At 38.4% G+C, this 65,601-nt stretch overlaps 1 protein-coding gene, 1 non-coding gene and 1 pseudogene across 2 annotated transcripts; all 3 read left to right on the forward strand.

Annotated features, from left to right (window-relative positions):
• The first annotated feature begins 5,584 nt into the window (after window positions 1–5,584).
• SPAG6 (sperm associated antigen 6) lies at window positions 5,585–60,409 on the forward strand. The gene is given in 13 exon segments (XM_036438492.1): window positions 5,585–5,619; window positions 5,995–6,067; window positions 6,069–6,123; window positions 6,126–6,218; window positions 26,211–26,231; window positions 26,234–26,428; window positions 27,312–27,442; window positions 27,444–27,476; window positions 28,623–28,689; window positions 28,692–28,762; window positions 33,117–33,308; window positions 54,927–54,997; window positions 60,025–60,409. Coding segments are annotated over 13 exon segments (1,422 nt in total).
• On the forward strand, window positions 15,191–15,380 carry LOC118709596. Its single transcript, XR_004985062.1, has one exon. It is a non-coding gene; the product is annotated as a U2 spliceosomal RNA (small nuclear RNA).
• LOC118731349 lies at window positions 49,673–51,806 on the forward strand (annotated as a pseudogene).
• Window positions 60,410–65,601: the final 5,192 nt, after the last annotated feature.

Raw genomic sequence — 65,601 nt, forward strand, 5'->3', positions numbered from 1 at the left:
GTTGAGGGACCCTCCCCCGGGCACAAATTTTGTGCTCTGGGCCACTAGTATCCTATATAATAAAGAGGTAATATGCAAATTGACCATCACACCCTAGCACAAGATGGCTGCCATAAACTGGCCGGCAGGAGAGGGCAGTTGTGGGTGATCAAGCCAGCAGGGGAGAGTAGTTGAGGGTGACTAGGCCTACAGGGGAGGGAGGGCAGTTAGGGGTGGCTGGATTGTCAGGGGAGGGCAGCTGGGGGTGATCAGGCCTGCAGGGGAGGGAGGGCATTTGGGAGGAACCAGGCCTGCAGGGGAGGGCAGTTAGGGGTGACTAGGCAGGCAGGCAGGTGAAGGGTTGGGAGCCAGAATTCGTGGATTGTGAGAGAGATGTCCAACTGCTGGTTTAGGGCCGATCCCACAGGGCCTACACTGGCAGTTGGACAACCACTAAGGAGTCCCAGATTGGAGAGGGTGCAGGCTGGGTTGAGGGACTCCCCCCGAATGCACGAATACTATGCACTGGGCCTCTAGTAGTATAATATTACAAAAGTGGTAGGAAATATTTAAAAATTGAAAATAGCAGGATTATTTCTATTATATTCTAAACTACTTTTTCCTTCTGGTTATATTTTTGTTCATCAGTTTATGTTGTACATAATATTCCATAATGAGTGAGATCATGTAGTACTTATCTTTCTCCAATTGGCTTATTTTGCTTAGCATAATCCTCTTCAGTTCCATCCATGCTATTACAAATGGCAAGAAAAGTCCTTCTTTTTTATAGAAGTGTATTATTTCATTATGTAGATGTACCACTGTTGTTTATTTTATTTTATTTTATTTTTTAAATTAAATTATTATCTGTGTACATATTTTACCATTGCCTCCCCTCCCATACATACCCACCTGTTTGGTTTTGTGTGTGTGTGTGTGTGTTTTAATATCTTATTGATTTTTTTACAGAGAGGAAGAGAGAGGGATAGAAAGTTAGAAACATCGATGAGAGAGAAACATCGATTAGCTGCCTCCTGCACTCCCCCCATTGGGGGTTTGCCCACATCCAAGGTACATGCCCTTGACAGGAATCAAACCCAGAACCCTTCAGTCTGCAGGCCGACACTTTATCTACTGAGCCATTCCTGTCTTGGCTGTACAGCTGTTTTTTAATCCACTCATCTGCTGATGGGCACTTAGGTTGTTTCCAAATCTTAGCTATTATAAATCGTGCTGTTATGGACATAGAGGTACATATATCCTTTCTGATTGGTATTTCTGATTTCTTGGGATATATTCCTAGAAGTGGGGTTACTGGTTCAAATGGGAATTCAAATTTTAATTTAAAAAAATTATTTTATTGTTTAAAGTATTACAAATAGTAGTACATATGTCTCCTCTTATCCTCATTGACCTCTCCCTGGCCTCCCCCTGGCTGGGCTGAGGGACACTCCCTCTCCCCCACCTGCATGAATTTCATGCACTGGTCATCTAGTGTTCTATAAATATCAATTAAATCCATCTGATCCAATATGACCTTTAGAGTCTCTGTTTCCTTGTTAAGTTTTTGTCTAGAAGATGAGAGAGAAACATCTATTGAGAGAGAAACTTCTACCTAGTGAAGTCAGAGGAGGTCTTAGAGTCCCCTACTATGACTGTATTGTTGTTGATCTCTCTGTTGAAGTCATTTAGAAGTTTTAAAAAATATATATTTAGGTGGCATATAGTGGGAGCATATATGTTTATTGGGGTTATATTCTCTTGTTTGATAGATCCTTTCAATATTATGTAGTGACCTTTGTTGTTTCTTGTGATGGTCTTCATTTTAAAGTCTATTTTGTCGAATATTAGTATTGCTACTACAGCTTTTTTTTCTTTTCCATTTGCATAGAAAAATTTTTTTTCTATTCCTTCACTTTCATCCTGTGTATGTCTTTTGTTTTGAGGTAGGTTTCTGTGGACAGCATATAATTGGGTTATGTTTTCATATACATTCAACTACCTATGCCTTTTTATTGGAATATTTAATCCATTTACATTTAGGGTTATTATTGATAGGTACTTATTTATTGCCATTTTAATTCTGTATGGCTAGGTTTCTCTCTCTGTTTCTTCTCATTATTAAAGCAGTCTCTTTAGCATTTCTTGCAATGTTGGCTTAGTGGTTTGTTTAGCCTTTTTTGTCTGGGAAGCTCTTTATTTTACTATCATGAATGATAGCTTTGCTGAATATAGTAATCTTGGTCTCAGATCTTTGCTTCTATTAACTTGAGTACTTCATGCCATTCCCTTTTGGCCTGTAGAATTTCTGATGAGAAATCAGGTGTCAGCCTTATGGGAACTCCTTTGTAGGCAACAGTTTTCTTTTCTCTTGCTGCCTTTAAAGTTCTCTCTTTGTCTTTAATATTTGGCATTTTAATTATGATGTGTCTGGGTATAGGCCTGTTTGAGTTCTTCTTGCTTGGGGTTCTCTGTGCCTCCTGAATTTGGGTACTTTTTCCTTTACCAGGTTAGGGAAGTTTTCTGCCATTATTTCTTCAAACATGTTCTTTATTCCTTCCTCTCTTCCTGCCTCTTCTGGCACACCTGCTATTCTAATATTGTTATGTTTCATGTCCCACAGCTTCCTTAAGCTTGCTCCCTGTTTTTTAATTTTTTTTGTTTTTTTGTTCTCTGATTGAATTTTCAACTCTGTCTTCTGATTCACTGATTTGATCCTCAGCTTCCCCTAATCTGCTGTATATTGCTTCCAATGTGTTCTTTATTTGTGTTATGTTATTCTTTATCTCAGACTATTCTTATTTTATAGTTACTATATATTTTTTCATGTTGTTGAGCATCTTTACCATCATTACTCTGAGCTCTGTTTCAGATAAATTTCTTATCTGCACTTCATTTATCTTTTCTCTGAAGAATTCTCAAGTTATTTAATTTGGGGATTGTTTCTTTGTCTCCTCATTTTTGGCTCTCTGTTTGGGTTTGTGACGGTGTATTTGTGAGATACTCTACACTTCTCAATCTCTAGTGCAGGACAGTGTTAAAGGCTGTTTCTGACTAATTAGATCAGGCAAAGACTCAAAGCTTCCAGAAACTGCCTCTGCCTATAAACTGACAGGATTCCAACTTCAATTGCCTCTTTCCCCACCCCCTCTCCCCCGCAATGGTAGGGCAGTTGCTTCTGCCTTGAGCTAATTGTTATTTTTAATCTCTTAAGTGACCTCAGGGCAAGGTATTTCCCAATAAAGTGTGTCAACTGTCTTTCCTCCCCAGGCAAAGCGTGGGAAAGATGTCCTCCACTGCATGAGGAAATAACTCAGCCCAGGAAACTTAGGGTATCTGCCTTCTGAACTCTATTCACCGAGTACCCAGTCCTAGCTTTTCCTCTCACAGCTTCCGTCCACTTTACCCTTCCTTTGCACAAGGTGGTGGTTCCACAGGGAATTTTGTATGTTGGGCCTTTAAAAGGGACCCTGAATTTTCAGACAGCACCCCACTGCTTTTCACAGCTAGATGTTATGTGTGTATCCTCCTCAGTTTGGTGCTCTCTGCTGCGAGGCCCAGCTTAGGGATTAAATCCCAGAGTTCTCAGTGGCACATCTCTCCCCCACAGCTGAGAGATATCCCTGGGACTTCAGTTGCTGTCTATGGGTGCCCAGCCAGCCCTTTCATTCCTCCGCCCCTCCTACCAGGCTCTATGTGCTCTCCATTTTTAGTCCTCATGTATCAGGGTTCTCTCCTGCAATTTTCCCATTGATTATTCAGGAAGCTTTTCTGTATTTTAGTTGTAGTTCCAGTTTGTTCCTGGGAGCATGCACATGTAACATTCACTTACTTTGATGCCATTTTTAATCCTCTCTAGAAGGTTCTTACTAGAAGTTTTCTAAGTGTGAATGATGTCCATTAGTTTAAAAGAGGCAAAACTATTGATATATTAGGGCAGAAAAGTGATGACAATGTGAAGCATTATTCACAAGTTTCTGTCTTCTTCACCTACCAGTCCTTTAATTCATTTCTCACAGGAGATTTAAACTCTATCAGGTACAAAGTCCTCTGGTTTTGCTTTTGCTTTTTTATTTTTTCCTTTAAGAAAATTTCTTCAGTGAGAAACGGGAAAGAAGAGAGGAATGAGGAATTTAGGGAAGCAGAAATTAGGAGAAAGGGGGAATGAGAACAGAAAGTATGATTATAGGCTCTGTAGTCAGTAATGACTATTAATACCAAAGAAATTTTCTGTGAGTTTAAGAATTCTATAAAATACAATATAAAAAGTCAAATTAGCTTAAGGTAATGTTAAGAAATGTATCACCATTATTTTCCCACAATTATGAGAAAATAATCTGTGGAGCACTAGCCAGTATGGCTCATTGGTTGAGCATCATCCCATCTACTGAAAGGTCTCAGGTTTGATTCCCAGTCAGGGCACATACCCAGGTTGTGGGTTTGATCTCTGGTTAGGGCCCATGTGGGAGGCAACCAATGTTTCTCTCTCTAAAATCAATAACATTTTTTAAAAAAAGAATAATCTGTGGGAAGCTACTTTAAAACTATTCTAATTTTTACAATAAATTAGTAGGTATTTGGTTACTGACATAAAATTAGACTTTACAACAAATATTTTGATATCTCTATATGTTACATTTAAGAAACTAAAGAAATATATAAAATCAAAGCATTATTACTAAATAGCATTTTTTTAATATCATTAATATACTAGAGGCCCGGTGCACAGAATCTGGGCACTTGGCAGGTGCCTCAGTCCAGCCTGTGCCCTCTTGTAGTCTGGGAGCCCTCGGAGGATGTCTGACCACCGAGGAGGCAGGAGAGGCTCCCGCCACTGAAGCTGCACTCACCATCTGTGAGCCTGGCTTCTGGCTGAGTGGTGGGAGTACACTGACTATCAGGGGGCAACTCCTGCATTGAGCATCTGCCCCCTGGTGGACAGTGCGCATCATAGTGACTGTTCAGTCAATTTGCATATTAGCCTTTTATTATATAGGATTATATAGGATACCAGGTTTTGAGATCAATGTTAAAAATATGCTTGGCGTATTTTCTCATAATTTTTTGTATTTTAATATTTTAGCCTAAATTAATAGAATGCATTAAAAACAGGTGCTATGGCACTCATTCATTTTTTAGTAGTCTCTGTAAAGAAATAGACACAATCTAAAGTAGAGGATTAACTGGGTTCTGTATTAAAAGGAAGAGTTAAGAGACCATTACTGTGTCATTATGTGAACCATAAAATCACAGTGAGTGTTATAACTAAATATTTCCTAAAAATTTAATTTTCTTAGCTATACTAAGGAAATCATGTTTTAGTTTTATTTCATTTCTTAATCTGATAAAACTTATATGTATAGAAAATATTTTAAATATGAAACATTTACATAATGTTAAGTCATTTATATTTACCTTTAAAAAACATTCCTAAAAATGAATATATTACATGTCCCATTGTTTGGCTAGTTTATTTACCAGGAAAAGTTTTAAAATGTATCATGAATATTTTGCCTTTATATTTATTCAATGATTGATAAGTATATCTTAAAACCTTGTTGTTATTTCAGGATAACTTAGGACACCAGAAAGATTAGTTAAGGTCATGAAAGGCCTACCAGGCTTAGAGACTGAGGGCAGGTAAAGGAAATGAATTTGTCAGCTGACAGTTTAGTTGCACAGGCTAACAACCTAAGAGTTCATATGGGTCAAACAAATACCTTCAGTGTAATGCAGATACATCAAAATCTCATTAAGTAATTAAATGATGAATTTGTGGGATATACAATTTGCAGGAAATATTTTATTTTATAAATGCATGTTTTAGAAGATAACATTTGAAATGTAATATGACTTGCCTTGTTTTTGTTTAGTTACTGAACGAAAGCAATGGAGAACATAAAAAAATAAATGATGTTGCAGGATGTTTTTCTTTAGTATTTAAAAGCTGTTGAGCTTCATTATATTTTTATTTTTACATTGGTTTTAGTCTATTTTAACTTTTCATTATATAAGTGTTCAATTCACTTTGTGTTTTATCTATTTTATCCTGTTGCGTTTCTACAAAGAAGCTGCTGCTTTTGTGTTATGAGTAAATTGCTAGACATTCTCCTCAACTAGCTCAGGCAACAGTTGATTGTGGAGCACTGATACAGCGGAGAGATGCTTGGAAGATTTTGAGCCTGGAGTCAAAGAAGATTCAACCTTGGCATTTAGTTGTACTGCAAGACATAATGCAGGTAATGGAGCATATTTTAAAATGGGGTTATTAAAGTATATGTTTATTAGGTAAATCTGATTTTGCTTAGTAAAGCATAGGTGAAGTTTTCATGATGTTTCTATACATTATGGGAGATAAACTTTGAATGATGTTCAAGCTTTTTTATTGCAAATTCATTAAAAATGCACATTTCAATCTTTATCTTAATTAGCAGAAGAGAAATCTGTAGATAGAAATGGGAGGGAAATGCGGTAAATGAGATATTAATTCTCAAAGACTTTGATAAATTGGTTAAGAAATTATTTTAGTTTGTCACTCCTCAGGATACATTGAGTCTTCAATCTAACTCCCAACATAGAGTATTCCAAATCAGCCAGGGGCTGTATCATACAGCGAGTACTGTAATGTTAAAAAGATATGGACATAACTTTCTAGAACGTGTTTGTATTCAGCCCATATTGGGCAGGAAGGAGGAGGAAGAGAAGGATCACCTTCTCTTATAAACTGACAGCTCAGTGCCTGGACCTCTCTTGTGAAGGTTGTGCTGATTAGTAAAAAATATATAGGGACCAAAATTGCCCCCACAACTTTATAGAAGTTGCTAAGCAATATAAATACATAATACAACAAGAATATGCAGTTTAACAAACATGTAAAAATAATTAACTTTGTTATAACCAAGGACTGCACATGAAAACATTAGTGCAAATATCTTTTCTCCCTGAGAGAAAAAAAGAGTAAAGCAGAAATGCAGCCAATTGGTTAAGAGCACAGTGGCATTAAACAGGACCTGAGTTTGAGTCCAAGTTCTCCCACTTAGTTGCTATGTGACATTGGATATAGCTTTTTAACTTTGTGAACTTTTACTTCCTCATCTGCAAAAAGAGGGTAACTACTTGAGAATTATACAGAGATTTATTGTGAGGATGAAAATACAGGTAAAGCACTCAGATGAATGCTTGGCACATGGTCAATACTCTATAAATGAAAGGTATTAGTATTAATACTGAAGGTTAGAGAGGACTTGATAATATTTATGTACATTGGTAAAAACACTATAAATTGTGTCAACTTGTGGAAAGTTGTTTGGTAAAACTAAGTCACAAAAGAGTCTTTGGTTTCTCTAATGATCCACTTGGCTAGTATTTCATCCTAAGGAAAGAATTCCACAGAATGAAAAACTATATTCATGCAAGTGTTATTGGAGCATTGTTTGTAATATCAAAAAACCTCAAATATTTGGCAGGAGTTTAGAGGTTAAATTATGGCAGTTTACTTAATGGACTAACATTCAACAAATTAAAAAGGCAATTGTGAATCCTACATGGTAACATGGAAAAGTGATTATAATGTAAGAAAGGACAAAATTGTGTATTACATTTGTAATAATATAAAAAAAGTTTTTATGTAGACATAAATTACAAAGAGATACATGTTTGTATTACGAGGGTGATAGAATTAAGGATATTTGTTTTTATTTTCCAGATTTTCAGGGGGTATACATGTGTAATAACTACCACTTACTGAGTAATTATCTTGTACTGGCTCTGCACAGTGTGCTTCAGATACATTAAGTGTGTTACCCTTAGAGTAGCTATTACTCTCCTTGTTTAATGGAGGAAGAATGTGGAACTTAGGTTGCCCATGCAGCCTGAAGTTATGTTAAAGGTGGAACTGGAATTTGAGTCTAAACCACAGTGCCATACAGCTTCACTTAAGTACTTCTTGACAGAGTATTGAAGAAGAAATTCACAACAGAAACAGTGAGAAGTTCTCCCACGATTATGTTTAATTTGGTTCTTAAAGTGATGACACTGTTAGAGACAAAAAGAAGTAAAATGACATAAAAGTAAATTGAAGCTGATGGGGTCGTGGATGGATTGAACAAAGAAGACAAAAAAGGGAAACAGCTCATGGATACCAACAACAGTGTGGTGATTGCAGGGAGAGAGGATGGTGGAGATGAAAAAGGATAAAGGAAGGATAAATGGTAATGGCAAAATAAAAATAAAAAGTGAGGAAAAAAGCAAATTGAGAAAGAAACTATTGTCATGCTTAGAATGGTTCAGAATTAATATATAAAAATTATTTCCTTCATATCTGGATTTTGGTTTTCCAGATAGGTCACCTTAGGACTATTGCTTAATCTATGTTGATTGAGAAAACTAAGGCAGTGTTTTAAATCAGAGGCTGGTTATCATGGGGAATCTACAATATATTTAATAATTTTTTTTTTTTTAATGCCAGAGGACTTAATGGCAAACAGATTGTAACATGAGTATTTCAAAGGTTGCTGCCAAAGAGTTTGGAGGGGCTGAAACCGGTTTGGCTCAGTGGATAGAGCATCGGCCTGCGGACTGAAGGGTCCCAGGTTCGATTCCGGTCAAGGGCATGTACCTTGGTTGCGAGCACATCCTCAGGGGGGGTGTGCAGGAGGCAGCTGATCGATGTTTCTAACTCTGTCCCTCTCCCTTCCTCTCTGTAAAAAAAAAAATCAATAAAATATATTAAAACAAAACACACACACAAAAAACAAAGAGCTTGGAGGGACAGCTGTGCAGATACATTCTGGGGCAGGTGCCCATAGGTAACCTCCCAGACCTCCCTTTTGTTGAGTTTGAGGCTAAGTGATAATAGTTTATAAACAGGGTCTGTTCTAGGGAATCCATTCCAATTTTTTTTTTTTTTCCTTTTCTGTAATCTGGCTCCCACATGGAATTCCCCTGTAATTTCAATATTTCATGGTACTTAAAGGCCTGGGACTTAGAAGCTCCCAGAGGAGATTACTGCATAGATTTCTCTGAAGGAAAGGGAATTGTTATCTAGAAAGCAATAAGAGGAGTTACCATTCACAACCTGAATATCAGTGAAAATAGAGGACTCACCTCCAAATAACCTGGCTTCTTTCTCACCAAATTTCTAAAAGTGGAATATATTGAGGTTATTGGGAGGACATTCATTCAGTATTTTCTACTTAGTATTAGTGGTGAAAGGTAGATCAGACAGTTTAAAAAATATAAACCTCAAATAGAGATTCAAAAAAAATAAGGTATATCTTTAAGGGTATAGAAGGAAAAGATGTCGTAGGAAATAAAAATAAAATAACATACAATTAATAAGGAGAGAAACCAATGGACATTATTTGACTTTTCCTTTAAAAAAATACAATTTTTAAAGGTTACTTCTGTGTATAGATTTTAAACTATTTTACTGATAACCAAAGGGAATTGGGGCTAACAACTAGAAATGGCAAGTGTTTTTTAAAAATTCTGTTCAAATTGTGTCATTAATTTCTATGATTGAACTACCAGTTATTGAATACACTGATAAAAAAAAAAGTACCTCTTACTTTGAAGATGTTATTTCTTTTTTTTAAAAAAATATATATTTTAGCCGGGACCAGTTTGGCTCAATGGATAGAGCGTCGGCTTGGGGACTGAAGGGTCCTGGGTTCGATTCTGGTCGAGGGCATGTGCCTTGGTTGCAGGCATATCCCCAGTGGGGGATGTGCAAGAGGCGGCTGATCGATGACTCTCTCTCATCGATGTTTCTAACTCTCTATCTCTCTCCCTTCCTCTCTGTACAAAATCAATAAAAAATATATTTGAAAAATATATATTTTATTGTTGTTTTTGGAGAGGGATAGAAAGTTAGAAACATCGATGAGAGAGAAACATCAATCAGCTGCCTCCTGCACACCTCCCACTGGGGATGTGCCCGCAACCAAGGTACATGCCCCTGACCGGAATCGAACCTGGAATCTTTCAGTCCGCAGGCCGATGCTCTATCTACTGAGCCAAACCGGTTAGGGCTAAAGATGTTATTTCTTTATATTTTTCCTGCTTATTGATAAAGGCTGAAATAGAATTCTTCTCATAATGTTGTCTCTTCTTCTACTCACTCTTTCCTACACTGCAGAATTATTTTAATCAATGTCAAAACTCTCATTGTTTCTAAAGATTAGTCTTGCTTTGGAACTACAGGCAGTGAGGCGAGGACCCTGGTGGTTGGAAGTGTGAGGGGTGAGGCAGAAGGAACCATGGGGCTGTGGAGCCACAGTGCTTCCCAGAAAAGTGCTTCCCTCTGCTCCTGGCCCTCCTTCCTGTCTGGCGTGTTACTGCTGGCAGCACAGCGGTGCGGTGAGGAGCGCTCCAGGGAACTGTGTTGGAGAGTGTCAGCACTGAGAGTACTTGGTGAGGTGAGGACAATAGCCTCTCTATTGGCTGGAAGTGTGAGGAAGGAAGAGTCAAAAAAGTACTTTATGGACGAATGATCTTCCACATTTGGGCTAAACAAAAAAAAGTAAGTTCTACTTTTTTATTTTGGGAGTTTTAGCTAAAAATGCTGTCTTTTGTAAACTTGGTCTCTTGTAAATTTTGGCTCTTCTCTAGCTGACAAACAGGAATACATTTGATTAGGTGTTCTGAAACATTTCAGTTATTGATAGAATTGTCATGTTATAGATGAGGAAACTGAAGTAGAGAGGTTACAGGATTTATTCTGGTCAGACGGCAATTTATGGTGGAACTGCTTGAAAGTTACTCAAAACCTTTCAGAGATTTTTCATTTTTATGGTGTGAGAAAGAAAAGTGTATGAGAGCTTGTAATTCTTCGTTTTAACCTCCTTCTTCTATTTGAAAGTCTTACCAAATACCTCTGTTTTAATCCTTGATGGCTGGTTCCCACATGTGTGACTATTCTTTCTCTCACAGACCTGATTTATGTCCTTAAGACCTAAATCAAGTGAGGAGTTTTATTCCAGCTCAGTAGCAGCTAGGAGAGGAGATTGGGGCAGCTGCAGAGAAGTGGTGCTTCCAGGAAATGGCTGGTGTGGACACTACGGAAACATTCACCAGTAGAGTGTCTTCTATTCACTAAGTAAATAATGTAAGCAAAGATTCCGAGCTGGCCAGTCTGATTCTTTTCTCCTTTATAGAGAATGATGAAATGATCAGAGGAAAATACAATTTTAAAATTCAGAATTTTCGCAAATATTCTTCTTATGCCACTCATACCACCTATATATAATTACTAACATTGTAAGCTGTGTGAAACAGGCTTAGGAAGCAGTAATTAACTTCTTAAAAATCTACATGTTATTAATAAATATGTGAGTTAATAGGGACTTAGTAGTGTATGACTTAGAGTAGGTAAGGAAGGACGGGGAAAGGGCTGGTAATTAAAAATTATTTTAAAAGCCTTACAGACAACTATCTTCACAGATGCCTGTAGATATGTTGATTTCTGTTCCATCTTATTCTTTTTATAACATTATTTTTTATTCTAGAAGGATTGAAAAACACCCATAAAGGCAAATTATGTTTATGAGATTATATTATACCTATTTTTATTCTAATATTTATTTCCACAAATATTCTCCTATTTACTTACCATAAGAGTAAATGCAAAAAGATAAAGTATGGACTTGGAAAGCATTATGCTAAGCAAAATAAGTCAGTCAGAGAAAGATAAATATCACATGAACTCACTCATCTGTGGAATATAATGAATATAAACTGATGAACAAAAACAGATCCAGAGACAGAGAAGCATCGATCAGACCATCAAACCTCAGAGGGAAGGTAGGGGAGGGTGGGGGTAAAGGGAAGAGATCAACCAAAGGACTTGTATGCATGCATATAACCATAACCAATGGACATAGACACTAGAGGGGTAAGGGCATAAGGTGGGGGACAGGGGACAATGAGGAGATAAAGACACATATGTAATGCCTTAATCAATAAAGAAAAAAAAATAAGTAAAAAAGAAAAGAAAAATGTCTCTTTTATGTTCTTTGAGCAAAGAAGAGAAACCAAATGTGTTAAACAAAATAACATTTTAATTATAACATTACTCAGTAGTTACCTAATTTGTTAGTCATTTTTGGGGGATAGTTTGTATGCTAGTAAAAACATATTGTAAATTCTCTTTTATTTTTATTTATTGTGAATTTTAAAGTTATAAACTCTTGGTTAATAAAATCTGAGTGTTTTTTTACAATTCAGAATATGGAATAATAAAATATAATTCTGTAATCTCAGATCACTAACTCACTGAGAACTTTATAAATGAGGCTAACAAACAATTTATCACCATCATCATTATAATCACCAAATAGTATTTGAGACTCTTAGCCCACACAATATTTCCTCTATCTGATGGCACATGACATTCTTTTTTTTTCTTTTTTTAAGTATTTGTATTAATTTCAGAGAAGAATCGAGAGGAAGAGAGAGAGAGAAACATCAATGATGAGAGAGAATCATTGCTCAGCTGCCTCCTGCGCACCCCCTACTGGTGATTGAGCCCCCACGAAACCTGGCTGGGAATTGAACAGGCAATCTGGTTCCTGGACTGATGCTCAACTGCTGGACTGCCACCTAACATTCCTTTAGTCTGAGGCTTGTTTCCTGTGCAAGAAATGTCACTAAATGTGTGTGCTTGAGTGAGAGAAGGGTGTTTGTATCCTAATGGTTTCGTCAATCAGGTTTGAACAGAGCATCATAATGTATTTTTTAAGTTTGAACAAAATTGTTTCTCAAACTTGGTTTATTTTCCAGTCATTGTATAAATCCTCCTAACATCTTTTAGATATTGAGGGAAAACACAATTTTATTTATATTTTACATTTATTTACATTTGAATTTCTAGAAGTACATTAGGCGTAGTGTACTTACTGAAATTTGAAAGTACTTTAATTAGCATTTCACAAACATCTATAAGGCACTTTAGCTTATTAAAAGCTTTAAACTTTGTTAGCACAAGAATTATATTTTGACATAAGTCATGTTCATCATCTTATTAAAAAATTTAAACTCATGGTCTACAGGAAATAGTTGCTGTGTAATCACTATGTTGTCTGACGAATTTGCACAGTTAATTTTGGGGGCTTTACTTTTATCTGTGGTTTTAGATGAATAAACCAGCTTGCTATAAAAATGTAGTATAAGTTATCTGCATCAAAGCACTTTTGCTCAGGATAGAACTCTGGCCTTGAATTAATTATATATACTTAACCATTTGTGTCATAGAAAAATTTCTCTATATCTCCTTTAATTTATATCACAGTTTTACCACTATGGTAGCTACTAGTTTCATGTTATTTGAATTGTGACTAGTGTACCTGAGGAACTATAATTCTTAATTTTATTTACTTTTAATTAATATAAATTTAAAAATTGATTATCAATTATTGGAATGCATTCAGGCATGATCAGAACAACTTTGGTATGTGAACTAACTTTTCAACTGTAAACTTTTTGAAATCTAAACAGAGACTAGAGTATTCCAATGAAAATGTAGCAAATTAATTGAGTTGTGCCATAAGTATACAATATGCATTGGATTTCCAAGACTTGGTATGAAAAAAGACTGAAATATTTCATTAAAATTTAAGGTATTAATTAAATATTGAAATTATAATATTTTGTGTATATTATGTTAAATAATGTATAGTATTAAAATTAATTTTAAATAAGCCAGTCAGAGAAAGACAAGAACATGATTTCACTCATGTGGAATCTAATGAACAAAATAAACAAACAAAATAGAAACAAACTCATAGATAGAGAACAGACTGACGGCTGTCAGAGGAATAGTGGTTGAAGCACAAAGAAGTTCCCTATGTTGTACTTTATAGTGGCATATTTCCTGAGTGTAATATTATGAAGTTATTAAAAATGTTGGGCTGCCTTCATCCTCAAGAATAAAAGTGGATAGTGGAAGCTCGTGGGTAGCTTTAAGGAATTATTCAGAAGGAGTCACACTAAAAACTGCTGACCACTTTTATAAAAATACTAGAGGCCTGGTGCATAAAATTCGTGCATGGGGAGGGGGTTCCCTTCAGCCCAGCCTGCACCCTCTCCAATCTGAGACCCCTCAGAGGATGTCTGACTGTCCAACTAGCAATTGGACATTCCTCTCACAATCCAGGACTTCTGACTCCTAACTGCTCACCTGCCAGCCTGCCTGGTTGCCTCTAACTGCCCCCCCTCCCTCCCCACCATTCTTATCACCCCTAATTGCCTCTGTCTGCTGGCCTGATCACCCCCAACTTCCCCTACTGCTGGCCTGGTCACTCCCAACTACCTCCTTCTACCAGCATGGTTGCCCCTAACTACCCCCCCCCCCCCAGCCTATCTTTAAATTGATCAATAAGGCCACCTAAATGCGGATAAATGACAATTCTTGACATTCTTTACTTTTTAATGAAACAAAATAGAACTTTTTGTAGGGCTTAGGAACAGTGAGTTAGAAGTAGTGTTTGGAAAAAAAATAAATTAAAAAGCAATAGTTAAAAGAAATTAGAATTCCTGAGGTATTTGAAATGCGTGATTATTTTTAAATTACTTTGCTAAATACATAGATATCTCTCTATATTTCCTTCCTTTATTCCTTTTGGAGGATCTCTTCCTTTTGAGTTCTTTTTATGAATTCTCATGATAGATCAGTTGATTTTGCTTTCTCTCCAAAATCTGCTTTGTGAACCAAAAGATTAGTTAAGATTAATATGTTTAGATCAACCCACCCTTTTTTGGCCAATTTTTAGGTTTTCATCTTTTTTTAAAAATATTTTTTTATTGATTTTTTACAGAGAGGAAGGGAGAGAGCTAGAGAGCTAGAAACGTCGATGAGAGAGAAACATCGACCATCTGCCTCTTACACACCCCCTACCGGGGATGTGCCCGCAACCAACGTACATGCCCCTGACTGGAATCGAACCTGGGACCTTTCAGTCCGCAGACCGATGCTCTACCTCTGAGCCAAACCGGTTTCGGCTTGAGTGGTTCTTTTGTATGACTCCAAAACACTACTGCAAGAATTATAGGTAGAAAGAACATCACCTTTCCACACCCAGAAAGCCCATCGCACCCAAGGCATTTTAGAAGGTATGAGATGTAAGCCTTAATCATACATGGCAATTGCAGGCTGTAGTTGGTCCACAAATGGATGTTGTCTCCCACAACATTCTTTAAAAAAGAAAAAAATTTAATTGCTTCTAGCCTTTTGGCTAAGATCAAGTGCAGTATCTGTTCTTATCAGTTTAATATCTGATACATCCTCTATCCGAGGACAATATATTAAATGGATTTTTAAATCTGGGAGTTGGAATAGGAGCTTGCTCCATCCATTCCACGCATCTACCTGGTATTGCAGTACCTCCAGAAAAGGAACAAAAAAAAAAAAAAAAGAAAGAAAGAAAGAAAGAAAGAAAGAAAGAAAGAAAGAAAGAAAGAAAGAAAGAAGAAAGGAAAAATTAAAAAAGTTACTAACACTCACACACACACACACAAAACCCCCAGGAAATTTCACTTTAAAAGATCAGATTTCTGGCTTCTCTTGAAAAACCCAAAGATCTGACAATAGTATATTCCTACCTGGCCACCCTATGCTGAAGCTGAGTAAATGCTGCTCTGTCTAGCTGCTGCCATTACTTTTGCTGCTACTAAACTGGGTATTTTTCTTACATCCTCTGGCTTCACTATTCTAGATACTTGCCTAGGCCTGTGGACATTTCAGTTACCACTCTTAATCTACCCAAAGAACTAGCCATAAATAACAGTTAAGAGGAGGGATTGAGGTCATTGAGATAACAAAAGCAAAATAACTCTTCATGTTCGTCTCACAAAATTACTCTTGCCTGATTCAGCTGGTTTTATCCATTTTGGTCATGCCTACTATACTAGTACTAGAGGCCCAGAGCAAGAAATTTGTGCACGGGGGCAGAGAGGGGGGTTGTCCCTCAGCCCAGCCTGCACCCTCTCCAATCTGGAACGCCTTGAGGGATGTCCAATTGCCCGCGTAGGCCTGATCCTACTGGGATCCAGAACAGCTGGCTCCCAACTGCTTGACTGCCTGCCTTCCTGATTGCCCCTAACTGCTACTGCCTGCCAACCTGATCACCCCCTAACCACTCCCATGCCAGCCTGATTGATGTCTAACTGCTCCCCTGCAAGCCTGTTTGCCCCCAACTTCCCTCCTCTGCTGCCTGGTCACCCCTAACTGCCCTCCCTTGCAGGGTTGATTGCCCCCAACAGCCCTCTCTTGCAGGCCTGGTGCCTCCCAACTGCCCTCCCTTGCTTGCCTGATCACCTACAACTGCTCTCCCTTGCAGGCCTGGTCTCTTCCAACTGCCCTCCCCTGCTGGCTATCTTGTGTCCACATGGGGGCAGGATCTTTGACCACATGGGGGCAGCCATATTGTGTGTTGGAGTGATGGTCTATCTGCATATACTCTTTTATTAGATAGGATAGAGGCCTGGTACATGGGTGGAGGCCAAGCTAGTTTGCTCTGAAGGGTGTCCCGAATCAGGGTGGGGGTTCTCTTGGGGCATGGGGCAACCTGAGCGAGGGACCTGTGGTGGTTTGCAGGCTTGCCATGCCCTCCAGCGACCCAAGTGAAGGCCCTGGTATCTGCGGTTTATTTACCTTCTACAATTGAAACTTTGTAGCCTGGAGCAGAACCAAGCCTCCTGCTCGCCCAGTGGTGGAAGCCATTTCTGTTTGGATTTGTTTACTTTCTATAACTGAAACTTTGTAGCCTTGAGTGGAGGCGTAGGCCGGCAAGGGCCGGCGGAAAGCTTGACTTCCTCGGTTGCCAGGGAAACACCTCCCTCCTGTTCTCTGTGGCTGTAGCCATTTTGGTTGGGTTTATTTGCATACTTGCTCTGATTGGCTTGTGGGAGTGGCTTGTGGTTGTGGCCTGTGGAGCAGAGTGATGGTTAATTTGCATATTACTCTTTTATTAGGTAGGATATTGCTGGGCATGCCTTTCTGCACTCTTCCCTTCTAGTTAGCAAGAAGTCATTTTAATAATCCATTCATCCAGCTTTAGAGAGTATTAATTTTATAAATGTTGTTGTTTTTAAAAGTCCCCCCTTTTATTCATCTTGTTTGTTTTAAAATTAAATCTAAAGTTATACTGAGCATTGTTTATTACTCTAAATAGAAGATATTGACCCATTTAAATGGTAATACTTCACACCTGTCAGTGAGAGCACTATAAGCTCAGTCTTTTATTTTTTACTAGAGGCCTGGTGCACAAATTTGTGCACCAGTGGGGTCCTTCAGCTTGGCCTGCAGGACTGGGCTGAAACCTGCTCTCCGACATTCCCCAAGGGTTCCCGGATTGTGAGAGAGCACAGGCCAGGCCGAGTGACCCCACCAGTGCATGATCAGGGCCAGGGAGGGATGCAAGAAGTTGGCCAACCAGGGAGGGACCACAGGAAGGCTCCAGGGCATATCTGGCCCATCTCGCTCAGTCCTGATTGGCCAGACCCCAGCAGCAAGCTAACTTACTGGTTTAAGCATCTAATCCCTGGTGGTCAGTGCACATCATAGTGAGTGGTTGAGCAGCCTTAGCATATCATTAGCATATTATGCTTTGATTGGTTGAGTGGATGACTGGATGATGGGACACTTAGTATATTAGGCTTTTATTATATAAGATGGGGGGGTGGAAACCTGAAAACAAAAATCTGTGTTCTAAGAACAGTGTAGAATAAAATAAGAAGAAAGCAACTGTCTAAGAATCAAAGAGTTGTCACCCCAAATTTTCCCATTATTAATAGTCAAACAACTTAAGCCTCATAAATGTTTATTAGAATCATGGAAAATCTGATACAGACAGAACTGAGGTGGGATGACCTCCCCCACCAACCCTTGTCAAGGAGGCTGCCTCAGTTTCTTCATTCAACAATGAGCTATTCTTCAGGCCCAATAGAAGTACTTGAAAACAGATGACTAACAAATTTGAAGACTGTATATTCAGTTGTCTACAATGTAAGTAATAAATGGGTTTTGTTATTATTTTTGAGCATGGAAGCTGCAACTAAGTTCATTCTCTCTGACAATTTGCAATCTAAAAATGTTAAAAAATGATTAATAACCCTAACATTTAAAAATGTGATATTTTAACTTAAATGTAGTAAGAGCATGGATTAAGACAAGAAGGGAAGTGTGAAAAAGTAAATGCATAATATTTTTAGTGTATATTAGAAATTTTTTGAAGAATAATTAATAGTCTTTATATATATATTTTAAAGGATATATATATCCCCATAATTTTCTTTAAAAAATATTTTTATTGATTTTAGAGAAGAGGAGAGAGGGAGAGACAGAAACATCAATGATCAGCTACCTCCTGCACACTCCCCAGTGGAGATTGAGTCCACAATCTGGGCCTGACCAGGAATTGAACTGTGACCTCCTGGTTCATAGATTAATGCCCAACCACTGAGTCATATCCAGCTGGGCCATTCCTACCATTTTAAAAAGAAGAAACTTCTTGCCATATTGAGAAATAAGCCAAAATGTTTATATTTATTTGTCCCTTCTTTTATTCTTTACTTACTAGAGGCCTGGTTCACAAAATTCGTGCACTTGGGGGTGGTTTCCCTCAGCCTGGCCTGTGTCCTCTTGCAATCTGGGAGCCCTTAAGGGATGTTTAACTGATGGCTTAGGCCCACTACCCTGGGCAGTCAGACGTCCTTAGCATTGCCCAGGGGCAGGCGAGGCTCCTGCCCCTGCCTCTGTGCTCACCACCTATGAGCTTGGCTTCTGGCTGAGCGGCGCTCCTCCCTGTGCCCTGGGTATTTTTCCTACACCCTCTGGCTTCACTACTCTAGGCACTGACAGGGGGCAGCTCCTGCATTGAGCATCTGTCTCCTGGTGGCCAGTGTGCATCATAGCGACTGGTCATTCTGCTGTTTGATTGATTTGCATATTAGCCTTTTATTATATAGGACTAGTGGCCCGGTGCATGAAATTCATGCACATTAAAAAAGAATTAATTAGAAGGAAAATTTTAATATTACTATTTTCCCTTTCTCTATAATAGAAATGTCAGAGATGAAAGAAAATTAGTAAAATGTATATAATAATCTTCCTCCTGTCAGAGTCTGGGGCATGCTGCAGAGTCAAATCCCTGACCACCCATGCGCTCCTCAAAATTGTGCGAGACCCAGACCCAGCTGGCCCCACCCCTGTCAAGCTGCACCAGGTTGGGGTGCAGTCTCAAGTCCCCTGGCACACCCTCAGGTCCCTGGCCCAGGACTGGGCCAGGGGGGTGGCTTAAGGTCCTCTGACTTGGGCAGGGCGCACAGCATGAGGCCAACCATCAAGCCCCACCTGAGGTTCCCTACCCTGGGCCAGGACAGGGGGCAGGCCTGGAGGTCCCCTGTCAAGCCCCGCTGGGCGGGGGTGTAGCCTGACATCCCCCATCAAACCTTGCCAGGTGAGAGTTGCAATCTCAGGTCCCCTGCCCTGGCCCGATGCCACACAGCCTTAGGTCCCTGCTGATTGCTTGTTACAGGAACTCCATCTCTGTAGTGGGCACAGCCATATTGTGTTACAGGAACTCCACCTCTGCTTTGGGTGTAGCCATCTTGTCATGGCGTGAGGGTTAATTTGCATATTACCTCTTTATTATATAGGATTGTTATAATAGTAATGTTAACACATTGCAAATGGCTCAAGAGAATTCTTGCATCACATTACACAGTGTTTTACAAAGTATCATACTTTAAAAAGATATTAGCTTGTAAGAACATCCATATTATAAAAGGCCAGGGTCTGTCATGACCTAAATGACAGATGGATGATTGGTCACCAGGAAGTGCATGGAGCACCTCTCAGTCCCTCCCCTGTGGCCCTCAGGCTCCTATCACAGCTAGGCTGGTGGCCGGGAGGTGGGCGGGGTGGTGGTGGGAGGGTGGTCGGGGCTGGGCCAAAGGCTTAATGACCTCACCGCTGTTGTAGTGGTTATGGATCAAGCCTGGAGAGAGAGGCAGGGCCTGATTCACAGCTGCAGTGGCTGCTGGCAAGGCCCAGAGACAGAGAGAGAGGCAGGGCCTGATTAGCAGCTGCCATGGAGGCTGTGGATCAGGCCTGGAGAGAGATCCAGAGACACTGACTAGCATAGAAACTGACCAATCAGAACCAAATCTGGGTGAACTGTGAGTGGCCAATAGCTACCTAGGAGGCAGAGCTTTTGACACTAAATGGCATAGAAACTGACTAATCAGAACCTAATCTGGGTGAACTGTGAAGGCAGACCCTAAGATGGGGGCTGAGGAGGGGTTTTAAGGGCAACAGCTGTTTGGTGTAAGTGTAAGAAAGTGGTTCAATTTTTAATGACCGGTTTGGCAGTATAGTGCATATGGCTGGCTATTAGTCCAGATATAGGGATTAGGTATTCTTGTCTGACAAGAGCATCTCCTGCTTAAAAAGGCTTACCCCCATTTAAGCAATCTTATCCTATATAATCTATACTAAAAAAAAAAGGGTAATATGCTAATTAGACTGGGCCAATCGACCATCTTTCAGATGTCCAACTTCCTTCCAGACAAAGCCATGGTGGTGGGGGCTGAGGCAGAGGCAGTTAGGGGCAATCAGGTCAGTAGGGGAGGGCAGTTGGGGGCGACCAGGCCAGCAGGGGAGCAGTTAGGGGTGATCAGACAGGCAGGCAGAAGTGATTAGGGGCAATCAGGCAGACAGGCAGAGGCAATTAGGAGTGATCAGGCAGGCAGGCAGAGGGGTTAGGGGTGATCAGCAGGCAGGCAGGCAGAGGGATTAGGGGCAATCAGGCAAGTAGGCAGAGTGGTTAAGGGTGATCAGGCAGGCAGGTGAGCGATTAGGCACCAGCGGTCCCAGATTTTGAGAAGGATGTGCAACTGCCAGGGGTCCTGGATTGGAGAGGGTGCAGGTTGGGCTGAGGGATCCTACCCCACCTCCATTCCCCACACCACCCGTGCCCAAATTTCATGCAGCGGGCCTCTAGTATATATATAATCAGCTCTGTTCAGTGGGCTCAGTTGTTATGTCTTATTGAGTGCACTCACTGAAAGGCTGTTGGTTTGATTCTCACTGAAGTTCCATCCTTGGTTGGTGCATGTGCAGAGGCAGCCCATTGATGTTTCATTCTCATGTCAATGTTTCTCAATATCTCTCTCTCCTCAAAAATCAATTAAAAGAAAGAAATATGTAATTACATTGAAGAAAATTTGGCAAATAGAGAAGAAAAATATATTCCCAATAATACCATCAACCCAGTGTAAATATTGTAGTATGTTGATATAACATATAGCTTTTTTCTCTCTGCATTTTTCTTTGCATAACTACTACTAATCTTGTTTGTTATTAATAATATATGACTATGTCAGTTGTTATTGTACAATAGAAGGTGTAATTTAAATTTTTTAAAAAATATATTTTTATTGATTTCAGAGAAGAGAGAGGGAGAGAGAGATAAAAACATCGATGAGAGAGAATCATTAATTGGCTGTCTCCTGCATGCTCCACGCTGGGAGCAAGCCCACAACCCAGGCATGTGCTCTGATTAGGAATTGAACACTGATCTCTGGTTCATAGGTCGACGCCCATCTACTGAGCCAGTCTGGCTAGGCAGAAGATGTAATTTTTAAAAATTAGTCTTTTTTTTTTTTTTTTTTTTTTTTTTTTTTTTTTGCCATGGCTGGTATTGCTTAGTTGGTTGGAGCGTTATTCTGAGCACCAAAAGGTTGCCAGTGCGATTTCCAGTAAGGGCACAACTTAGGTTGTGGGTTCAATTCCTGGTAGGGGAACAAACATACAGGAGGCAACTGCATGATGCTTCTCTCATACATCAATGTTTCTCTTTATCTTCCTCCCTCTCTTCCCCTTTTCTCTGAAATTTGTAAAACATATTAAACATATTCTTGTGTGAGGATTTAAAAAAATACTTTTTGAAGATTCGCTTAAAATTTAAAATGAGGCTAAAATATTTTCAGATAAATTTATTGGGTCACTGCTTTTTTTTTTTTTCTGAGCACTTGGCAGAGACTTCTAGAACAGATAATGTTTTACTCTATATTCTGCTTCCTCAACATCTGGTTAAGTTTCTAGCACATAGTAAGCACTTAACAAACACTCAGGGACTAAAGGAAGAGAGGAAAATATGCACTTACACTAAATACAAAACAAGACAAAATTACATGAGGATGCTTTTGGCTGTAAGTTACAGAATTATCAACTACAAGTAGCTCAAACAATAAGGACATTTTTTATTGCACATGACAAAAGTTCAGAATCAGGGCAGCTCCAAGTTTGGTTATGCAGCTGAACAGTGTCATGAAGGACCCAGGTGTTTTTCATTGTTGTACTCAGCCATCCTCGGCATATTGGTCATTTCTTTCATTATAGTTGCAAGATGGATGGAGGAGTTCCAGATGTTATTAGTAGACATGTTCATATTCAGCAAAGAGACAGTGTTTCCTCCTGTGTATCTCTGTTTATGACTGAGGAAAACTTCTTACAGATGCTTTTAGCTGATTTCTATTCAGGTCCCATTGGCCACTATTGGTTCATAAGCCCATGCCTTGACTGACAAAGGCTGTTGGGTAGATACCAACAGCCACTGACACCGAAATGCCAGAGGCAGCAATAGTGAGAAAGAGGAGAAAGATATGCCATAGAAGAAAGAATAGTGATAGGAGGCAGGTTGAAAAAGCCTGTGGTATAGTAGGGTGGGCATTTTGCAGATAGCAGTTTTGTAGAATTGTCTAAATTTGGAGATGTAAATTATAGGAAATCACAAGTGCAAAATTACTAGCCCCAATCAGGTCATTGAATGCTTCCTTACTTTCATGGTAAATCTTTCTTCAATGATATACCCCACATGTAACATCACTACTCTAGAGAGAACAGAGGACAGTGTAGGATGGAATTGGGTAACGAGTTAAAAGAACATAGTTTGCCTTTTTATTAACTTTATAGAGTTCAGGTAAAAGATGATATGGCATTTTGTTATTTAAGAAAAGGATAAGGCCCAGCCAGAGTGGCTTAGTTGGTTGAGCGTCTTCTGGTGCACCAAAGTGTTGCCAGTTAGATTCCCAATCAGGACACATATCTGGGTTGTGGGTTTGACCCTGAGTTGGGGAGCATACTGAGGGCAGCTGATCAATGTTTCTTTCTCACATCGATCTCTCTCTAGTTCCTTTCCTCTGTCCATGCATGTCCTTGGGTGAGGATTAAAAAAGAAAGAAAAGGATAGCCCTGGCTGGGTAGCTGAGTTGGTTAGAGTGTTATCTCGATACACCAAGGTTATAGGTACGATTCCTGGTCAGGGCACATACAAGAATTGACCAATGAATGCATAGATAAGTGGAACAAATTGATATTTCTCTCTCTAAAATCAATACATTAAAAAAAAAGAATAAAATGTGTGGGGATTACAAAGATAATGGATTTTTTTAAAGAACCTTAAATTTTATTAATAGTACTTTTAAACAGTTGTAGTCTACTGCATTTTCTTGACTCTGAAACTATGTAGGAGGAGTTCCAGATGTTATTAGTAGACATGTTCCAATTAGTAGACATGAACCAATAGTGGCCAATGGGACCTGAATAGAAATCAGCTAAAAGCATCTGTAAGAAGTTTTCCTCAGTCATAAACAGAGATACACAGGAGGAAACACTGTCTCTTTGCTGAACATGAACATGTCTACTAATAACATCTGGAACTCCTCCAAAAGTGAAAATACATAAATAGATGAACAAATCCTTATACCCTCTTGAAATAAATGTTCAGCCCATTATATATATATATCCTAGGTGCCCTCAAATATATAAAATAAAGCTGGTATTACAACAACTCTAAAATTTAGATGAAATTGAATTAACATGTTAATAATTAACATAAAATATGAAAATTATATCTAGAAATTACATATAATATCACACTTTATGTTTATTTCCATTTTCTCTAGGCGGGGGGAAGAGAGAAACAGTGATCACCTGTTTCACCTGCTGTCTTACTGGTCTTCATGCCATTGCAGCGGAATCAGAGAGATACTTCTGGGGAATGTTCCAGTACTAGGTTGATATTTCAGTTTGTTGTAGCTTTAAAAAGTTTTAAAAAACTTTTTTTTAAAGAAACATTTTTCTCTTATCTGCTTCTGGTTCTTGATATTATATATTGACTTCTCATTGTATTTCATGTTTCACACTAGATTTTAAAAATTGAAACATATTTGCTAATCAATGTAGGGTTAATTTGTAGAAGTCTGTCATCTACACTAGCATTGAAAGCATTTGGCACATAATGACCTTTCATTAATACTTGTTTATTGAAAGAATGAATGCTTTATACAATATTTGGACTTCTAAGTTAATTGTAATGACTTAAGAAAAACAAATATTGGATACTAACCTGTATTTTCTAGCATTGTTTCCTTTTAGAAAATGTGATAGATAGTACCCATCTTTTGAAAAATTAAGCACCATATATTTTTTGAAGATCTTAAGTGATATGCTAAATGATAGTATGGCTATCCTATCTAATAAAGAGGGAATTTGCTAATTGACCCTCCCACTGTTGCAAAGATGGCAGCGCTCACAGCCAATAAGGAGGGAATATGCTAATTGACTGCCGCATCCTCAAAGATGGCAGTGCCCACAGCCACAAGATGGCAATGCCCACTCCTCTCAGCCCTGCAGGGGCGGCAGATGCTCGACAAGGCCAGGCCCGCCTTCAGGAGGGCCTGGCCACTTTTTGTGCCTGCCTCCCGAGTCCCCCAGTCCTTTCAGCCCCCCAGCTGCCCAGGGCCAGCTAGAGGGCAAGCAAGCCTTAGATCAGGCGTCTTCAAACTACAGCCCTCGGGCCACATGCGGCCCGCAGAGGAGTCTGATCCGGCCCGCCAGGTTTTTTGGGCAGTGAGCGCAGCCGAGGTGTTACAGTAGGAGTTAGTAGTTCATATAGTCCGGCCCTCCAGCTCTCTGAGGGACGGTGATCTGGCCCCCACTTTAAAAAGTTTGAGGACCCCTGCCTTAGATGGTGGCTGCTCAGCCATCCAGGGCCAGCCTGAGGCACAGGAAATCCTTGGATGGTAGCTGCCAACCCACCCAGGGCCACTTGAGGCTCAGGTACCCAGGGTCAGCCAAGGCTTGTGCTGCCAGCAGCGGCAGCAGCAGAGGTGTGATGGGGCATTGCCTTCCCCTGATCGTCAGGTTGCCTCTCAACCGTGAAGGCTCCCAGACTATGAGTGGGGGCAGGCCGGGATGAGGGACCCTCCCTCCAGTGCATAAATTTTCATGCACCAAGCCTCTAGTTAAGACATAAATTGTCAGGGCACTAAAAATGTGGAAAAATCAGAACATTATTTGAAAAAAAGAGATTATAGATATGGGTATCTGTGATTAAGTAAGGGAGGCCACGAATACAATGAAAGTAGAATATTGTAAGTATGTATTGTGCTTTATACATCTCAAAAGATTTTTTTTACATACATATTATATGGGTCTGCCTTTCTCTCATTATCTAAAATTTAAAATGTGTTATTTTTATAGCTGTTATTCTTGGACACACAAGTAAATCAATGTGTAAATTCAAAAGATGTTTGTTTCTGGCAAGTAAAATGGTTAAGATAAATATCTTAACATCAATATTTATATATATTAAAGTATGCTACTTAGTCATAGATCTCATTTTAAAACTGTTTTTATATGTACAATAAAAATGCAGCTTTTTATTTTATGTAATATTTTTAAAAACTCTTTTAAAAATACTATAAGATGAATGGAATTTAAAACTCGACATTATTAGCACAAGATTCATGTTAATGTTTACTCATGTAAATAGTGCAAAATACTGCCTAATTAGTGTGGTTAGTAAATTTTTGGTACTTTAATTTTCTGTTATTGTAAACCATGCATATAAAGAAGTGCAGAATTGTCAGAGCTTAAACAGCTGACATCTGCTTACTCTCTTAAAAAAAAAAAAAATAACAAGCCATTTCAGCTTAATCTACCTCAAATGTGTTCATGTAAATGGAGGTCCATCTATTGACCTGCATTCTTTTCAGCTCAGGATTGGTCCACATGGTTTATGCAACCAGGAAGGCTGATTTGAAATGCAGATGTCAAGACAGTGAAGTACCCTCCCCTTTTTTTCTTTGCTGTATCTGTCAGGGAGAAAAATGGCTTGCACAAGGGTCAGTCACCCATACTCACTTAATTACTTTTCTTGGACCCACAGAACTGTCACAAGCTGTGGTGGATGTGGAGCAGTTCCTCTGTTAGTACTTTGTATCCAGGAACCAGAAATTGCTTTGAAAAGGATTGCTGCTTTGGACCTCAGTGATATTTCAAAGCATTCTCCCGAGTTAGCACTGACAGTAGTGGATGCAGGAGCTATTGCTCACTTAGCCCAGATGATTCTGAACCCTGCTGCTAAATAAAGGTATTTAAAAACAAGTTAAAAAACAGATTTCTGTTAATCTAATAGAAAATGTGTATGGTTAAATATATTTTCAAAAATAATTTATAAATTATTATTGAAAATAGATGTGATTATATTATGTATTTAGTCTTGTGGAAATTATGCTGTAAGAATTATATAATAAAGACATGCCTGGGGAAAATATGTGCAATGCTAAAAATTAGAAATAGCATTAGTACTAACATTAATTGCTAAAATAAGGAATCAAAATTAATGATTGAATCTCAATCAGGGTGGGAAGTCATCTAAAGGTTTTCTAACTCACCACTAATTATATTTAAATTTCTTATGAAAATTGTCATATTTGTGTTTGTCTTTTTTTTTATAGATTTTTAAAAATCTGATTTTCAGTTAATAGTCACCAATTATACTTTTGTATGCTAACAATTTGTTATATCCTATAAGTTTTAAAATTGTTAATGTTAACTAAGCATACATGAAAAGTTCTTTGAAATGTTACAGCCTCATGACAAAAATAAGATGTTCATTCTGCCTGATCTTTTTTGTACTATATTGTCACATGTATTGTAAATTAACAATTGAAGTATTACATAATTAAGTAATACTATTTACTCAGAGTCACATTCTTTGATTATTTGTGATAGAAATTTAAATAGTCCACAGAAAACTAAAACATTTAATTTGGAAAGTAGGGAATTTAAGAAATTCAGTATTTAGGTATAAGGTTAGGATAAGAATGTCTCAAAACTCAGAAATCTTAAGTGATGTTACATATGTAATTGTTTTTCCTTCTTTTAAAGGAATTTGACTATATTAAGCTATTTAAATTATATCTGATCTGTGCAGTGGACTCTATTGATGCTTTGCTTTATTTCGGTTTTTGCTTGACAGCCTCAGGTCCTTTCCACTCTCAGGTTGCAAAATAGTCTGTGGGCCTGGCCGAAATGGTGGCTGAAGTAGAGGTTTTTCCATTTGTACCTACCTGCCTGCAGGACAAAGATGAATATGTGAAGAAAAATGCTTCTGTTTTTAATTTAAAAGATTGTACAACATACAGCCACGGTAAAAATAAAAAGCTTTTTAAACACGATAATATTAGTTAGTTCTCATTGTAAAGTAAAACATCAGTTTGTATACGAGGCCCAGGTGTTGTGCCTCACGACTGGGCTAGGTCAGGGCTTCTCATGCGAGCGCTGTGCACATTCGGACTAGATAATTCCTTGTTGTGGGGGACTGTCCTGCACACTGTAGGGTGGATGTTTAGCAGCATCCTTGGCCCCTTCCAGTAACATCTTTTTTCACTGTGACAGTCAAAAGTGTCTCCATATGTTGCCAAATATGTCTCAGGGGACAAAAGTGTCCCTTGTTGAGAGCCTTTCTGGGTTATATCAATGGAGTTTGAGACAGAAAACTCAGTTTCTAATATATAGTTTCCTGCTTTCCATTTCTAGATTGTGGGGGCTGTAGACCTTTGCTATTCTTATCGTTTTAGGTCAGCTGGGATCAGCAAGAGGGTGTCCAGTTCCAGGTGTGAGAGACCAGCAGGCCCCCAGCCTAGTGTGACTACTCTAGCAGCTGCTCTAACGTGGTGGTTCCCGCTCTGAGTTCTTAGATGCCAAAGGAATAGGGTAAATTCTGCAGTTGCATCTTTTTCCTGTGTATATCATGACTAATCAATTTCATTTCACTGAAGTTTAAAGTCCTCATTCTTTATTTCACCTAACTTCTTGAGATTTTGTATGTTTGAAGTGTAAATAGCTAGTAACCATTGTTCGCAAAAGGGGATAATTAGGCTAGGATACTTCAAGTCTGACATTGTCGTTCAGCATTCAGTGAGTAATCTGCTTCATACTCACAATTGTGATTGGGGCTTTCAGTAGTTAGCTAGTTATGAACTAGCCCTAGGCTCAGTGTCTAGGTGAGGAATTTTGACATCTATTAGAGTAAGGATAAAAGTTGTGCCATGGCTGCATGAAAATTGAAGCACAGAGTAAGCTCTGTACAGGGAGTATATTTGTACATTCAGAATAGGATTATTATACTTGTATATTTCTTTAATAAGTAGAATAATTTCACTAAATCATATTTCAAATTTCACCAGGTGTTTTTAGATCCTAAATAAAAATGTTTGGCAATATTAAAGTCATGTTTAAAGATAATCTTATGCTTTACTGTCACAATTACCGCGCTTTCTTTCCTTTCCTTTAGTTTTCGCATTTGACAGTGAATGCAGGAGGAGTTGCCGCCATGATTGACTGCATTGGATCTTGAAAACATAAGGCATCATGAAGCTTGGCTATGTGGTGGCTCATTCTGAGAACCTGGCAATGGCCATGATCATTAGCAAGGTTTGTTCTTACTTGATTTTCTTCTAGCAATTGCAGTGAGATATTCTAAGATAGAACAATAGTAATACTCTCCCATCCTATCTAATAAAGAGGGAATATGCAAATTGACTATCACACTGTAACAAGATGGCTGTGCCCACATGAAGGCCGAGTTCTTAAAACAAGCCTTAATGAGCAATCAGCAGGGACCTGAGGCTGTGGTGCTGGGCTGGGGCAGGGGTCCTAGGCTGTGCCCGCCTGCCTGGCAGGGCTTGATGGGGGACCTCAGGCCATGCCCCCTGCCATGTGAGGCTTGATGGGGATCTCAAGGTGTGGCCTCTGCCCCAACCCAGGCCGGGGAACCTCAGGCCACGCACCTTGCTCTGGCGCCAGACTAGGTGACCTGTGGCTGTGCTCCCCATCTGGTGGGGCTTGACAGGGGTGGGGCCGGCTGGGTCTAGATCTAGATCAATGTGGTTGAGGCCGGCTGTGTGTGGGTCTTGCGTGATTTTGAGGCACATGTGGGTGGGCAGGAACTTGACTCTGGTTCCCATGGCATGCCCCAGACTCTGACAGGAGGAAGATTTTCGTATATATTTTACTAATTTTCTTTCATCTCTGACACTTCTATTATAGAGAAAGGGCAAATAGTAATATTAAAATATTTCTTCTAATTAATTCCCTTTTAATGTGCATGAATTTTGTGTATAGGGTCACTAGTAGATTATAAAATGTAACTGACTAGAATGAAAGGAACCTGAAGAATTTTTCAGCCCGTTTTTAAAACTTATTAGTAAGTTTCTAAAAGCAATGCTTAAAGTAAGGTTTACTTTGTAAGCAGTTTAAAGTTTTACTCAGTATTTACCCTGTTTCCCTAAAAATAAGACAGTGTCTTATATGAATTTTTGCTCCCAAAGATGCGCTAGGTCTTATTTTCAGGGGATGTCTTATTTTTCCATGAAGAAGAATATGGTACACATTTATTGTTAAAGAAAAATAAAGGAAATTTATTACCTGTATATGGTACGGTAGTACAGTAGTTCTCAACACAAACCAGACAAACTGTGAATCCTACAGTATCAAGAATTTACTTATTTATTCAATGACAATCATGTCATCATCTTCTGGAACGTCATCATAACAATCCAATTCCTGAATTTCCTGGTGAATTTCTTGTGACTCCATTTCTTTCAGAATCAGTGCACCAAATCTCTCATGTTTTAGCCTGGGGGGGGGGGGGCCTTATTTTCAGAGGGATGCCTTATATTTCACTCAAAAGGAAACCTGTAAGTAGGTTTTATTTTTGGAGGATGTCTTATTTTCAGGGAAACACGATAATATCTACAAAATATCCATACCTCTGAGTATTGGTATTGCCTGTATTGAAATATTCAGTGCATTTGTATCCTGAAGGACTGACTAAATGTTTACAAATATGTAAAGCATACTTTGATTAAAGACAACTGTTACAAATTATATGCCCAGTGATCATTCTCCCCTTATCGGTCATGTGGGAAGGAGATGGCAATGGCAAGGACATCCCTTCTTATCCACTGTCCTTCATGAACTAACTTTCTCTTTTTAGATGAAGGCAATTCAGAGCACATGTCAGACAATGATGTTTTGTGTCCTTGCTCTAGGAATTTGGCCTCATTTCTATTTATAACTTGGTATTAACCCACCATACAGTGTAGCCCTGATACATAGTAGGTGCTCAGAAATATTGATTGAATGAATAAATGTTAATCTTCTGAGGAGCACTTCAGGGCTGTGTGCTTACAGTGTCTCCACCAACCCTCTAGGGCGTGGGTTTCTTATCAGCATAGAAAGCCTGCTGCTGTGTGTTAAACAGAAGTGTGGATTTTTTTTAGCCCTTGCTAATCCTCAGACTAAAAGGGAGCCTCAGATTTTTATTTTCTACCTATTCCTTGATAATTCTTTGCTTTGCTCACTTTTTATCCTACGCTTTTCCTTTTGTTCTATTACCAAAGACTATTATAGTGACTAGAACATGAATGCTGCTTTCTGAAGAGTCACTGTGGGGATATTACTGGGATTTTTTATCCTTGGTTTTTTTGGATCGGCAGAAAGCTGATACAAAGAAAAAATGATGAAAGAAGCAGCAATTGCTTTTGTTTCCTTTTTTTCCTCCCCAAACTAACCAGGGGGCGCCCCCTCCTTTGTTGAGGGGCTGCTGGCCTCTCCCACCTGGTCTCAGTCAGCTGAAGATGAAGGTGGCAGCAGCAGTTTGAGTCAAACTGCACAGTTCTGTGTCTTTGTCCTACATAGTACTCTAAAGACTAATACTTCACATTTAAATAATATTTTGTAATTTTCAAATCACATTCTTGCTTCTTATCTCGTTTGCTGTTCGTAATAAGTGAGGGTGGGGTGGAGAGGGCTGATCTCTTTTCCTTCTGCTTCTTCAGTCTTAATATGTCTCAGGATGAACTTTTCCTCATTCTGAAGACAAGTCTGACCTTTTGTATTGGCAGACAAAGATTTTTAGTTGGAAAAAAAGAAGTCAGTAAAGAAATATGGCGGGTATCTTTAGGAAATTGGTTTTAATAACCAAATTTATTTATTTTTTATTTATTTTTAAAAAATATATTTTATTAATTTTGTACAGAAAGGAAGGGAGAGAGATAGAGAGTTAGAAACATCGATGAGAGAGAGTCATCGATCAGCTGCCTCTTGCACACCCCCTACTGGGGAAATGCCCGCAACCAAGGTACATGCTCTTGACCGGAATCGAACCCGGGACCCTTCAGTCCCCAAGCCGATGCTCTATCCATTGAGCCAAACCGGTTTTGGCTTAATAACCAAATTTAAAGTCACAGGGAAAAAAGTGTATATGATCATTTAGACTTTGCTATAGTAGCATAGCAATGTGATCTTGACTTTAGTGGTACTAAAAGGTGATAATTATGATAGTCTCAAATTAGTTAGAAAGTTATTTCTATACAGAATCTGGAATAATTTGATTTGGCAATTTGATTCTTCCTTAGATATAGAAACAGATGTATTTGAGGCCCTTTAATTAATTCTGTTTTATTTAGATAAAACTGAAGTCTAAAGCACAAAATACAAGCGTGTACTATCTATGTAACAAAAGTAATCTTTTCTATTTTGACAACCGTGTTAAAATGGGCAAAACTATCACTTAAAAGTTGACCAGGATTAATGGAAATTTATTTTATTTTTTATTTTTAAAAAAATATATTTTATTGATTTTTCACAGAGAGGAGGAGAGAGGGATAGAGAGCTAGAAACATCAATGAGAGAGAATTATCGATTAGCTACCTCTTGCACACCCCCTACTGGGGATGTGCCTGCAACCAAGGTACATGCCCTTGACCGGAATCGATCCCGGGACCCTTCAGTCTGCAGGCCAACGCTCTACCACTGAGCCAAACCGGTCCTGGCAATTAATGGAAATTTAATTACTAGTTTAGAAAAGGTTTTAGTGAATATAGTTTATCTAAACATTACTTAAATAGAATTCTGGCTCATATTATTATTGATTTCAAATCTCCAGTAGCTATTTTGTTGTCAGATTGATTTTACTTAGTGAAAAGGCAATTTTAAAGTATTCTAAATTAACTTTTTAACAAAGTTAAAATGTGAGCATTTGCCGAAACTGGTTTGGCTCAGTGGATAGACTCGCACATGTGTCAAACACAAGGCCCACGGGCCAAATTCGTCCCGCCAGGCCTTGCAATGTGGCCTGCACCGCGCTGTCATCACTGCACTCCGCTGCGTTTCTATCACAATGACAGTTTATGACTGTTCAGTAAACCATTCGGCCCGCGATTTAGGCTGGATTTTAGATTTTGGCCCCTTCTCTGATTGAGTTCAACACCCCTAGATAGAGCATCGGTCTGCGGACTGAAAGGTCCCAGGTTCGATTCCGGTCAGGGGCATGTACATTGGTTGCGGGCACATCCCCAGTAGGGGGTGTGCAGGAGGCAGCTGGTCGATGTTTCTACAATAGCTCTCTATCCCTCTCCCTTCCTCTCTGTAAAAAAATCAATAAATATATATTTTTTTTAAAAATTTGAGCATTTAAAATTTGTCCCATGGAATCTGGTTTTACCTACATACTAATCTGTGGCTTCTGTTGTTTGGTTAAATGCTTCTGTATTTGGGGAGTAAATACTAGCAGATACAGTTTTAGTTGGATTTTAACAGATAACTATCGCAAATTAGTTCTAGTCATTTTATTGACTTGAAAAATGACAGCCCCTGTGCTGTGCTCATTTATTGAACCATCTAGGAAAAAAGGATCAAGACCAAATGATTTCTTCTAATGTTTGGGAGACTATTTACTCCTGCACTGGATTCATAGCACTTGCTCTTTTGATCAACCCTGCAGGGTGTGCCCCAGTTGTCAGTCTGCTTGTCAGAAGAACCAGAAGATCACGTTAGGGCTGCCACGGCCTGGACCATAGCACAGATTGGGAGACACACTCCAGAGCATATACGGGCCGTCACAGTCGCACACACTCTGCCAGTGCTGCTTTCTTTGTATATGTCATCAGAAAGCTCTGAGGATCTTCAAGTAAAAGTAAGTGCTTAATGCTTACTGTTTCGTGAAAATTTGTTAGATTTTGACTGAATATGTAATTTAAAATGTCTTAATTTTCATTATGGACAATTTTGCTGTTATGAGTCAAGAAATACAAATTTATCAGAAGAACTGAGGGGAGTCTTCATTGAAAATGGATTGCCCTTGTCTCTGAAAATCAGTGACATGTTTTAAAGAAAGAGCTCTGCAGATGCAAAGTTATTTATAAAATGAATGTCTGGTTGTTGCCTTCTACATTTCTGCTGACTTTTCTTATAAAATATGAATTGAAGAATAATAGGATTTTGAAGTTAGAATTGAATGCAGACAACTTTAGTCCATCTTACATTAAAAATTCAGCTCAGCCCTGGCCGATGTGGCTCAGTGGTTTAGTGGCAACTTATGAACCAGGAGGTCAAGATTTGATTCCCCTCAGGGCACATGCCCAGTTGTGGGCTGGATGCCCAGTAGAGGGTGTGTTTCTCTCTCTCCCTTTAATGTCTTTAATTTGTATTTTAAAAGAAAAATGTCCACAGTATTTACCAAATTAAACATTTTGAAATATTCATTAAAAAAACTCCAGTTTTCTGAAAAAAATATTATTAGCTACTAAAATGATTCACAGAACATGAATATAAAGTAGGATGGGTTAATTATGGAATTTCAAAGAAAGAAAATGTTTTCCAGCACACTACATTATTAGGGAAACATGTAACTTTTTGAAAATAGTTTTTAGAATTGACTTGGATTGCAGTACACAGAAATGACAATAGTTCAAAATAAAATTAACAATAGTAAGTTAAATAATATTTAAATATAAATTAAATCAATAAATTAACAAGTAAGAAAACACACTTGCTGAAACAACTTTAAATGATACAATGAGGCAGGCAGTTTATTAGAACTGTATAATTCAGGGACTCTGACAGTTATATATTATAGTGAACCATTTATGCAATTATTAATTTACTAGAAGCCCAGTGCATGAAATTCATGCATGGGGGGTGGGGGAGGGAGTGGTGGTATCCCTCAGTCCAGCCTGCACCCACTCCTGCACCCTCTCCAATCTGGGACCCCTTGAGGATTGCTGGCTCCCAACTGCTTGCCTGCCTGCCTTCCTGATTGCCCCTAACCTCTTCTGCTTGCCAGCCTGATCACCCCCTAACCACTCCCATGCCAGCCAGATTGATGTCTAACTGCTCCCCTGCCAGCATGTTTTCCCCCAACTTCCCTCCTCTCCCAGCCTGGTAACCCTCTAACTGCCCTCCCTTGCAGGGTTGATTGCCCCCAACTACCCTCCCTTGCAGGGTTGATTACTCCCAACTTCCCTCCCTTGCTTGCCTGATCACCCACAACTACCTTTCCTTGCAGGCATGGTCCCTCTCAACTGCCCTACCCTGCTGGCCATCTTGTGGTAGCCATCTTGTGTTCACATAGGGACAGGATCTTTGACCACATGGGAGCAGCTATCTTGATCTTGTGTGTTGGAATGATGGTCAATCTGCATATTACGCTTTTATCAGATAGGATAGAGGCCTGGTGCACGGGTAAGGGCCAGCTGGTTTTCTCTGAAGGATGTCCCAGATCAGGGTAGGGGTTCCCTTAGGGCATGGGCTGACCTGAGTGAGGGGCCTGTGGTGGTTTACAGGCCAGCCACGCCCCCTGGCAACCCAAGCCAAGGCCCTGGTATCTGGAATTTATTTACCTTCTATAATTGAAACTTTGTAGTCTGTAGTGGAGCCAAGCCTTCTGCTTGCTCTGTGGCTGTAGCCATTTCTGTTTATTTGTTTACCTTCTATAATTGAAACTTTGTAGCCTTGAGTGGAGGCCTAGGCCAGTGAGGGCAGGCGGAAAGCTTGATTTCTTCCATTGCCAGGGAAACCCAAGCCTCCCTCCTGCTCTCTGAGGCTGCAGCCATCTTGGTTGGGATTAATTTGCATACTCTGATTGGCTGGTGGACATGGTTGGTGGGCGTGGCTTGTGAGTGTAGTAGAGGTATGGTCAATTTGCATATTACTCTTTTATTAGATAACATATATTTATAAGTTTAAAATTTTACAATTTATACATTTTATAAAAGTGAATTTACATATATTAGCTGCTATTTCTCTACAAATTCGTTGAGTGAAGTTGATTTCTAAGATTAACATGTGTGTTTTTTTGTGTTTTTTTTTTAAGACTTTCTGGATTTGAAGCTTCTCTTATATTTCTCTGATGTTGAGTGCATTCCCTGACAATGCTAGGTAGGAAGAGTAAGACTGAAAATGTGCTAAGGCCTTTTCCAATTTAACAAATCCTGTGACTCTTTAACTTTCTGGTTAAGAAATCACAACTCCATTTTCAGTTTTGAGTTGTTCAGGACAGCTTATTTACATATATGTATTTTTAACCTATATACGTATTTCTCTTTTGGCCTCAAATTTCTTTAAATCACTATAATTACTGTTTTTCCTTTCTCCCACTTCCCTTCCCATTCCCAAAATTCCCCTTCTTTCCTTTTCCCTCTTCCTCACTTTACACCCTCCGGCCCCTTACCTCTGGTGGTCCAATGACTATGGCCTCCTCTGCAGGGTCTCTATAGGCATAACCTGTGCTGCCAAGGCTATAACAGTAGTTTTATTCAACTTCTATATCACACATGTCAAACACAAGGCCCCTCGGGCCAAATCCGGCCCGCCAGGCCTTGCAATGTGGCCCGAACCGCGCTGTCATCACTGCACTCCGCTGCGTTCCATCACAATGACGCGCGGTGACATAGGAGGCTTGTGATCTCGCTGGCCGCCTCGCCGGCGCCGCCGTACTTGCTATCTATTACACATGCGCATAGATAACAAGTCACGCGAGATTCAGGAGGCGTGACCTATAGTCCGGCATCCGATGTGGTTGTGCGGGTGGCAGAGCAGAGGAGAGAGTGAGTGTGCGGGCATAAAAAATACACAGCAGAAGCTGCCAGTTCCTGGCATAAAGTGCAGGCATAAAAATTGCAACAGAATCTGCTATCTGTACCCAGCCAGGCATTTATTGACTGACTTTTTTTTTCTCCACTCCATCTGCCAAATCAAGCTATCCCTGTGCAGTTTTCAACTTTTTCCTTCTAATGCAGATTTCCAATAAACTACATCTTTTACTGCCAATATTGATTCCAAAATGTCCAGGAAAAGAAAAGTTGACGGTGAAGGCAGACAATTTAATGACAAATGGGAAAATGAATACATGTTTGTGCTTAGAGAGGGCAAACCAGTGTGTATATTGTGTTATGAGACAGTGTCGGTGATGAAAGAGTACAATATACGTCGTCATTTTGACACCAAACATAATGTTAAGTATGGCAAATATACTTTGGAAGAAAAGCATAAAATTGTTAAAGAACTAAAAGGCAAACTACAATCACAGCAGCAAATGTTTACAAAGGCTACAGCGAAAAATGATGCTGCAGTGAAAGCAAGCTTTACAGTGGCTGAAGAAATTGCCCGTACTTCAAGGTGTTTTTCAGAGGGTGCCTTTTTGAAGCAATGCATGCTAAAAGTGTGTGAGCAAGTATGTCCAGACCAGATACAGAGTTTTCAAAATGTCAGTTTGTCAAGAAACACCATTGCAGATAGAGTTCAAGAACTCTCAGGAAATCTGTCATCACAGCTGGCCGAACAGGCATGCAGTTATCTCGCTTTTTCACTTGCTATCGATGAAAGCACAGACAACACTGATACAGCGCAGCTGTCCATCTTTATACGTGTTACGAAGACCGACCTCTCTGTCACTGAGGAACTTTTGGATGTAGCTGCCATGCATGGGACGACGACTGGTAGAGATATATTTGAGGCTGTGGAGAAATCTATAAATAATTTTAAATTACCCTGGGAAAAGTTGGTGGGGCTAACTACTGATGGCACACCTTCAATGTGCGGAGAAAAGAAAGGCTTGGTTGGACTAATGAAGGAAAGAATGCAAAAAAGTCACTGCCACACACCCTTGATTACTTATCATTGCATTATCCACCAAGAGGCTATATGTGGAAAAGTTCTGGACATGAATGACATAATGACCACAGTCATTAAAACTATTAACTTTATACTGGCACGTGGCCTGAATCATCGCCAGTTCCAGCAGTTTTTACAGGAGGTGGGTGCAGAGCATGGAGACGTGCCATACCACACAGAAGTAAGATGGCTGAGCAAGAGCGCAGTCCTCAGAAGATTTTTTGAGCTCAGAGAACAAATTGCTCTTTTCATGGAAAGTAAAGGAAAGCCCTTGCCTGAACTGTCGGATCCCGCCTGGCTATTTGATTTTGCTATGATGTGTGACATATGCGAGCATCTCGCCCAACTGAATCTGAAGCTGCAGGGACGCAAACAAGTCATCACGAAGATGTCTGACATGATCACAGCATTCCAGAGTAAACTTCAACTATGGAAGTCCCAACTGGAACAGGACAATCTTGCCCACTTTCCCGTTTGTTTGAGTATCTCAACCACTATTTCTGGTACTTTTCCTTGCAGTCGGCTGGCTACCAAAGTTAGCCGTTTACTAAGTGAATTTGAGCGGCGCTTCTCTGACGTTAGAACACAGCACTCAGGCTTTGACATCTTTGCCAATCCTTTTACAGTTGATGTCAACAATGTGCCCCATCACCTTCAGATGGAGATAATCGAGCTTCAGTCTGACAGTGGCCTGAAATCAAGGTTTCAGGATGTTGAAATTTAGGACTTCTACCCTCTACTGCTCCCTGACTCAATGCCAGAGCTCCGACTTCATGCTGCCCGTATTCTATGTTCGGGAGCACCTATCTTTGTGAACAGTTGTTTTCAATAATGAATCTGAACAAAAACAAGCACAGATCACGCATTACCGATGACAACCTCCATGCTGTTTTGCGGGTTGCTACAGCCCAAGAAATAAAACCGAACATTGATTCATTGATCCGGGGAAAACGGTGTCAGACATCTAGCCAGAAAACAAAACAATGAGCATTTTAGGTACATTCCAATATTACTGTTTTGCTTGATACCAATATTACTGTTTTGCTTGATAGCATGTGAGTTGGTTAACAGCACTGTTAAGGAAAAGATTGTTCCACTCATTTTAAATTCACATTTCTGGTTAACATTGTCAGTTTATGACTGTTCAGTAAACCATTCGGCCCGCGATTTAGGCTGGATTTTAGATTTTGGCCCCTTCTCTGATTGAGTTCGACACCCCTGTTCTATATTGTCAGCAGATCCATTATGACTATCCTAAAAAAGTTTCTATCACTTTACATTCCTGAACTTAGCAACATTTATTTTCCTGTAAGTTTTGGAAATAAAGGAATACTTGAATTAGAGCATGAATAATTAATAGTAGAATCAATAGTAATTATAGCTGAGAAACCCTTGCAAATGGTCTCTTAGGTAGCCCTGTACAGGGGTGGACAAAATTTGTATTATAGTTGTAATACAAATAAATAAATAATAAATAATTAACAAAGAATAATACAAGAATAAACTCTGTTTCACATATCCACTACTGAAAACCAACTTTTGCCCACCTTGTATACTTCTTTTTTTTTTTCTTTCTGTATTAAGGTATTACATATGTGTCCTTATCCTGCATTGTATACTTCTTATATATGGTACTACAAGTTTATATAACTTGGTTTTTAATGATTTTGGTATTATGATGTATAAATATCACTGGAGTAAAAGTAAGATAATTTTATTGGGTTTTATTTTAACAAAGGTGGTTTTAGGAAAACATTTAGATTAACTAATAGAAATTAAGGTTTCTTCTGTCTACATTTGATACCATAATTACTTTAAAGAAATACACTGGGTGTTAAATTAAATTATATTAATCATTGTCCTATTAACAATTTTCTAAGGCTTTAAATCCATTCAAATATTTTCTTAATGTAGGGACTTAATCGACCTTTTTTTTTTTTTTCTTCCTCCAGGTCTCTTAGATTCTATCAGTTGTTGGATGAGAGTCCAAGCTTGTTGATTTCACACTATCTCAGGAGGGGAAAATGCAACCAAGAGCTTCAGGAACTGTCTAATAGTATTTCTCATTTACAACTTTCAAATTATAAGGCCATCTTGAAGTTTGTTTTGTGCCAAAGGCATGTAAACTTCTTAAGCACTCTCTAATTGGGTCTGATCTAAGAGAACCAATGAGTAGTCCTTTGAAATTTCTTGTATATTTTTACATAACCTTACTATCTGCCTGTGCCTATATTATATCAAATACCTGATTAAAAATTGAAAAAAATACATCTTTTATTTAATAAGATTTCCTATATATTTTTAAAAATATTCAGGTAATTTCATTTTCATTTGTTTTGATTTAGAAGCATCCTATTAAAATGTTCCATGTTAATTTTGGCATTTGAATAAGTTCATTCTATCACCTTAGTTATAAAACTATCTCTAAGATAATTATTTGCTTTATTGTGTTCTTATCATGATGGTTGGCCCTTTAATTTTTAGCAGTTTGATTGAAATATATATATATATATATATATATATATATATATATATATATATATATATATAACTATATATATAGTTATATATATAGTTTAAATAACTATATATATATATATATATATATATATATATAGTTATTTAAAGTGTACAATTCATTGGCTTTTAGATATTCAGAATTTTGCAACCATACTGCAATCTAATAATCTAATTTTAGAAAATTTTTAATCACCTCCCATAGCTCTTTATCTTTCCTATTTAGCCTGAGGTAACTATTAATTTACTTTCTGTCTTTCTGTATTTGTCTCTTCCAAACATTTAATTTAAATAGAATCATACATGTGGCATATTGTGCCCTGCTTCTTTTACTTAGCATAAATTTCAAGGCATATTCTTGTATATCATATATTGATATTTTGTTCCTTTTTATTGAAAAATAATATTTTATCATATTGATATATATTTTGTTTAGCCATTTACCAATTGATGAACATTTGGATTATTTGTACTTTGACTATTATGAATAATGCAGCTATAAACATTATTGTACAAGTTTTTATGTAGAACATTTTTATTTCTCTTGGGTAGATTCTTAGTAGTGTAATTGCTAGCTCATATGGTTAACATTTTGAGGAACCGCCAAATTGTTTTCCAATGTGGGCAGCATTTTGTATTCCCATCATCAATGTGTTTAGATTCCAATTTTCTACATCCTTGCCAACACTTATCATCTTTGTGTTTTTATTTATAGGATTTCTGGTGGATCTGAATTGGTATCTCATTGTGGTTTTGATTTGTATTTACTCAATGGTTAAAGATGTTGAAAATATTTTCATTTGCTAATTGTCCATTCATAAATCTTCTTTGGAGAAAGATCTAATTAGACCATGTGCCCATTTAAAGATTTGGAATCACCAGGGTGGAGCAAACAGCAATAGCTGACCATAAGCCCTGCCTGGAAGAATCCTGTGGCACCATGCAGGAACAATGATCACTGCAAGCACCTCTGAGAGAAAGCCGCCTCGAGTTCTGCCTGATGTCAGACAATCCAGTTTCTCCCCGTATGAGCCTGGGTCCTCAGAGTTCTGCCCAGAACTGGAGTTCAGAGCAGTCAGGAGCTTGTATCTCCCTCCCTCCCGATTGAAAAAGACAACAGTGAACTCAGTTGCCAGCCCTTTCTGCACATGCTCTCCTCCTTACCTCTGCACTTCACTTCTGCATCTCTGTTCCTCCTCCGAGTCTCAGTGTGCTTTTCTCTTTACTTCTAGTTGTAGAATTTCCACTCAGCCAGCCTTCCCATGGTTCTGGACAATACCTATTTTGTCTTTGAGTTGTAGTTTTAAAGTGGTTGTGCAAGGCAGCAAGTTCAGGTGTTTACCTATGCCACCATCTTGGTTTTCAACTCTCCTTCATCACAATATTGTCTGTGTCCATGCATATAAGTTCTTTGGTTAATCTTTCCCATCCACCTCCCAAACCCTGACTTGCCTCTGAGATTGCTCAGTCTGTTTCATGTTTCTATGTCTCTGGGTCTATTTTATTCATCAGTTTATTTTTGATTCCACGTATGAGATTATGTGATAGTTGTCTTTCTCTGACTGGCTTATTTCATTTAGCATAATCATCTCCAGGTCCCTCCATGCTGTCTCAAAGGGTAAGAAATTCTTTTTCTTTTTCTTTTTTTCTTTTTTTACAGATGCAGAGTATTCCATGATGTAAATGTACCACAACTCTTTTTATCCATTCATTTACTGATGGGCACTTGGGCTCTTTCCAAATCTTAGCTATTATAAATTGCACTGCTATGAACATAGGGGTGCATTTATTCTTTCTGAGTTTTGTTTGGGTTTCTTAGGACGTATTCCTAGAAGTGGAATCACTGGGTCAAATAGAAGTTCCATTTTTAATTTTTTGAGGAAGCTCTATTCTGTTTTCCATAGTTATTGTACTAGTCTGCATTCTCACCAGCAGTGTACTAGGGTTCCTTTCTCTCCACATCCTCGCCAGCACTTGTCATCTGTTGATTTGTTGATCAGAGCCATTCTGACAGGTGTGAAGTGATACCTCATTCTCGTTTCAACTGCATCTCTCAGATAGTTAGTAACTGAGCATTTTTTAATATGTATGTCTACTTTTCAGAGGTATCTAGTTAGGTCTTCTGCCCATTTTTTAAATTGGATTGTTTGTCTTCTTTTGTTAAGTTGTATGAGTTCCTTACATATGTTGGAAAGTAACCGGTTATCAGATGTACTATTGACAAACATTTTCTCCTATACAGTGGGCTCCATTTTTTTTTTATGGTTTCTTTTGCTGTGTAGAAGCTTTTTATTTTTATGTACTGTAGTCCCACTTTTTAAATTTTTCTTTTGTTTCTCTTTATACACCAATAATGAACTCTAAGACAGAGAAACTAAACAAACAATCCCATTTACTATTGCAACAAAAATTAAGGTACTTAGGAATAAACTTAACCAAGGAAGTAAAAGACCTATACTCAGAAAACCTCAAGATGTAAAAAGAGATAGGAGATATAAACAAGTGGAAGAATATATTGTGTTAATGGACTGGTACAGTTAACATAATTAAAATGTTCATACTACCCAAAGCAATCTAAAGATTCAATGCAATCCCTATTAAAATACCAATTTCACAAATACTTCAAAAATTTATATGGAACCAAAAAGACCTGAATAGCAGCAGCAATCTTGAGAAAGAAGAACAAGGTAAGAGGAATCACAATACCAGATATCAAATTACATTACAAAGCCACTATTATCAGCAGCCTGTACTGACACAAAAACAGGCATATAGATCAATGGAACAGAACAGAAACCCCCAAAATTGACACAAGACATTATGCTCAGTTAGTATTTGACAAAGGAAGCAAGAGTATACAATGGAGTAAAGATAGTCTCCCAATAAATGGTGTTGGGAAAATTAGACAGGTACATGCAAAAAAAAAAAAAAATGACACTAGATCATCAACTTATACCATACACAAGAATAAACTCAAAATGGATAAAAGACTTAAATGTAAGTCGTGAAACCATAAAAATCCTAGAAGAAACCATAGGCAGCAAAATCTCAGACATCTCACGTAGAATTATGTAGTTATGAATAGCAATTGATAAATAAAGCTCTTTCTAAATATTTAAAGTAAGTACATTTTAAAATTATTCAATGTGAAATATGTTTAGATAATATTTTCTAACTTTATATAATACTTGAAAAATTAGTGGCTTAAATATATGAGAAGCTGTTTATAGTAATTTGTATAGCATTTACTCTAAAGGTAGATTTAAAAAAACATTAAAGGATTTTAAGGCATTTGTTATTGTTCTATTAAAAATCACACACACACATACACACACACACACACACACCCCTCCAACTAGGTACATAAGCTCGTAGTTATTTTGGTCAATTCTTCATAGGGATAGGCAAGGAAAACTGGCCTTGCAAATTCCACATTAGGTTATAGAAGGGAACTAGTTGAAAGAGGAAACGGATGTCAGAAGTACAGAGATTCTAATGTTGGTGAAGTAAATGCATTAACTGAACACATAGACTCTGTGAATAACCTGTCACAGATAACCTTAAGAACTTAGGAAATTCCTTTTCATCCCAAGTTTTCTAAGCTCTTTTCTTATGCTACCTAAACTGTTTCTTATCTTTCCTGGCTGAGAGAATAAAAGGTTAACATTAAGCATTATGCTACTGCAGACATGCTTTCCATTTTCATGGAAAGCTTTCTTAGTGTAGCTCTGCTCATGAATAAACAAGGAAGCAGGCATGCAAAATGGGTAATCAGTATTCCTTTGTCCTAGCTTCACTTTCCCAAGTTTCAAAAGTCATGTTTTCAGAGATTTAAGACAGAATTTGGAAAGAACACCATCAGGCTCAGATTTTACATGCATCTTCATTTACTTAGGGAGCTAAAATGGGGTGACAGGGGCTTTCAATAAAAATTTCAGTGAAAACAGCATTAGAATTGTCCCTTTCATTTTTCCTGTCGAGTGTGCTTCTCACCTGGGAGAATATGTGATTAGATTTAGGAATTTTGGTTAGTTGGCATGCGTGTTCCTTTTGATCTAACGGGATAGTCCAAACAGTGATTGCCCCTGGAAAACTGGAAGGAGTGGATGATAACCTGGGAGTACCCAGGCCACAGTATTTCCAATCTGGCTGGCTTTCAGGTTTCCTTCTCAGACTCTTTTCATTCCTTCTCAAAAGAAACCTACCCACTTCTTTTTGGTATTTTCTAGCTTCATCTGTGTCATCATTTTCTCACAGTGCATAGCTTTTTGCATGTTTTTAAACATCATTATATTCAATATTGCTCATTTCTTTTTTCTTATGTCAGCCAAGGATTGCTTGAAGTTTGATTTTTTAATACCTCTTTACACCTATTTTGTTTCCTTGCAATGATTTTCTTTGACTTATTGCATAGGAAAAATATAATTTTTATTCCCAATTTTGTAGCTTTTATTCTTATTTCCTATTAGCCTGCTTGTCTTATGAACTTTTTAAGAATCTGAGAAAATAGCCCTAGTCGATTTGGTTCAGTGGGTAGAGTGTTGCCCTGCAGACCAAAGAGTCCTGGGTTTGATTCTGGTCAAGGGCATGTGCCTTGGTTGCAGGCACTTTCCCCAACCTGGGCTCTGGTCGAGGCATGTGCAGGAGGCAACCAAGTGGTGTGTTTCTTTCACATCGATGTTTCTCTCTGTCTTTTCTTCTCTCTTCCACTCTCCCTAAAAATCAATGGAAAAAATATCGTCAGGTGAGGATTAACAACAACAACAAAAAGAATCTGAGAAAATAAAGGTAGTTCCCATCGTTTTTAATTAAGAAATTTTTTTCTTAGATGATCACATTGGTAATGAATAAACTGGTCTATATATTATAAAACCTCCTCTGATGTTATGTTATTAGTGAACTTGCTATTATGTATTTCTTAACAGAAGTGAAGGTTTTCACTTCACACATCATTTCATAATTATCAAAGAGAATTAAGCTAAGAAAGTAATAATTATTTAATAGTGTGTGGATGGTGCTACAATTCCATCATATGCAATTTGGAAAATTTATACTATGAAAATGCTTCCTAACAAAAAAACACTTAAAACACATAAAACTCTATTATGAGATGTTTTCTTTTTTATTTGTGCTAGAGCAAAAATAATGTCTCTCATTGATGACATTCTTTGATATTTTAACTCAATTTGAATTTTGACAATTCCAATTCTCTGGGCAGACCAATCCTTATCCCTACTGTTCTTCCTCCCCCTGCAGTTTATTTAAAATTCAGCTATTATTAGGATCTCATTTAGCTGAGATCCTAAAACAATTTTATTTAGAACTTCAGGAATGGAATTGGTTGAAACTTTTCAGTGGTTGACCATTATTCATTCAGTTTCCCTGTTGTGGAAATAAATGCCTATCAATGGTGGCTGAAAGAAATGTTGAAAACCTGGGTTCTAGTCATATTTGTTAAGTAGTCATATTTGTTAAGGGCGATAATACTTGCTCAGCTTACTAATAAGATGCAAGTGAAAATAATCTGCAATGGTGCATATAACAATTTTATAAACTGTCCCATTCTGTTTAAGCCAATATAGGCAATGACAGTCAATGATAGATTGCACATTTGGACCAAAGATCAGGCATTTGGGCAGAAAAGGTCCCATACTTAGATAAATGGAGTTTATACCAGGTGATTTACGATAAAGAAAAGCTACATTTCCTGCCCTCATGGAGTTTTCTAATATAAACACATTTGTCTGGACACAGAGATTAAAATATGCATAAGATTCTGAGCACAAATCAGGCATATTTCATTTAGTACAAAAAAACAAATGACAACCTTATATTTATAGGAGGTTGACCTGTTTTGCTAAACTTTCCCTCTCACAGTTTCCCTTAAAGAAAGGACTAAATATTTGCTTGTTTCTAAACTTGACTTGAGGTTCTACTTAACATAAACCCTGACCTTAAATTCCTGGGTGAGGCCATCTCCCATCCAAGATATCAAGTTTAGAAACGAACCTTGAAAGAATGAAGGATTTATCTGTTGTGTTTTCAAATCATCAACCCTTTTTTAAGTTCATAAATCCTGACCTTAAATTCCTGGGTGAAGCTATCTCTAACCAAGATGCCAAGTTTAGAAACTAACCTTGAAAGAATGAAGGATTTATGTGTTGTATTTTCAAATTGCCAGCCCTTAAGCTAGGTGCTAGCGAACGTTGTGGCTTGTGTATACTCTGGCTTATTTGGCCACAAATTTCACTATTTAGAAAATATTGAGTTGTAGCTATTCTGTTTCAGAAATTAAACGATCAAATGACAGCCTTAACTATAACTATTGCATTTACCAGTTGTTTAAGGGACTCTAGACTTTCAAAATTTGATTTGCCTATGAAATTATTTTTCTAGTAATATACTTTGGTTTTTAAGAGGTCTTGGTAGGCAATAAAGTTAGACACATATTCACTGATAATTGCTTTAAAGAATGATGAGTTTTATTGTTTATAAAAATAAGTATATTTTTTAAAAATTTAGGATATATGAAAGGATAAATAAAACAATCAAAAACAGCACTTCATATCTTACAACCTAGAAAATAACTGTTATTAACAAGTTAATATAATCTCAAGTTCTTCTTTGAGCCATTGCTCACATAGAAAAAATTTAGAAAAGTCTATTCATGCTATACCTGTTATTTTAAAATAAAAGGGAAAAGTTATAGCAGTTTGTTTCACAGAAGATGGAGTTTTCACTTTTTTTTTTAAAAAGTGGGCTTAAATTCTCAATGATAAATTAGGGATATATATAAAATATGTATAAATGGCTTGCTTTCATTAATGATTGACTAGTATTTGCTATAGAGATTTTAAACTGAGTGCTATTTATGACATCAGTTTTATAGCATTAGATTAAGAATATTATACAAATAATCTATCATTTTGCAAAATGATTTGATATATATATTTTCAAAAGCTTTACACATGCATATAGAATTTGTGTTAATGCAGTCCTATTAAACATTTGAATAAACATTATGCATTACTAATTGTATTAATGTATTTTTGATATAAAATTTTCAATTCTTTGAGAACTATTGTAATCTATATTGGGTTCTTTGTTTTTTAAATTTCTGTAGGATGTATAGTTTAAATCATACAAATGTAATTGTAATGCCAAAGAGAATGTTATCATTCTCCCATTTTTTCTTTGCTAATTCAAGTATGACCTTTTTCTGGGATGAGTAATGCCGTATTTTCCGGCGTATAAGACGACCCCCTAATTTTACAGTTAAAACATAGGTTTAGGCCTATATTCACTGTATAAGACTACCCCCCATTTCCGAGGCAACACCAGTTCTTTTTTTTAATAGACCACCTCTTTGACTCTGGCCAATCTGAACAGGCTTTTTTACGGTTCAAAAGTCGTCTTATACGCCGGAAAATACGGTATGTGTCCTGCTCTTTAGTCCTTAATGGCATCTAGCACTACACACAGTAGAACAGGCAGCAAGGTTCTCTATGCTCAAGTCTCCTTAAATCCCAGGCTCTAGTTTTCTGAAATATCATCGCCTAGTGCAAAAGAGGACAGATTCTAGAGTTAGAGACATTGGAATCTCAAAACTACTACAACCTGACTCAGTGGCTTTTGGCAAATTACTACCCTGTTTCCCCAAAAATAAAACAGTGTCTTATATTAATTTTTTCTCCCAAAGTTGCGCTAGGTCTTATTTTCAGGGGATGTCTTATCTTTCCATGCTCTAGGTCTTATTTTTGGAGGATGCCTTATTTTCGGGGAAACACGGTAATAGCATCCATTTCATTGAATCCTGAGGATTAATTAAGTAAGGGTGAGTGAGCACAGGCCTGACACGTATTTAGCAGTGCCACCACTAGTCTATATGAGATCTTTATACATAGACAAAGGTATACAGTCTCAAGACACTCTATTTCCATTTGGTAGAAGTTCTAATATTCTATTTTTGTTTGAGCAAGACACTTTACTGCCATCTGCTGGAAAATTTTCTTAATAATTATGCAAATAATGATGTCTACAATGTGAACCACACCCCTTTAGATGTGCTGGCGCCCTTGTGAAATCACAACCTACCTGTGCACGTAAGTGCTCAATAGATAGTATTTGCTACTCTTCTTCCCAATATTACACTATGGGGTTTGAAAGAGAATTCCAGATAATGCTATTATTACATGAAATAATTTTAAAAAATCAAGGAGTCAAAGTTAATCTCTACAAAAAAGAATTGGCATTTTATTATAATTTTTTTTTCACACAAATGGGAAAAATTCAGCTTGAACATAGCAGTACCATCACAAAGTAGATTGGCTAAATTTGGATTGAGGAGAGTGTTATTGATAATGGTAACACTCTTCCAGGATAAAAATTTATCACCCTAAGCCCTGGTGGGTTTGGCTCCGTGGATAGAGAGCTGGCCAACAGATTGAAGGGTCCTGGGTTTGATTCCGGTCAAGGGCATGATCCCTGACCCTGTTGGAGGTGCATGTGGGAGGCCACCAATCAGTGTGTCTCTCTCACATCAATGTTTCTGTCTCTTTCTGTCTCTCTCCCTCCTTTCCACTTGCTCTAAAAAAAAAAAAAAAAAAAAAAAAAAAAAAAAAAAATCAATGGAAAAATATCCTCAGGTGAGGAATAACATAATAAAACAAACAAGAAAAGACAACAACATTTTATCACCCTAGGAAAGACTTCAGGTATAAAGATGACTCTTGGAAGCTTGAAGAAATCAACAGCCTACATTGAGTGAAGTGGAAATGCCACAACTGCCATGGCTGACTGGAAAAATATATAAAATAGCTCAGAGGGGTGGGTATGCACTTCCGTATTATAGGGATGGAAAACCCACCAGCTCACTTTGTCCAGAGAACCCACCATTTACCAAAGTGATAAGGAATGTATTGTCAAGAGGGTAAGGATCACTGAGAATTTCAGTGGTATGGTCTTCTGTATGCCAGGGTTGACTGGAGGAGACACTGTTACAGAACTGGCTTCCTTAATAGGGATGGCAAGATCCAGACACATAGACACCGGTGGCAGAACATAACTGTCAGAAGCCGCCGAAGCTGGTTTGGCTCAGTGGTAGAGTGTCGGTCTGCGGACTGAAAGGTCCCAGGTTCAATTCCGGTCAAGGGCATGTACATTGGTTGCGGGCACATCCCCTTTGGGGGGTGTGCAAGAGGTAGCTGGTCAGTGTTTCTCTCTCATCAACATTTCTAGCTCTCTATCTCTCTCCCTTCCTCTCTGTAAAAAATCAATAAAATATATATATTTTTTAAAAAAAGAACATAACTGTCAGAAACAAAGTGTGTACATTATTGCAATGAATTGCAAAATTGATATGGTTTCCAGGGACCCAATCCACACAAAGATTAAGAACTCCATGTTTCTAGAGGCAAAATAGACAGACAATCAATAAAGGTATCAATCCTATCTAATAAAGAGGGAATATGCTAGTTGACCCAGACACCATTCCAAAGATGGTGGCACCCATAGCCAATAAGGAGGGAATATGCTAATTGACTGCCCTGCCCTCAAAGATGCTGCTGCCCACAACCACAAGATGGCGGTGCCCATTCCCCTCAGTTCCATGTGCCTGCCTCCAGAGTCCCCAACCCCTCAACTCCTCAGATGCCCAGGGCCAGCCTGAGGCTCAGGTAACCAGGGCTGGCAGAGACTTGCGCTGCTGGCAGTGGCAGCAGTAGAGGTGTGATGGGGGTGTCGCCTTCTCCTGATTGCCAGGTTGCCTCCTGTTCCAGAGGGCTCCTGGAATGTGAGAGGGGGCAGGTCAAACTGAGGGACTGGGCCTCTAGTTTATAAAGTAAACAAACAAACAAACAAACAAACAAACAAACAAAAACAAGAATGGATGGTTAGGAGGCTAAGGGCAGCTGCCCCAATACAAGTTAGAGTCACTGGCTTACTTTCCAGACCTGAGTCAATTCTCAGATCTCGAACCCATTGACTGAAGGGAGGCTGGTGCTGATGAGAATGGAGCCTGAAAGACCTCTAATAAGTGTATTTAAGATATTCTTTCAGTCTTTTTGACAGGTGACAGAGTTTTTAAAAGTCTGGCTCTGCAGCAGGTCTAGTGCAAGCAGCCTTGCCATATCATTCATCAGATTCCATGGTATTAAAGAGACCTGTGCTTCAAAAAGATGCACATTTTCTCCTCAGACTCTGATGGGGCAGCAGCTATGGCTCACACTGAGGTGAGCATAGCCATGGCCAAGAAAGACAAACCCTACACAGATGCTGTGCAGGTGTTTCGGGACCTGGCCAATCACCTGCACATCCAACTCTATCAGGATCAAGTGGCCTGGAGTTCTGGTCACCCACACCATGCAGCAGTGCTGCTGAGATCACATCTGTGCTGTTCTACCACATCATGAAATAGAAACAGGAAGACCGAAAGAACCCAAAAATGATCAATTTATCCTTTGCTAGCTACTCCCATTTGTTGATGTGGCAATTTGGCTGGTAAGGACCAGTACTGGGGACTGTGTGCAGCATGGTATATACTGGCAGGTACTTTGACAATGCCAGCTATGGGTAGTTCTGTCTCTTGGGAGATGTTGAGTCTTGGGAAAACTCTGTCTGAAAGGCACTACAATCTGGATGATCTCATGGCCATCTTCCACAGTGGCATCTTTCCCGTCAAGAACTGCATGGACATCCATCAGAAACGTTGTGAAGCCTTTGGATGGAATACTTAGGTAATGGCTGGCCCTGATGTTGTGGTGTTCTTACAAGCAACTCAAGTGAAGAGCAAGCTCCCTGCTGTAATTGCCAAGACCTTCAAGGGCAGGGCATTCCAAGCCTTGAGGATGCAGAAAATTGGCATGGAAAGCCAATGCCAACAGAAAGAGCAGATGCAATTATCAAATTAATTGAGAGCCAGATAGAGACCCACAGACAGCTTGAACCAAAGTCCCCTATTGAAGACTCATCTAAAATCAACATCACAGACATAGAGATGACCACTCTGTCTGCTTGAAAGTCGGTGACAAGGTAGCTACTCACAAAGCATATGGTTTGGCTCTGGCTAAGGTGGGCCATGCAAATGATAGATTCCTTGTGCTGGACAGTGACACCAAGAAGTCCACCTTCTCCAAGATATTTAAGAAAGAGCACCAGGAGCACCTCATTGAATGTTTTATTGCCAAGCAAAAAAAATGGTTAACGTGGTGAAGCACCTTCACTGCCTTTTTAACCCGAATATTTGATCAGGTCTGGCTTGGTACCATCTCTCAAACCAACATCAACCTGATTGGGTCCCTTATAACACTGCAAGCTATCCATTAGTGATGGTCCTGGAGGATTTGGTTATGTTCTGTGCAGTTCCCAACTGCACCATTTTCTATCAAGTGATGCAGTCTGATAGAGCATGCTGTGGTCCTGGTGGCCAATACCATGGGGATATGCTACATTCACACCAATGGTCCCAAAACTGAGGTTATTTACACCCCACAAGAAAGTTTTGAGATTTGACAGCCAAGTCATTAGCCAGAGTGTCAACAATAAGGTCAGTAATTGGAGCTGCAGTTACTCTGCATAAAGTCTTAGCAATTGTTGATGATCTTTCTAAACAAAATATCAGTTGACCTGTTTACCATTAAGCCCCTGGATGCTGACATCATCATGTCTAATGCAAAATGCACAGATGGCCAAATTATCACAATAGGGAATCACCACCCAGAAGGTGGCATTAGGGAGGCTGTCGGTACAACTGCTTCAATGGAGCCTGACATTCTGGTCCATGGGTTGGCAGTACAAGGAGTTCCTCAAAGTGAGAAGTCTAGTGAACTTCTGGATATGTTTGGAATTAGTGCCAAACACATTATAGTGGCCATGAAATGTATGTTAACAAACTAATACTGTTGACATCTCTACATTTATGCCTGTTAAACCATCATTTAAATCTATAATGTGTGTTCTTTGTTGTTCTTGAAAGCAAAGCAAGCTAACTACCTTCCAGTTATACATATACAAGTATAACTCACATCTTTAGGTAATTAAAGAAGGTTACAAGATTTTTAAGTGACAGAAGAGCTAATGAAACAACCACATAAAGTTTTATGATGAGACTATGGGTTGGGGATATCTGGGCTGGGGATCAACATAGGGTTGCAGTTTCTTAAATGTGTGCATTTTCCTCCTAAGTAAAGAAGATGTGAACTGTAGATTGCAACTGCCTGGGTTATGCAGCACTATAGCATCATGCTGTATACACTGTTGTCCCAGGTTAAGAATTGATGTGCTGCCATCCTGCCTGCAGCTTCCCAGGTACCATGTAACTGCAGATGCCCTGGAATTTTATCTTCCCTCTAATGGTGTGTGTAGCAGCAGTGAAAGCTCTTAGATTGTCCTCTGCTGCTTGAGGTAACTAGTTTGAAGAGAAGATACAACTAGTTCTAGTCTCCACACTGCACTCTTTTGTGAGGTCTCAATGTCTCATTTGCCTGGTGACCAGATCAAACTGTTAGCTCACTTATATTCATCAACTAGTTAAATTTACTGAAACATTTAAAAAGAAAAAAAATTCCAATGTAGAGTATTCCACTAGGACTGTGGTTGGCAAACTGCGGCTCGCGAGCCACATGCAGCTCTTTGGCCCGTTGAGTGTGGCTCTTCCACAAAATAGCACAGCCTGGGCATTAGAAGTGGCATTAGAAGAAGTTTAAATTTAAAAAACTTGGCTCTCAAAAGAAATTTCAATCGTTGTACTGTTGATATTTGGCTCTGTTGACTAATGAGTTTGCCGAACACTGCACTAAGAGAACCACAAGCAAGGCCATACCATATCTAGTAAAGATCTATACACCATTCGAATAGGCGTTCTTACAGACTAATAGACCTTGGTTGAGATAGAACATCTGACCATGGGATATAAAGTCACTTTGCAGCCAGAGATAACCATTATGAGCTGGGTTCTGTCAGACCCAGCAAGTCACAAGTTGAGTGGGCTCAGTGGCAATCCATCACAAAATGGAAGTTGACAGATAGAAGACTGGCTATGAGTTGGACCAATGGACACAATAAAGTTGTATCAGCTGATGGCCTAGATCCCCATGTCATCTTGCCACTATTGTGCTGGTGTTTACAACCGTGTGTGATCTGCCTAGACAGAGTGTTTGCTAGTCGAAGCTGAGGCAAATTTACAACTGGTGGTGGAGAAGGGTACAAAGTACCAATTACTTCAAGTTTGAGATCCACTGCAGCTGCAGCAAACGTAGTTTTCCCATTAACTGTTTCTCAGCAATAAAGACCAACCAGAGTCCCGGAGTTGCTGGTTACTAGATGGCAGGACTTAGAAGCAAGTGGATCTGAGCACCACAAGGGCTGCACTATAACAGATATTCTGATGCTCCACGTATGCATAGCTCCTGGTCAGGGCCAGGGCCAAGGCGCCCATCCTCCAGCTGCTGCTACTTTCTAGTAAGACCTTTTATAGCCTTACCACAGATATAAACTGAGTTAAATCCTCAACCCACAACTAGAATGAACCTTAATAATTTGCTAAACCTTAAAATTAACACCTTAAGTTGAACTAAAAAAAGTGAGAATCTTAGGCACCTAGTTCAAATTGGAATCAAACCAAGCCATAACATCGAGTTTTCTCAGATCTAAACCCAAACCGAGTGCCAGACACTTTGCACATATAGCCCTGCGGACTCTCTGGAGTTAGCAGCTCTTGCTAATTAGAAGCGCCTGACTGTACCCCAGCAGTTTAGCAGATAAATGCCTTCCAAAGTGTGCTCCCACCTGAGGAGAGGGAAACTGGCTAGAATTTTAAAGATTTTAACTTGTACTCAGTTATCTATTTGGTTCATATGGGGAAGAAAAGATTAGTTATTTTTCAAAAATTAATTCCATACCCACCTAGCATCATACCCTTCAAGTCACATCATAAAAATAAGTGACACCTGGCTATGGTTAATTGCAAAGCAAATCTTAGTTCTCACCTAATTCTCTAAATATAGGGAGTGAAATCTTAACCTCATTAACAATGAGATTGCCTCACAACTCAGACAATCCTTGGGCTTCTCATCCAAGAGGATGGGGGAGAGGGTTAAACAACAACAGTATTCATGTGAAATTTTATTCTTAGAAGCTTTGTATTGTTGCTCATACAAGAGATACAGGTCTGGGTTTAAGCACCATGAGGGCAGGAGCCATGCATCTTTATATTCAGTACATCACTTAGCATAGTTGCCTGGCACTCAGCCTATGATCAGTAAATAGTGACTGGATGAATGAATGAGGCTGCAGAGGCCCACAAACCAGCCTGCTTGTTGGCACCCTTTGAGGGGACTTTGGCCAGGACATTTTGAAAATGTAGCTCAACCAAGCAAGAATGGGCTCTTTTCAAGCTCTATTCTATCAGGATTGCTGCCACTTTGTTCACACTTGGCATTGAAATCTGGCTGTGCTGTCAGCCACATTCACTTAAGTTAGCAGTACCTGAAATAGCTGTTCTTAGGACTTTAAAATGGTAGCAAAAAGAACCATTTTCAACGGAATGAACCTACACTATAGGATGATTTTTAGAGTTTATTAAACAGCATGAGCCTGAATACATATAAGAGAGAGGAAGAAAGAGAGGGTAGGGGAAAGGTAGAGGGAAAGGGAGGGAGCAAGGAAGAGAGAGAGAGAGAGAGAGAGAGAGAGAGAGAGAGAGAGAGAGAGAGAGAATATGAATGAATCAGATTTTCTGGGTAATTTTGGGTTTTACACAGAGAGCCAGTAACTGGAAGTTGCTAGCTAAATTGTTAATGGCAGCTCTATTGTGAAATAAGTGGATTTCAGCTTCTGAGGTTCTGAGAACTGCCATGGTCCGGTTCTCCCTGAGGAAGGTTTGGTTGTCCAACTCTTTCTTGGGTTCCATAAGCTACCCGAGTATCTGTCCAGCAATTTTAGTTTTACTTAAATGTTACCCTATTGGTTTCTGTTATTTGCCAAGAGAAGGAAAGCATTTTAGAGGAACCAGTGTATCAAAGTTGGTTGCTGGAAGAATGGTGGTGTCACTGAAGAAGTGGTGAGGTGGGGAAGGAAAGCTGAATGGAGAGCTGGGGTGAAGGCTCTAAAAACAACCACCTTTCTACAGAGTCCCTTATGGACCAGAGGTTGCCAGCTGTTGACTGGAGCTCAGCAGAGGGCCACCAGCGGCCACATTGAGTAAGATTGGTTTTTAAATATTCATTTCAAAAGCTGAATGTTTTCTCTTTGCCCTCTTCTTTGCTTGGGAAATCTCCCCTACAGTTCTAGCTCCAACCACTTGTTTTGAATCTCTCTCCCTCAGCTTTTCTTTATCCTCCAAGGTGCCAACTAACTACCAACAAAAGGGCTACTTGCTCTTCTCTTTGATTTTAAGATATTTCTCTGAATTATTAGCCTTTTTATTGAGCCCAAGGAAGAAACTCAAACAGTGAGTAATCCTTGCCCCCTTTTTTTCTCTTCCCAAGTATTTCATTGTGAGAATGTGGAAAGCAAATCCTGCCTCTGCTTCAAGCTGTCTATTTAGATGAATTTAAGGAAGAAAAGGCTAACCTAGGAAAAGGAAGAGCTGTGAGTTTAAGAAAACTACACCAAATTTATGAGGGAGGAGGGAAGGAAAAGAGGAATTTAGACCATTTATTTGTAACAGGTCTTACTGACAGTTAAATACAGTGGTTTGCTCTGTTCTGCCACTTGAGGGTTATTTAATTAAATTCATGCCTAGGATGCTAACCAGCTCCACATCTAAAATAATTGCTCTCTGTTTGGTGAGATGTAAAGCCAGGGTTGATTTTACCCGGGGCAATAGCTCTTTTTTGCGTCACAAATGTCATCTCCACTCTCCTCTCCACGTAATCTGATCTCTGTATTTAATCGCTATTTGGTAGTATACTTCGATAAACAGATGTCTCAGTAATTAAAATCCCATATGGGCAGACTCATCGGTGAGTTACATCTACTTAATAGTCAGCTTAGAACATTTCCCACCCTTGGCTCTTCTCTTGTCCTGGTGTCATGTGTCACTGGACTTTAGCAGGATTTAAATATTAGAATGCACACTTATGTTTGTTTTCCTCCAACTCTCTTTTCCTTTTCTGACTACATTTTCTTCACAAAGCCCTGATCTCTTTCTCCTTTAACTCACCTGGATTTTCTATACAGTTTCCCACCAGCATTCAAATTCTCATTGGATGAATCATCCTATTTTTCATTCATGCCAGCATCCGCAATAATAAAAATAATAAAAAATCAGAACAGTAATGTTAGAACCATGGATTGAGAGTGCCTTTTATTTTTTTCCCTCTGAGGCATAACCAAATATTTTAATCTGAATGGTCCCCAATTTTTTCTTTTTAACTATTTGAGATCAAATATAGGTCACTGAAGGATTTTTATGGCAACAAATTATAGAAAGAAAGAATGCATGTTGGAGTAGGAAAGGGAAATTAAAGTTAGAAAAGGCGTTAGTGTATGGAATTTACCCACTTTTGAGAGAGGATTTAGATGGAAATATATTAAAATGTTTATACCTAAAGAGATAAATGTTCTTATGATAAATCTTATGATACCGATATTCCATTACATAAAACTTGAAAAAGAATTTCCTTTGCGATTGATGATGCATACTGATTTTAGGAACATTCTGATTTCTATCAATTCAGAAGATGAGTGGGCAACAGTCATATAGCAAAAGGATTCTCTATTTTCTTACTTTTAAATGGATAGAGATCTGCTGAATTTAACATAGATTCTTTTATATAAGTTTGTCAGAACAAGTATGTTTCTTGTGAATTCTTTTGAATTCACTATTTATTATGGAATAAAAATAATATTATGAAAAAGCAAGCAACAAATTCAGAAGTTAACTAGTACTGTTTTAATTTTATGGAAGTAAATTCTAAAAGTATTTGTGTAAACTTTATTATCTTGATTATACTTAAAAACTAGGTGAAAATTCTTTTGTGGAATGGGAGCTTCATTTTGGTGGTTTAGACATTTCTAGCCTTGTTACATAAACTAACAAAGGCCAGGTAAATAAATAGAGAGATAAATTTAACAACAGGATTCTTAGATAAACAATGACATGGACGAGGAGCCAATATTTCAGGAAGGTAGTCGCTGAGTTCAACATGATGGGAATGCTGGGAATGTGTTGTTTTTCACAGCTTATCATCTAGCTTCATTATAGACCTGATGGCTCGTCAGCTGGAATAATTTTCATCTCCCCTCTCACCCCCATGCAGCTTGTGGTTAATCCACTTTAGTTCAGGGCACTTCTTTCTCTGATCCAAGCCTTTAAGCCCTGTATCCCACCCCCACCCCCTTCATGCTTTATCATATGTTCATCCATGCTCTGATGTCAGCTCCTTTCAGATCACTAAAATAAATAAATAAATAAATAAAATATACTAATTCCAATAACCCATTTTGGCTTCCCACTGCCGTAGTATAAGTTGGGGAGAATATTTCCTGACCTCCTCACAAAATTGTAAAGTTCAAAGGTGCTCTTGTGGATGAAAGGGCTTTTTTTGTATATGTTTACATGTGGCTAAGGAGGTTGGGCTCCAGCTCCAAGGATCTGGCTCAAATATAGCTTCTCGCATTTTTCTAGCTGTATGAACTTCAACAAACTGTAACTTTTGTGCTTTTGGTTTCCTAATGTGGAAAACAGAGATCATAAAAGCACCTAAATCCTGAGTGATGGTTGTTTCATGATGGTTACATGAGACAATTCTTGCATATTATAAGGTCAGAACACACTTAGAACAGTCCCCATTGCTAGCACAGTATCATTGAGGTTAGCCAATTCCTCACAGCCTCATGTCTCTCCAGCCTCTGGGACATGTTCTCATTTGGGCACTTCGGAAAGCTAGGCTCTATTCCTCAGGTGTGGTCTGTGACAGCTAAGGATGGGAGTGGGGTGAAAGAGTCCTGGCTGAGGAATGGCAGGTACTTTAAAAAATAAATGTTTTTATTGATTTTAGAGAGAGAGGAAGGGAATGGGGGGGGGAGATGGGGAGAGAGAGAGAGAGAGAGAGAGAGAGAGAGAGAGAGAGAGAGAGAGAGAGAGAGAGAGAGAGAGACATAGATGGGAATTAATCGGCTGATTTCTGCATGCCCCCTACTGGGGGATCGAGCCTAAAACCCCAGCATGTGTCCTGATCGAAGTCAAACTGATGACCTCTCGTTGCATAGGTTTATGTCAACCATTGAGCCACACCTGTACTTTTAACAGTTGCCTCTATAGTATTGTGTGTGCTCGTCATAGCTTCCTCTGGTGATGACTTTATTTTGGATAAATTATGTTGATATTTCAGTTTGCTACCTATTTGTATTTAAAGTCACAAAAATATGTCCTTTATACTGTAGAAATCAAGGATAGTAAGAATATCTACCCCTGGGCTTACAATGAGCTAAATCAAGTGAACCTCTTCCAGAGGATCCAGGAAAGCACAATATTCTATGGATGCTTTTGAAAAAGAAATTGGAGGAAAGGAATTTGTAATACAAATATCATTTTATACACATGAAATGAGTTGGAAACAAACAAACAAACAAACAAACAAAAAAAAAACACAAACAAAAACCACATACAGATAACAAAAACCTAGCATTCCAAAAGGAGAAAATGTTCTTCCAAATGAACACTCTTCTTCAAAGTAGTTCCTTCTGAGTTTATGTCCACAATACAATGCTGTTGTTGCCTAAAAGGTGTTGAAATTTCTTCTTTGACAAGACTTTTAAGGATCTTGGTGCAAATATTGACATTTTATGATACTTGTGCAAATATCTACTTTTCAACTTATTCAATATTGTTTATAATTTTTGGCATACAGTTGCTTATGCAGATTTACCTGTGTGATTTCTTTCTTTCCCAAGAATCACTTAAATATTTACTAGAGGCCTGGTATACAAAATTCATGCACAGGTTGGGGGTTGTCCCTCAGCCCAGCCTGCACCCTCTCCAATCTGAGACCCCTCGAGGGATGTCTGTAAGCCCGATCCCACTGAGATAAACGGGAAGTCAGACATCCCTCTCACAATCCAGGATTGCTGGCTCCCAACTGCTCACCTGCCTGCCTCTCTGATTGCCCTAACTGCTTCTGCCTGCCAGCCTGATCACCCCTAACCACTTCCCTGCCAGCCTGTTTGCCCCTAAATGCCCTCCCCTGCAGGCCTGGTCATCCCTAACTGCTCTCCCCTGCAGGCTTGATCACCCCCAACTGCCCTCCCTTGCAGGCCTGGTCCCTCCCAACTGCCCTCTCCTGCTGACCATCTTGTGTGTTGGAGTGATGGTCAATCTGTGTGTCTCTCTTTTATTAGATAGGATAGAGGCCTGGTGCCTGGGTGGGGGCCAGCTGGTTTACCCTGAAGAGTGTCCTGGATCAGGGTGGGGGTTCCCTTGGGACATGGGGCGGCCTGGGCGAGGGGCCTGTGGTAGTTTGCAGGCCAGCCACGCCCCCTGGCAACCCAAGCGGAGGCCTGAAATCTGGGATTTGTCTTTTACAATTGAAACTTTGTAGTCTTAAGTGGAGGCCTGGGCATGCCAGAGCTGCAGAAGCTTGGCTTCCTCCATTGCCAGGGAAACCCAAGCCTCCCTCCTGCTCTCTCCATGGCCACAGCCATCTTGATTGGGTTAATATGCTTACTTGCTCCTGGTTGTCTTATGGGCATGGCTTGTGGGTGTTACAGAGTGATGGTTAATTTGCATATTACTCTTTTATTAGATAGGAGGACATTTCCTTTTAGTTCTTTCACAGTATCATGAACATCTGATTTGTGTGTTTTTGTTTTTTTTTCTGTCCCAAATGATTGCCTGGTTTTCCTAGTACTAGTTATTGAATAATCCATGTCCTCTTTATTGGTGATGTTTCTTCATTTATTGGTATGTTGAATTTTCTTTCACTGCTGTCTATTCTGAAATATTAATCTATATTTTTTTTCAGAAATTCAAAATAATTGTAATTATGGTGGGTTTATAATATATATTAATATGAGGTACAGTGAATCTCCTGTTATCACTCTTCTGTTACAAAGCTTTTCTGGCTACTCTCTCCTGTTTTTTCCTCCAAACGGAAATTAATTTTTTCAACGTAAAAAAATATCCCATTAGAATTTTGGTTAAAAACACAAATAAAAGATGTATCTCAGAGCATGACAGATTTTTCAATTTATTAAAATCTTTTTGGCTTTTCCCCACCTGCCAGTAAGGTGCTTGGTCCTTTCAAGGAAGCTAAGGTCAAACTGGGGTCAGGCTCCCACTTCATCCAGCACAGCGGCAGTGCTCACTCAGCCCATACCACTGCCTCCATCTCGAAGCTTGCCTGTATCTACTTGGCCCTTATCCATGAAGTGCTGGTGACGGAGAATAAGATGAATGCCCTCGTTAAAGTGATGGGTGTAAATGCTGAACCTTTCTGGCCAGGCTTGTTTGCAAAAGGTTTGGCCAATGTCAACATTAGGAGCCTCATCTGCAATGTAAGGCTGGTGGACCTGCCCCAGAAGCTAGTGCTGTTTCAGCAGGAAGTCCTGTCCCCTCCACCACTTGCTGAAGAGTTTGATGATGACATGGGTTTTGATCTTTTTTACTAAACTTTTTTTGTAACACATTCAATAAAAAGCTGAATTCTGTTAAAAAATATTTTTGTTCTGTTTTATTTCTTTTATTTTTTTTGTATAGATTCCTTCCAGTTCTTGCCAATATTATTGATATGTGAATAGATTTTAACATGTATTATTTCCCCAGTTATTATTGGGTCACTGAAAAAGTTATTGATTTTTAAAATAGTTTTATAATTGCTTTCCAATCAGTCTCTTTAGGCAAAAGTATGATCTGCAAATAAAGACAGCTTTGCCCTGACCTGTTTGGCTCAATGGATAGAGCTTGGCCTGTGGACTGAAGGGTTCTGGGTTTGATTCTCATCAGGGGCACATGCTGGGTTTGGGGACTCAATCCTCAGTAGAGGATGTGCAGGAGGCAGCCAATCAATGATTCTCTCTCATCATTGATGTTTCTATCTCTCCCTCCCTCTTTCTTGTTCTCTGAAATCAATAAAAATACATATTTTTAAAAGTCAGGTTTTTTTTGGCTTTTCAATATTTTAGCTATTATTCTGTTTCTTATCTTATTACAGAATTATTTCAGCACAATTTTAAAGATAGCAGGCAAACTATGACAAAAAAAAAATAAGAGAGAGAATAGCAGGCATCTTTATACCCGATTTTAATAATTCCTCCACTGCCATATCATTAAGTATGGAAATTTAAAAACATAGCTCAAAATAGATTGAATAGAAAGGTGAACCCATCACCTACTTCAACAATTACCAATTTTTTTTTGCACATACTGTACTTTTCATGGGATAATAAATTAATTTATCCTTTCGTATGCTAATTTGAAAATACCTATCAAAAAATAGATACAGCAATTCTATTGCTAGGCATTAATCCTACAAGTACACCAGCACTTCTAGGCAAAGATATTCAAGAATGCTCTGTATAATTGTATATAATTTCAAAAAACTAGAAAATAGCCCCTGATAGATGAGTAGAAAATGGTGCATTCATATAATAGAACTCAGCTGTTATGAAAAATTTGGTAGATTTATGTGCTGCTGTGCAAAGATGTCAAAGTTACTTATACAATGGAAAAGGCAAGTATAGAACAATATGTATAATATGATTCTATTTGTTTTTGTTTTTTTCCAAAGGAGATAGTCACATGCTTTTATGTGCACAGAAAAAATCTGGAAGGATATGTAAGAAATAATAAAGGTTATCTCAGAGGAAGAATGAAGAGTGGTTATGGGAGATTGAAGAATTACTTCCTTACAGTTTGGCTGTCTTATTATTATTATTATTATTATTATCATTATTATTATGTGCATATAAGTTCTTTGATTAATCTCTTCCCACCCCCACCCCCAAACGTCCTTCCCTATGAGATTCACCAGTCTATTCCATGTTTTCAAACCTCTGGTCCTATTTTCTTCATAAATTTTATTGTGTTTATTAGATTCCACATATAAATGAGATCATGTGATATTTGTCTTTCTCTGGCTGGCTTATTTCGATAGCAGAATTGTGGGGAAGCATGGGACTTGGTTGGAATGTCTGTAAGGAGGATTCTCCGAAAGGTCTGGGGACTCTGAGGGAACCTTGTCAAAGGCGGCAGCCCCTTGCCTTGATTTTTCTAAACTAATTGATCCCCTGGGTGTTTTCCTAGAATCTTTGTTTAGATTTCAAAATGTCCTTGTAGAAGCATATACTTTCTCAAGGATGCTTAGCCTACTGATTGTATCTAGAGGTTCATTTTAATTCAAGCTGTTGGGACAATAAAAGCCTAAGAAGGCAGGTGAACGAAACTGCTTTTTACTTCTAAAGTAACAGAGTTGCTTAGCCCTCTCAAGAAACGTGTGTCAGAGCAATCTGTTCATCATCACTCAGGGTCTGCCGGTCAGCCCTGGCACAGAATTATCTCCAGGGTTCCTCATGCTGTCTCAAAGGCTAGTAGAACCTTCTTTTTTACACCTACATAGAATTCCATGGTGTAAATGAACCACAGCTTTTTTATCCACTGGTCTACTCATGGGCAGTTGGGCTGGTTCCAGATCTTAGCTATTGTATTGTAAATTGTGCTGCTATGAACATAGGGGTGCATGTTTTTTTCTTATAGGTGTCTCGGAATTCTTAGGATATATTCCTAGAAGTGGAATCACTGGGTCAAATGGGAGTTCCATTTTTGTTTGAGGAAACTCCATGCTGTTCTCCACAGTGGCTGCACCAGTCTGCATTCTCACCAGCAGTGCATGAGGGTTCCCTTTTCTCCACATCCTTGATAGCACTTGTCATTTTGATAGCCATTGTCCTTTTAATTAGAAGTTCTCTGATGTTTAGTGACTTTAAGCATTTTTTCCTATGTCTGTTGGACATTTGTATGTCTTCTTTGGAGAAGTATCTATTTGGGTCCTCGGCCCATTTTTTAAATTGGATTGCTTGCCTTCCTTTTGTTGAGTGGTATGAATATTTCATATATTCTGGGAATTAACCCCTTATCAGATGTATCACTAACAAAAATGTCCTCCCAAACTGTAGGTTCCATTTGCATTTTGATGCTGGTTTCTTTTTGCTGTGAAGAAGCTTTTTAGTTTTATGTAGTCACATTATTTTTTTCCTGTGTTTCTCTTGCCCCTAGATGATGCATCTGTGAAAATTCTGCTACATGAGATGTCTGATATTTTGCTGTTTACATTTTCTTCTAGTATTTTTATGGTTTCACAGCTTACATTTAAGTCTTTTATCCATTTTTAGTTTATTCTTGTGTATGGTGTAAGATGGTGGTCTAGTTTGTTTTTGTTTTTGTTTTTTTGTTTGTTTTTTGGGTACCTGCTCAATTTTCCCAACACCATTTATTGAAAAGACTACCTTGATTCCATTGTATGTACTTGCTGCCTTTGTTAAACATTGAGTATAATGGCTTGGGTCAATTTCTGGGTTCTCTATTCTGTTCCATTGATCTATATGTCTGTTCTTATGTCAGTACCAGGCTGTTTTGAGAACAGTGGCTTTATATTATATCTTGATATCTATGTTGTCATCTCTTCTACTTTTACTTTCTCAAGACTGCTGAAGCTATTTGGGGTCTTTCTTGGTTTCATATAAATTTTTGGAGTATTTGTTTTAGATGTGTGAAAAATGCTGTTGGCATTTTAATAGCGATTGCATTGAATCTATAGATTGCATTGAGTAGCATGGACGTTTTAATTATGTTAATTCTATCAACCCATGAGCACGGTATATTCTTCCACTTGTTTATATCTTCCTCTTTTTTTTCAATACTCTGTAGTTTTCCAAGTACAGGTCTTTTACCTCTTTGGTTAAGTTTATTCCTAAGTATCTTAATTATTTTTTTGTTGCAATAGTAAATAGGATTCTTTTTTCCTTTTAATTTCTCTGAGAGCTCATTATCAGTGTGTAAAAATGCCACTGACTTCTAGGAGCATTATTATTTTTATAATCTTACTAAAATATATGATGTTGGACATTGACTTAATATTTACTACGTGTTGTAAATTTAGTTGTTTTAATCAGAGGGCGGTATTAGATTTTTGTCATCTATTGAGATGGCATTTTTTTTTCTTATATGGACTAAATGTATGATTTATTTCAATTATTTTAGTATAAAAAATATCCTGGCATTTCTTGGATAAAATTTTACCTAATCATGTTAATTGAATTTAACTTACTGGTAATTTTATGGGGATTTCTGGCATTGATTTTTTTTATGTGGGTTGATGTTTCTGGAGTGTTATTTTGGTACCATTTTGATAGATTTTACAATAATTATATTTGCTTCATAAAATTAAATTTTAATATATTTATGCATTCAGAAAGGGATTATGTGTCCTTCAAATTTTTCAAGAGCTTGCCCATATAATCTCTAGGGCTGAGATTTTCTTCTTCTTTGGGTTAGATCTACTTAGTGTTTTTGTTTTGTTTTTACTTCTGCTTGATTCAGTTTGGATGATTTATGTTCCCCCCGCCCCCCCAAAAAAGAAAAATTTGTAGCATATTGTTAACTATGCATAGTATTTTCTAATAATAATAATAATAATAATAATAACCCAGACTTCTCCATATCTGGTATGCCTTTCTCCTTTATAATTTTATTTTAAAATATTTTTATTGATTTTAGAGAGGAAGAGGGAGAGAAAGATAGAAACATCAATGATGAGAATCATTGATTGGCTGCCTCCAGCACACCCCACACTGGGGTTTGAGCCTCCAACCGGCATGTGCCCTGACCAGGAATTCGACTGTGACCTCCTCGTTCATAGGTCAATGCTCAACCACTGATCCACGCCAGCTGGGCTCCTTTATAATTTTATTTATATTTTCTTTCTCTTATCAAATAGATTTGCCAGGTATTTCTCTACTTTCTTCCAAAAAGTATTTTTGTAATTGCTCAATAATTGTATTTTTTTGTTTTCTACTTTGTTGATATCTACTTCAATCTTTCCCTAATTCTTTTTTTACCGTTCAATTTTTTAAAAATACTACTTATATTTTTATTCTTTGGTGTTTAATTTCCTCCTGCTAAACAATGGTACTAAACTTGGTCTGATTTCAAATGACTTTTAGGAATTTCTAAAAATGAAATCTACTCTCAGAGAGAAGATTTTCTGTCACTGATGATCTCCATTTAAAAGAATGTGACTCAGTCTCTCGTAGCACATTTCTAAAGAATTCTAAAAATGTTTGAGTAATGGCAGTATAATTGGTAAGCTTATAACCTATCCTGGAAGGTCAACACCTATTTGTATAGTATATAAAATCTGTATGTTTGCTAGAACATTATCTGCCTTAATATACTTATAAAGAATCAAAGGCCAGGATTTAAAGAGAAGCTCTTATGTTTGCTTAATGGGATGTCCCCAGATACTACATATTTGTAACCCAAGATATTATAAAATGTTTTTTCTTCTTTTTTTGTGTAAAGGTATTTAAATACATTGTGTGTACAGCCTAGCTTCATAATTAAAATTAACCTCAGATAAAACATTTTTAAATGCAAAGGTTAAATATTGTTTATATGATAGGATATCAAAGTTTTCTCTGCAAAAATCAATTCACTATGATGTAGGCAGAACATGCTTTTAAAAATATTTTTGAATGCTCTAATTGGCCAAATTATAAAAAATATTGTGCCAATAGAAAGGTATATTTGCAGGTGTGACCTTTGCCAACATATGTCTCAGAAGATCATCAGATCCATGTGTTTGTAG

The sequence above is a fragment of the Pipistrellus kuhlii genome, unplaced genomic scaffold (assembly GCF_014108245.1).
Source record: "Pipistrellus kuhlii isolate mPipKuh1 unplaced genomic scaffold, mPipKuh1.p scaffold_m20_p_1, whole genome shotgun sequence".
NCBI classification, from domain to species: Eukaryota; Metazoa; Chordata; class Mammalia; order Chiroptera; family Vespertilionidae; genus Pipistrellus; species Pipistrellus kuhlii.